Here is a 72,089-nt window from a genome sequence, read left to right as displayed (position 1 = left end):
AAGATTCAATAACTCTATCCATTGAGGGACTATAAAATAATTTAAAACAGAGTTTCCCCCCTTAAATATCTATATGCAGAACTGTGACTTTATGAATATAAATACCCTAATGTACTACCTTCCACTATCAAACTCTCGCTTGGCTTCCACTATCTATGTAAAATCTACGAAGTAATATCATAAGTTGCAGAAACTTTCTGAGCTCTCCTCTACAGGTATATTTCTATCCTTAACAAAAATAGCTTCAGTCGTTAAATATTATTCTACTACCAAATCAAGGATTTATTTTACATGACTGAAAAATTACATATGCGATATGCAATGTTTTTTTCCGCAAAATAAAGTAATTTAACTATACAAATTTACCCATTTTGCGCTACATGAACCTCACATAATTTGTATTAATTTCCTCAAATCTATGTAAACACAATTCTTCCATAAAGTACCTCTGTAAATTTTTTTTCAATTAGTAGGTCTGGCATACTCATAAGCAAAGAATAATAAATAAAATTACAAACAATTTCAACTATTTCATTTCAGAAGGAATAACCATAAATAAATTTCCTAACCGTAATCACCACTTGAAATTATACTTGGAAATAACATTATCCTCCTGACCATGAACTGATCCTCCAGTTCCCCTTGAGCATAGATCTCTCCCCCGCTGGAATCAACAACCTCTTCTTATTCCAGAAAAGGTAATTTAAACCTTTTTTCCCGACCGGTTTCTCACTTTTCGAGGTCTGCCTACCCTCTATCCTAGGATTTCTTTGATTTGTTTTTCTTTTAAAGCCCCACCTTTTCTCTCGCAGCGCTTTATCCCACCCTTTCCTTGGTATTTTTCTAGAACCGAGTGATTTAATATATTTTCTCACCCACAATATTAAATCTTTCTCATCAACGCTTAGTGATTTTTAGGAGTGAGTTAATGGAATTTGTCTTGATCCTATATGGTAATATTGATTTCCAGATCTTGGAAATAATCTCTTTCACTCGAGTGTTTCTTTCCCAAGTAATTTCAAAATTCCTTTTCATTAATAGAATTTATTTATTACATCATCATACTTTATTCCAACTTGAGTTCACTATGGCTTCCTAGCCATCACAACTAAAAATAGTCCCTTTTAAGAAGATAAAGGATATTTACTGAGAAATAGAGGGGTATCACATGTTCCCCCTCTTTGAAAATAACAATGTCCCCAATGTTTATTATTCAGTTTCCCCATCTTTGAACAATGATGGGTAAGCTCGTTTCATGGCATCCTGCCACTCCCATGTAGCCTCCCCAGGTGAAAAGTTCCTCCATTACACTTTAACCTGAGTGATGACTAGATTCCAAAGCAAGATCTCTTTCCGATCTAGGATGTAGAGTTGATCTGGAAGAATGTATCCTTTGAGTTCCACCTATATCAAGTTCCAATCAATTACATGAGAGTTATCATGGATATATTTTTTTAACAATGACACATCAAAATGATTATGAAATTTAATATGGCTACGAAAATCCAACTGATATGCTACTCGACCGACTTTGTCCAAGATTTCAAAAGGCTCGTAGAATTGTGGTGCCAACTTTGCACAAGTCCCGGTTCTGAGAGTACTTTTCCTGGGTTTTACTCATAAGTAGACATGGTCTCCAATGCTAAATTATTTTTTAATGCTCTTCCTTTCTACGTAACATCTTTGTTTGTCTTGTGTTGTTTTCATATTCTGCCCAATATTTCGCATTGCCTGGTGCATTTATTGCAAAGCATCTGGTCCTAATATTAATCTATCTTGTAGTTGGCCCCAACTTACTGGTGTATGATATTTATTGCCACACAAATTTTCAAAAGGACTCATTTTTATGGAAGCTTAGTAGTTATTGTTATAGGAATTTTTTGTTAAATGCAGAAAATCCTCCCACTTAATAGGTCTATCCATGACATACATACGTAGCGTATCTTCTAGGATCTGATTTCTCCTTTCTGTTTGTCCACCTATTTGAGGATGATATGCAGTATTGAATTTTATTTGAGTCCCATGCCCCAAAACAAATCTTTCCAGAAATTGGAGGTAAATTTAGCAACTATGTCTGAATCCAAAATTATCATTTTTGCTACACCATGCAATCGAAATATTTCCGTCATGAAAACATTTTCAATCTAAGAAGTTCAAAAAGTAAACTGCAATAGTATAAAATATGCTTCTTTAGTCAAGATTTCTACCACCAGCATGATGGAATCATTCTGGTACTTTATTCTTGGTAATCATGTAATAAAATCGAAATTTCCTCCCACTTCCATTCAAAAATGGGAAATGGATTTAGAAATCCAGCAGGATGTTGGTGTTCCACCTTCACTTGTTGAAATTCTATGCATTTTAAGAAATATTCTACCACATCACTCTTCATACCTAACCACTTCGTTTTCCACTCAAACTCTATTCCCTTTTTCTGAAACGAGGTAATTGGGTAAGCTAATTTTGAAAAACCTTCTACGAATATTCGATAGTATCCTACAATCCCCATAAATGAATGAACTGTTGACACATCCTTAGGTGTGGACCAATTCATAATCACCCTAACCTTTTCAAGGTCCACATATAGTCCTTCCTTGCAAATCATGTGCCCTAAACATTATATTCTATTTTTGTAAAACTCACATTTGACGAATTTTGCATAAAGTTGTTCTTTTAAAGTATGTAGCACCAATTTGAGATGTTCTTCATCTTTAGAGTACACTGGGATGTCATAAATGAATAGTAACACAACCTTGTCAAGATATTTGTGAAGTATATTGTTCATTCGACACATGCAGGTTGGTTGTGCGTGAGTGATAGAAAAGGGTAACAGTACCAAATAATATTGACCGTACCTGGTTCTAAAAGTTGTCTTGTGAATATCTTCATCCTTTATTCGTAGTTGGTGATAACCAGTGCTTAAATCAATTTTTGGCAATACAGTTGCTCATCTTACTTGATTAAACATGTCATCAATTTGGGGAAGAAGATATTTATTCTTGATATTTAACTTATTCAGTGACCGATAATTGATGCACATTCTAAATGTGTCATCCTTTTTCTTAACAAATAGTATAGTGTCACCCCATCATGAGACATTGGGTCTGATGTAACCCTTGTCTAGCAGTTCCTATAACTGCATTTTTAGCTCTAATAACTCTAGTATTGTTTAGAAAATCTTCGGCAAAATCACATAACCAATCTTTTGTCGACGCGTTTCGAACCAACCAGTGTGGTTCATCGTCAGGACAAGTTGAAGAACCAATCTGGCCTGATTAAATAGAGGTGCAGAGACTCCAACGGCTAATTTTGACCAATGACCCTAGTCAAGTTAGTTAATTAATATTTAAAATTATATAATAAAGGAGTTAATTAAAAATAATTAAATCTAATATTAATTATTAAGAGAATTCATATCTTAATAATCTAGTTATCATGGTAATTTCGTGTTTATCCATATTTAATATAATTCCAATATATTTTCTACACATTATTAGGTAAATGGTAATAATGGTAAGTTAGAATTATAGAATATATTATTTTTATTTATTATTTAAATATAAGGGTCTATTCAAAATTAATTTTAGTAAGTTATATATGTTTATTAAATAAACCACTTAATAATTTATAATTCCAACAAATTGTTAAATCATAATTATTCCTAGAATTTAGCTCCTTAAGGAAAAAACAAATTTTAGGGTTGTTAAAATCCAAATTGGTATATCGTAAATCTCTATTAAACCTAATGGTCAACTACTCAATATTAAATCAATATTTCAAGTTTAAATATATCATAATATACCCATAAACAATCATTAATAATCCATATTTATTTAGATAAAATAAAAATACTTATTAGACATAAGTTAAAGGGCAACTGGATTCTAAGGATATAATAGAAATAATAAAGATATAAGGAAAAATCAAATTTAATTATAAATTGCCCAATAGAAAAAACAGGTTAAGGTTAATATACCAGGAATCCCGAAACTAAAACATAACTTATAATGACTTAAAAACTCCATAATACTAGGACAAACTTGCCAAAAGAGAAATTAAAGGAGGACAGAAACCTTAAGACCTAAAACAAAGGGGGATGAGGAGGCTAGGAAGACAAGGATGGGACCCAGCAACGGCTAATCTTCCAGCCATCATCCCTATTAAGATTGTTCGGCCTTTTCTCAATCTCCAGGGCCTCTCTAAATTTGCGATGGTGAAACTGGGGAATTTTGGCAATGACTTGAGCCTCCTCTATGCAAACATGATGCATAGTCTTCCCTGCATGCTCAGCCAGGGTCGAGGACTTGGTCCTACCATGTCTTAAGTCAGCCGAATGCTCGCTGATCCGCTGATTGATAGAGCGACCAGTTTCACCAATATAAGGGGTCCCACAGGAACAGGGAATGATATAGACACCCTTCATGCTCTTCGGGTCAACCGGGTCTTTTACAGACTTGAGGGAGCCACGGATAGTATTGAGAGGTCTGAAAGTTGCGGATACACCAAACTTTCTTAGAATCCTCGCAATCGTGTCTGTGGTTCCTTGGATGTAAGGAAGGTTCACACCTAGAACATGATCTTTAGGAACCCTTCGGATTGAAGGCTCCTTCTTGGCCTTGAGGAAGGCTTTCTGACCGAGGTGCCTATTGTAACCATTCTTCTAAAAAACTTCTAGGAGGTGAGCTTTCTCCGATTCCAGACTCTCCTTATCCGAAATTCTCACAGCACGGGTGGCAAGAGTGCTAAGAACCCCTAACTTCTGAGCGGGGAAATGATGCGACGAAGCATGCAAGTATTGCTCAGTATGCGTCTTCTTTCTAAACACCTGATGAGAAAAGGAACCATCCACCTTTTTCGAGATGAGAACATCCAAGAACGGAAGACAACCATTCTCTTCTTTTTCCATCGTGAATTTTATGGCGGCGGATTGGTTATTGAGGTGACAAAAGAAACTATCTAGTTCGTCAGGACCATGAGACCAGACAACACCAGTATCATCAACGAATCTTTTCCAAAGCTTTGGTAAGAGACGAGAGGAGGCCAAAGCCTTAGACTCAAAATCCTCCATGAAGAGATTAGCGACAACAGGGGACAAGGGGGAGCCCATGGCAACCCCACAAGTCTGCTCATAGAATTCTCCTTCAAAGCTGAAAAAGGTAGAGGTCAGGCAAAGCTCAACCAACTTAGCCATATCAGGGTCGGTCAGCTTATTAATTACCACCATGGCCTCATTGATAGGAATGCAAGTATAAAGAGAAACCACATCGAAACTAACCAAAATGTCCTCGGGCTCAAGATTAATTCTCTTAAGATCCTCGATAAAAGAAGCTGAGTCTTTGACAAAGGACTCAGTCTGCCCAACCAAGGGTCTTAACTTAGCGGCGAGGAATTTGGCCAGGAGGTAAGTCGGACCACCGATGGTATTGACAATGGGTCTCAGGGGGCCAGATTGGTTCTTCAACTTGTCCTGACGATGAACCACACTGGTTGGTTCGAAACGCGTCGACAAAAGATTGGTTATGTGATTTTGCCGAAGATTTTCTAAACAATGTTATGGATCACAGAAGTCTAAATTCCTTAACTCTAGTATTCTCATTCGATAAGGGGCTCTAGATAGAAGGGTGGCACCTGGTACTAAACCAATAGAGAAATATATATCTGTATGAGGAGGTAACACGGGGATTTCCTCTTGAAAACATCTTGAAAATCTCTTATAATATGTAAGGTCCCTAAATTTCATTTTTTTTGTTAGTTGTTCATTTATTTCCACATTCACTTTGTATACTTGACATCCTTTCATTGATTTCCCTTTTAACTGTAAGGTTGAGATTTTTTGGACTGATATTGGTTTTTGTTTTCCTATAATTAATCTGAGTTGTTCGTTTTGATCCACACAACTCACTACTATTTCCAAACAATTTATGACAACTCCCTATTTCTCTAACCAATTCATACCAATTAATATATCATAAGATCCTAAGGGAATAATATTTAGATCTACTTATGTGGGTTAACCATTTACTTCCACGTGACGCTCTCATATTTGATGGGTTACCTTTCATTTGGTGTTGGTCGCTAACTGTACCAACCATGCATTTTGGAATTTTTTCAGTTGCAATTTACATTTTTCCATAATTTGGGGGCTAATGTAACTACAATATAAACATATTGGTTCATAATAGTATCTTCAATCTGAATCATAGTATATTGATGCTCAATCTGTCTGTCTTCTAGTATAGCATCGATTATGGGAATATTGCTGGCAACATCGTTTACAGTTGTCGCTTCATGGACTTCTTGAATATTTTGAATCGATCATGGATTACGGGGATAGTCCCTCAACATATGTGGTTCACCACAACCCCAACATTTCAGTGGTTCTCTTTCATTTCACAATATGCTCTTTTTGTTGTTCTATTCCATGGGCTTTGCCCTCATCTGAGATTGAGCAAGCTGATTTACACTTCCCTTCTTCAATTTCTTCCTATGATAATCCCCAAATAAGATAAGGATATTTATGTAATTTTATATTCCAGGAATATTTAGTTTTATCCTTACTTTCCCATGGTTTTGAAGCTTCATTGCTATTTTTGAACTGCTAGTAACACATTCTTGCTTTTCTTATTGCTTCATCCATGGAATTATGATTGTCAAACTCAATCCTCTCTTTGTGAAGTGTTGGTAAATATTTCAAAAATATATGTACTTTAGATTTCTCTTCTTTAATTAAAGGCACATATCGTAATAAGTTTGTAATTTTTTTTACAATCCCATCCATAGTTAGTTGTCCCAACCTTCACCCATGGAATTCCTTAACAAGGTCATCATAGTATTGCTCGGTCAGGTATGGAGACTTGAACTGTTTATGAAATTCCTCCCAAGTAACAATCTTCTCTTCCAACAGATGTACACTCTTTACATCTTCCCACCAGAGAGTAGCCTTTCATTGTAGCTAGTAAATATGTATTTTGGCCTTCATATTTCTTTCATAATCATACACATGAAAGTATTTTATGATGTTAAGAATCTAGGATTCCACATATTCCTCTTTTCCCCCATCAAAATTAGGGGGTTTGATTTTTCTAAACACTCCCTATAAGTCCATTTACTTCTTTTTCTTCTGTGATTTTGGATATGTATTATATAATTCTCCTGCACTTTCACACTTCTCTGACTCTATTTCTTCCTCTTTTCTTTTCAACCCTTTTGGTTATATGCTTCTATGGCTAGAATTCTCAATTGGATCCCTTATGATTCATTCCTTATCTGCACTAGCCCTCAACACACGTTTAGTTTTGTTTCTAAGATGAGCCAGTTCTTGTCACAGGTTTCTTATAACCTCCATAAACTGAGAGTTTGGTGGAGTGTTGCCTCCTCCCAATTCAACATATCACTCTTCATCACCTGTTATGGCTGGAGGACATTCCTCTGCCATCCTGTAGTGGTCTACATCACTTATATACCTTATAAAATAATATAACCTACTATTAATATTTTTGTAACAATATTTCTATCCATAATTTTCTTGAATGTAATGGTCCATTGCAGGCCCAATGCTAGAACCAGGCACTCTGATACCATTTGTAACAAACCTAACTCATTCAATTTTTTTTTTTTTTTTTTTTTTATATGGTGTTACATATTGTATTTCTATCACCATATCATATAATTTCAATTTTCTGTTTTGAAACCAAACAAATGTACAAGTTCTATCTTTTCACCTTATACAAAATTATCTATATGTATTATTATTCGAACCTTACCTTTGGTGTAAGGGTTTGGTGTCTCTAATCATAAGTTTGATACACCTATACGCTATGGTTATGAAATGATTCTCTATCAAACTCTTCATTTAATTATATGATGGATTTGGCATTTATGGCACACTTCACATTTAGAGGACAATAATTTGCACCTGACACACCTTCACTAATCCCTATATTATCTTGGTACCATCATACTCCTATAATTTTCTATGGTTTGATGTCATCATCATTGATGTGATCATGCATATCCTGTCGCTGGTGTTGATATTGGTGCTTGATATTTTATTCCTCCTAAGGTAGAATCCCATATGCACTTTATAACGTATAATGCTCGTTTATTATTTTCATGTTAATATTCTTAGTGGTAGCCATGAGGGGGAGTATTCCTGTATTTTCGGACTTGTGGAAACATTCCGAGATTCGAAGCACGAGTATGGTTGTTGTTTGTTCATTTATGTTTTTGGGAATAGTTTCTACTCACTGTTGAACATGTTGGCCCTGCCCATGTGTTAGCTCATTCATAATGCATGTTACTCGACAATATGTCATTATGAGTTCCCATAGACATGGCAACTAGATTTTTCTCATGACAGTGGCAACTTTTCATCCAAAAGGTAATTACTATAAAACCACTGGTATGGTAGTGTTTTGGTCATTAGTGGCAGGGATTTATTATTGTTTCTCTTGAGTTCTTCTTTTACCATTCATGTTGATAATGTGAAGGGTATCCTATGGCACCTTTATTCCCATGGTTGTCTCTCCACCATGCTCCCCTCTAGCACTAATGTAAGAATAGGGCCAATTTCTTCCTACACGGTTTCACTTCCTTCTTTTGTGACCAATAAATAAATAAATAAATATATATATATATATATATATATATTCTTTGTCTTCCATCATTCCGCTTTTTCCTATTTTACAAGTGTGTATATTGTCTTGCTTCCATCTCTTTTTCCCTAGGGTAACCAACTTCCTTACATGTTGACCGATGCTTACCTTGTCACAGGTTGGTCTCCGCTGGACTTTCGTGTTGTAAAATCTCTCTTTTGCTGGTCCTCGATGTCATTCTTTGTCTAATTATAAGTTAATTTCCCTTGGGAAATCCTCCCCTATGTGAATGTGGAGTGAGATTATAGTTGTGACTGCCTAAAAATTTGAATTAGGAAAAAAATGTAGACTACGATTATACTATTATTACTTATTACTTTCCGCTAAGAACTATATGTTAACCGGGCTCTCGAGCCTTATGCGTTGATTTAGTCTGTCAATGTACAGTGACTCGGGTTTTTCTTTGTTATTGCGTGATTCGATTCTGGGAATATATGAGTGGTTTTTTTTTTTTTTTTTTGCTGTAATACATACATTCCTCTCCAGATGTTAGACACCCGTTATTTTTGTTTTATTAAATTTGCCTCATATGACATTTTTTAATCTCTTTATTTTTTATAAATGATTAATAGCAAATTTGGGTGTATCGTTCACATATTATAATATTGCTAAATTGGTTCCTCTGATTATTATTTGAAAAGTAGCTAATTCCACTATGTTTTTGTTTCTTTTAATTCGGTAGTAATATTCTATTTGGAATTACAGTGCATCTCTGGGATATTGCTACTAATAAATGAATTCTCATACCCAATTTTTCATTTCTAGATCCGTTAAAAAATGGTTTTTCTGGGTTTTGGTTTTATAGTCCCAAAACAGCATATCCCTTTTAAAAAATTATCATTTTCATTTGACTCCATGGTCCTTGTCATTTGTTTGTTTATTCATGGATAATAACAATTATAGGTTCCTTCACAGTACTAGCCTTGGTTAACATAAAACAACCTTTTAACAGTGTATAGTTTTTCTTACTATGGGAATTCCCTTGATGACTCAAAATCAAAACTCATATAGGACCCTTGATACCGAGAATCCATGAATTTTTTTACATAGTTGTCGAATTTAAACCATAAATCATTGCATCACTCAAATTTAATCATAAAGAGTTGCATTTCCTACTGATTTTAATCCTGAAGAGGTATCATGTATTTAACTCCCCTACTGAATTCTAAAAATATTTATTTAATTTTTTCTGCAAAATTTCCTTAACCATAATGATTATAACCCACGGCGATACAAGTTCTAAAAATTCCTTCCATCGTTCTACCCAGGACACGAATTTGGTGTTTCTACTCCATAGTCCATGCTTTGTTTAGATCATGTATGGTGGCCATATTTTATTCATGGTCTTCTTTATTTTTATTGTATATAGGAAAATGTGAATTTAATCAAATCCTCTGGCCCCATTTATGACCTCATTTACATTCTTATCCTTGCCCATATTATTAAGGAAGGATTACCCCTTCGAGTTAGTTCAGTGATCCTAAAACTCAGTATTCTACAAAATCATTGATTTATGTAAGAAGATTCAATAACTTTATCGAGTGAGGGACTATACACTAATTTACAACACAGGTTCCCTCCCATTAAATATCTATACCCAGAACTGTGACTTTATGAATGTCAATACCCTAATGTCTTACCTTGCATAGTCAAACTCTCGCTTGGATTCCTCTATCTATGTAAAATCTATGAAGGAATATCATAAGTTGCATAAATTTTCCGAGATCTCCTCTATAGATGTATTTTTCTCCTTAAAAAATATACCTTCAGTCATTCAATATTGTCTACTACCAAATCAAGGATGTATTTATTTTTTCCTCAAAATAAAATAATTTAACTAAATAATTTACCCATTGTGCGCTACACGCACCCCACATAATTTGTCTTAATTTCCTCAACTCTATGTAAACACAATTCTTCCCGTAAAGTACCTATGTAATATATTTTTTTTTCAATTAATAGGTTTTGTATACTCATAAATAAATAACAATAAATAAAATTATGATCAATTCTCCAATCAGTGATTTCAATTTTCAACTATTTCATTTCATAAGGAATAACAATAAATAAATTTCATGATTGTAATAGGAACTAAAAATTATACTTGGAAAGAACACTATCCTCCCGATCGTAAATTGATCCTCCAACCCCCCCCCCGAGAAGAGTTCTCTCCGCCACTGGAATAAAAAACCTCTTGTTATTGCAGAGAAGGTAATTTAAGCCTTTTTTTTCTCTTGCAGATTTTTCCCAGGGGACATCCCGTCTTTCCGGGTACCGTAACCCTATATCTTAGGATTTCTTTATTTTGTTTTTTATTTCAAAATCCACTTTTTTCTCCCACGATGCTTTATCCCACCCTTTTCTTGGTGTTTTTCTGCAATCGAGTGATTTAATATATTTTCTCACCCATCATATTAAATCTTTCTAATCAACACCTAGGGATATTTAGGAGTGATTTAAAGGAATTTGTCTTGATCTTATCGGTTAATATTGATTTCAGGATCTTGGCAATAATCTCTTTGACTCAGTGTTCCTTTCACAAGTAATTTCCAATCTCCTGTGCATTAGTAGAATTTATTTATTACATCATCACAGTTTATTCCAACTTGAGTTCACTATGGCTTTCTAGCCATCACAACTAAAAATAGTCCAATTTAAAAATAAAAAATTAATATTTACATAGAAATAGATAGCTATCACAACCATGATTCAATTTCACATTGTGACAAAGATTGTCTCAATATGAAAATCAATCATTATCAACCATGATCCACCATCACATAGTGACAAAGATTGTCTCAATATGAAAATCAACCATGGTAATTTTAGGGTTTATAATATTTATCTTAGGGTTTATATACGTTGGGCTTATAATATTAAGCCTTGGGTTTAATATTATTCTCTTGGGGTTTTAGTATTAATCCCTTGGAATTATTATTCCCTTAGATTTATTAATCCAAAGGTTCATATTCCTAGGTTATAATATTATTCATAAGGTTTATAATATTAATCCTATATTTTTATATAAATCCCTTGGGTTTATCATCATGGTCAACCATAGTCAACCATGGTCCAACCCAATGTCCCATGTTGACAAAGATTGTCTCAATACAAAAATCAACCTTGGTAAACCATGGCCATCCATAGTTCGACATCACATTGTTCCAAATATTGTCTCAATATCAAATTAACCATGCTCAACCATGGTTCAATGTCAGATTGTGACAAAGATTATCTGAATATGAAAATGAACCATGGTAAACCATGCTCAACCATATTTATTTTAGGGTTTATAATATTAATATTAGGGTTTATATACCTTGGGTTTATAATATTAATTTCTTTGTTTTAATATAATTCCATTTGGTTTATAATCCCTTGAGATTTTAGTATTAATCACTTGGGTTTACTAATCTAAGGTTCATATTCCTAGGGTATAGTATTATTCATAAGGTTTATATTATTATTCCTTGGATTTAATATAAATCCATTTGGTTTATAATTATGATCAACCATGGTTCAACGTCGTGTTGTCACAAATATTATCTCATACGAAAATTAGCTATGGTCAACCATCGTCAACCATGCCCAAACATCACATTGTGAAAAAGATTATCACAATATGAAAACCAAGCATGGTCAACCATGGGTATTTCAAGGTTTATAATATTTATCTTAGGTTTTATATATCTTGGGTTTATAATATTAATCCCTTGGATTTAATATTATTCATTTGGGATTATAGTCTCTAGGGTTTTAGTATTATTCCCTTGGTTTTATTATTACCTTAGATTTATTAATTTGAGGGTTCATACTCGTAGGGTATAGTATTATTCATATGGTTTATAACATTAACCCTATGTTTTTATATAAATCCCTTGGATTTATAATCATGGTCAACGATGAGCCAACATTGCATTGTGACAAATATTGTTTCAATATGAAAACAAACCATTGTTAACCATGGTCCAATGTCGCATTGTGACAAAGATTATCTCAATATGAAAATGAACCATGGTAAACCATGTTCAACCATGTTTATTTAAGGGTTTATAATATTTATCTTAGGGTTTATATACCTTGGGTCTATAATATGAATTTCTTGGTTTTAATATTATTCTGTTGAGTTAATACTTGGCTGGGTTTTTAGTATTAATCCCTTGGATTTATAATATGAATCCCTTTAGTTTATTAATCTAAGGTTCATATTCCTAGAGTATAATATTATTCATAGGTTTAATTAATTAATTAATTAATAAAAAATTGAGTAATATATATATTTTAAAGTGTTAATTAATTAATAGTATTAATAAAAATTACTAATTTAATTATATTACGTAATTATATAATTAATCAGTTAATTAATATAATTTTTTATTATTATTAAATAATTAAATGTGATTAATATTATTAGTAACAATATTGTTGTTATGATTATTATTTAATTAAATAATTTAATGATTTAATTATAATATATTTTATTTTTTGTAAGTTTGGTGGGACTACATCATGATCATATCCAATATATCACTCCGATCAAGGTGGGGAATTGAACCGGTGAGTTCACATCAAGTAGTGTTTTAACAAAGCACCTCATCGCACTCTATCCAAAACCTTGTGAACAATTATATTATTAAAACTTTGTGAACAATTATATTATTAAATGATCATAGTAGCAATATTAATTCATAATAATAACCTTAAGAATAGTATAATAATATTTAATTATTGATCATTATGAATTAAAAAATATTATAATCATTTAAAAAAATTATTGCTATTAATATTATTATTATAAATTAATATTATTATTTTTATTGATTAATATTATTATTTGATTATATTAAATAATTTATGATTTAATAATATTAATATTGATATATTTTAATTGTAATAATTTTTTTAATATTATTTTTATTATTATATATTTATCCATGATAGATATAAATGAAATCTTTTTTATATCAACTTCATTAATACTTTTAATTTGGTTATTCTAATTATACCATTATTAATGAGTCTTATCAAAGCTTCCAAATAAGAAATTCTAAAAGCACAATCGTATGAAATTTTAATATTGAAGAAGATTCATACTTTTATCATTATGAAGGAGTATTATCAAAAATTATAAATAACAAATTCTTACTCAGCAATATGTTGTGATTTCTCTTTATATCTCATGTTTCGAAAAAAACTGTTTTTGAAAAATAATTCACATTTTATTTTCAAATTATTTTATTTAAATTATTTAAACTTTATATTAATTAAATCAAAATTAACCAAGTATAATATCTTTCTCTATTAAATTTTTAATGTTTTATATGTACGTTATTTGTTACAATAATGTCATAATTTTTGTATAATCAAATGACATGTTTTTGATCAACTCAAAAATATTTTATCTAGGCTTTGCATAAAGATGTTAAGTTTTGGAATTTTGGTTGGATTTTGTCTAAATCTTAATCTATGTTTTTAAAAATGGATTTTTTTGGCTATATATATGAATTTAGCATCTTCGAAAACCTAGAATACTCATATTGAGGAGACATATATCTCGAACTTGTGATTCCAAAAAATATTAATTTATGTTTTTCAAAATGGATTTTTTCGACTATAGATATGAATTTATCACCCTAGAAAATGTGGAATAATCAAATTGTGGACACTTATAGCTCAAACTTGTGATTCCAAAAAATCCTGACAGAATTGTAGACAAACAAAAAATAAGTTGGAAAACCTTCCAAAATGTAGAATAGACAAACCAAATTTTTTTATCTATTCACATAAGCGAGTGTTCTCTTTTGGCATAGAGGTGGCCAAATTTGCATGTGGTAAACAAGATAACATACTTTTCATATTAATGAAAGATACTCTACCAATAAGTAATGTAGTTAGTGTTTCTATATATATATATATATATATATATATATATATATATATATATATATCTCAGAAACTTATATTAGTTGCAAATTTAAACATTTACATGGCTATTCCAACAAATTATATCAGTCTCACCATGATTGAGTTTTTTCACCAACATTGGCTGACCATGACATACATTCCAAAATAAGCACAAGCTAGCCGACCAAATCTGCATAGGCCAAAACTGCCAGAAAACTAACATAAAAAGCAGAACACCGGTGGGCATACACAATGTAAGGTCCCACCTTACCAACCATCAATAGTGTAGAGAAGAAAATGTCACATTGAACACTATTAGTTAATTGTGTTCTTTTGTTTTTTTATATTTTCATAATATCACTCAGTTTTCATGTAATCATGTTCCTTCATTTTTTTTCAATAAAGGAATATAACATAAGAAGTCAAGGATAACTTTCCCTTAAACCAATTCCACGCACATTTTCTCTCCATTTTAAAAGATGATAACATTTCCTCTTTTCGTACTTATACGTGAGCTCTAAGTAAGACTAGAAATAAGTTCCACCATAATGCCATGTGTGAGAATTAAGCTAGATCAACCTATTTGATTTCCTAGATTATGCTAAATAAGCCCACGTTACCAACTCTTGATATCATAACCACAAATGTATGCCACAAGAATCTAAAATGTTATGCTTCTATCACCAAAATCACATATAAGGGTATGAGTATTAACCTACCTATACCAAGGTAACTGAGGGAATAATATGCCTCTCTTGATTAGTAAATCTAATAAATATTATATGTTTATGAAATGGAATCCAAAAATATATCGATCCAACATCATTTCCAAATTCAACAATTAAAAATTCTCAACCTCAATCTCAATTATTAGGGAAATACTTCAATCATGGGAATTGTAAAATGAATGTTGCGGCAAGAGAAACTACTGTTACCCATTCAGAATAATATTATTCTTCAAAAAATGTCAAATAAAACAATGTACCTATCAAAATTGGGCAAAACTAGTTGTTTGCTACGGTCACTAAAGCATAAGAGTGCGCCCCTAATTACATGCAACTCAGATTAACTTATTATTCTCATTTGCACAAGTAATTAAATCCTACAGAATTTGTCATTGTAAAATTGTTTCCAACAACAACTGTTTTTTTATGATGGCTTTATATGATAAAAGTAACACTGTCTTGATGATCTATTCACACTTCAACAACTTTACTAAAATTTATTTTAAAATTTATACAAAGAAACTTGTTTACATAGGAAGCTACATCCCTTGAATAATCTATTCATAAGTTTTTGGTACATAAAAGCTATAGTCAATGAGAGATTTACTCTAAGAATTTATGTGTGTAAAAGCTAGAACCATTGAGGCCTTTTGAAAAACATTTTGCAAGCATAGAATATACAACCATTGAGGCATTTTTTCAAACTCTTAGCGGCCATCATCTCTTAAGACAATTTTGATGACCATTAGTAACATAAATATAAGATTTTTACTCAACCTGTTTAAATCATAAAATTCATAATTTAAAACATCAAATATTGGGATATTAAAATAGAAAATAAATCCTCTTAATCCTTCACCTAAAACTCCACAACAAACACATATGGTTGGCAACAATGATCTTCAAAATTACCCAGATTTACAATTGTGGTTCTGAAAAGCAATTTTTTGGAATCAAATGGGAGGTTACAGGTGTGAAGACATGGATACCCTCTGATGTTGAGCGAAAACAAAACATAAATTCCCGGGGATGAGATTTCTTAAAACAACAAGAACCAAAAATTCCTACGATCTCATTTATCACTTTGTCAAACACTAAGCATGCAAACTTCATCTATAGTTGTACATGGAGAAAGAAAACTCAAATTTATTCTAAGAACCCAATTCACAGTAAGAAAAAACCATGCTATTAAACATATAATATTAAATTTGGATAATAAATATGACCTCTTATGGACAAAGATTCATTATAAACTGAACTTGAAAACTTTGGCAATGCATTATTTTTTTTATCCCTTGCATGCACATTCTTTGTTATAGCTAACAATGTATATATACAACTCCAAAGATGAGAGTATGCTCCAGCTCCAATATACTTACGAACTTATTGTGAACCATCTAATTTTCCACCCAACCATATCCAAGGAGAACTTATCCCCCTATAACTCATGAGCTATAAGAGCTCATAAGTAGTGCCAAAATATAGCAGTAGAGATATATACATGGAAAAGTAAGGAAGACAACTTTCACTTCCTCTCAATACCACTCATGGTCAACTCCACCAAGTAGAGGTACCTAGTAACGTTTTTTATGAATTTCATATTCATTTCGACAACATTTAGCTACTCTCCAAGACTCTCCCTCTCACAATCATCTTCAAGTCCTCCAACTCTTCGTATTACAATGCACTTCATTCTCTCCTTAAGTGAGAATACATGAAACACATATATAGGAATAGAAACAAATTCTTCTCATAAAGGAGTAGTAATATGCATGCCCTATATTCCATTTAGAGGAGTTTAATTAATGCTATTAAAGAGAGGTATGCATGCCTCAGTTAAGGAGAGTGTAACTTATGCATTAAAGAGAGTGTCAGAGGATTCGTTTATGACATGTCTTAAGTAAGTGTAAGACGAATATGAAATTCTTTGATGAGTTCATAAAGGAGATTGTAATTTATTATTAAAGGAGAGATAGATTTACATAGAGCCATGAAAGACATCAAGGAGAGAGGTGTGAAGTGATTGAGGAGATGAACATGACTTTTAATTCCCTTTCAATAATAATGTCATGGTCTCATAAAACATAATAATAATATTAATAATATTGAGGATTAAGTCGAAATTGAGCTATTATGATTGATTAATAATAAGTTAAGTGATTTTCCTTCAACTATGCTTGATTACCTACTTATGCAAGTTGATTTACTATTTTTAGAAAGTCACTCCAGAATTGTCAGAAATGAGATTTTATTCAGGAAACTCATCCTTGGGTTTCCCGTGAGTGGTATTTTTCTTCTAGAGAATACAGATTCCACATCCCTATTTTATACATCTATGTGCCTTAGTAGATTGATGACTTCGCACCCTGATATACTCCAAGGATGTAAAATGCCACACCTTGATCTCTTAAATATTTAGGAATTTGCATCCCAATTGTTTTATTACAAATCCAAGACTCCACATCCTTATCTTTCATGGATTTATGACTTCATGCCCTAATCATTTTATTATAGATCTAAGACTCGACATCTTTATCTTTCATGCATTTAAGATTTTGTGCCCTAATTTCCATGGCTTATCATATACTCTACTTTGAAACTCGACACTTCACCTTAAGATATTGATCGTGAGCTCATACCCATCTGATGGTTCATTCGTAAGGCCTTGTTCCAATATCTACACAAGTCAAAATATTATAGATCAAAGGAATCAAATGAATTCCATAATTAACTTATTCAAATTTTACCTAAGATTGTGCATGACTTCCATAGTCATTTTGGTTATGGAGAAATGACTTCCACAACCATTTATAATTTTAACATCCTTGTTTTCAAATAACTAAGTCCCCTGTCACATCCTCCTCAATACAAGATTAAGCATATATAATCACAAAAATCATGTATCATGACTTCCACGGTCATTTAAAATTTGAGCATCCTTGTTTGTACATAACTAGGTATCTTGCCACATCTTGCTTAGTACAAGATTATGCATATATAATCATATAAATGATATATCATCCATAAATCATAATTAACCATATGTTCCACATAACCATGATCATCCATGGATCTATGTGTCTCAATCCTGGATCACCATCCATGTCATACACCTATGTCCAAACTAGGATACCAAAAGAGAAAACATCGATAATATGCTCTTAACCAAAATCAATTCTTATACACAAAAAAATATATATTATAATAATCACATCATAACCAAGTGACCCAAACTAGGTGTATAGCATATAATCATGTACATAAGTTTGTCATGCATAATATTATATCATTACATCAAAATCACCCTCTCTAAGTGTCACAAAACTAACCTTGCCAAGGTGGGACACTACATACTCCCCCTCTTGGATTAAACTTGGCCCAAAGTTTTATTATAGTCGTTGGATATATATATATATATATATATATATATACATATACATATACATATACATATACATATACATATACATATATATATATATATATAATCCAATTGAGTTGTCCTTGAAGACCAAAACTACCCTTATTAATCAAGTAACATGTATATTTATGCCATACAAAATAGATTTTAACATAAACTACTATACACATAATATTAAAAAAATCATCTAATCAAGCATATTATATCTAGGTACTTTTATTTGACAATGATCTCACATTACAAATGATTGTTTGTTCCTTATCTAATGCACTCACAATTCAATAATCTTTCTTCTATCATTCTCTTGGGTTTGTATAGAAAAATTGAGCTTTCCAACTCACAAACAACTCCCACATTAGTTGTATAAACAACAACGATGGTTCATTCCATCTCACAATCAAATTTGCATACAAGAAGCATCAAGTCATCCACATACAATATCCATTGAAATTATTCAACACAACATGTCATATATATAACCCACTCTTACATCCCACTTGATTTATTTCTTATCAATCCAATTTTTCCCTTTTTCATTCCATAACAAACCCTTGCAACTAAAATATTTAAGATCTACCTACAATTTTTACTAAAAGTTTATTCTTTAGGAAAAATCACAATTATCAATGAACCACTTTTATATTATATACTATTCCTTGAATTCCCATAATCTTCATTATTATTCACTTCTCTTACTTGAGAATTAACTATGAATGACTCAGTTAGAAGATATTCATTCCAAAAATAATTAAATACATCTTTTCAAAAGTGTCTTGTAATCAATAAAAACTTCTGTAATTATACAAATACAATATCTATATTATTGAATCTATCTTAATAATTGTAAGTCAACTTGTTTTCCCACTATAAAATCACTCACCATTTGTACTCAATAATTAATCAATTCATTTGGTTTCATGTCTTATTCCTTACTATTAATACATACACAAAAAAGAAAGCCATGAAAACCATACATTTCGTAAACTATGAATAACCTTGTTGATTTTAAATAAGATTTAAACTATCATAAAGATATTTCTAGCTTAAAGTTTTCTTCTTTTTTTTACTACCTCTCAAAAGATTATAACCCTTTACAATATTACTAATTACTCATACAACTATACATACAAGCATAAAATTCCTAAATCCATCAATCTCTTCCATTCCACATATAATACAATCATCTTAGGCTTCTAAATCATACAAGAATTCCAATTCATCAAAATGTGATCTCACTCTCCTTCAATTTTTCCCTACAAAAATATCACAATCACATATTCTTGTAAAACTAGAACTCAACTAAGCTTTCATTAATCACAAACATTTTTCTTTGTTCAAATAAAACAAAGTTCTCACCACATAAAAATATTCTAAACATGTTATTCTCTTAACAATTTACAAGTTAAGAAAGAAGTTCATCAAGTTCATAAGTAATATGAATTTTGACTCGATCACCTAACTAACAATAGTTTAGAGTAGTTCATGAGTTCAATCCTCATAATTTCTCTAATTAATTTAGTTAAATATAATTCAACCAATATTCAACTGAAAAAATAATTAAAGAGACTATTATGGCTTTCCTAGACCTAATTGGTCTTAATCCAATATAAAATTTATTTCATCAACTTATCACAATAACCATTTTCTACATTTCAATCATTTGAAAATCATTTTAATTCTACCTAAATCCACACATACAAAATAATTAAAATACTAGACGATAGATACCTAGTTCACACTTGATTTCATATATCAAATCAGTTATTCCAAACATTCTAAACCACCTAATGGTGTTAAATATACCAATATTAGTATGTTAATTTGTAATAAAAAGAAAATAATGGATTTAAATCTCAAGCAAATTCATGTTACAAATCTCTATCCATTTAACTTTGATTACACAAAATCAATCCTGCTTAATCATGTCTATGAGATTACATCAAAATATTCTTCTCCATTCTAACCAAAAGAATTACTTAGCTCATAGATATATGTTAGTATAGATTCCACACCCATACCTTACCTCATTACTTAGCTTATAGATATATGCTAGTATGGATTCCACACCCATACATTTTCTCATAGATATATGCTAGTATGGATTCCACACCCATACATTAGCTCATAGATATATGATAGTATGGATTCCATACCCATACATAACTTAAGAAAAAAATAACTTTTAAGTGTTCCTTAAAATGGCTTCCACAACCCTTCATTCACCAATCATTTAAGCCTCTTGTTTGTTAGGAAGTTCATACCTCAACCTAGTATTTGAGTAATTCCAAGTTATTTGATGCATAATGTCAACCAGAACTACACAATATCATGTCAAAAAAATCATAGGAATTCTATTCTTACTCATTAAGAATGTATTCCCAAATCATATCTTAACACATCAAGTTAATGCACATACATTACTCCTGAGTATAAATTCACACTTAAAAGTGGCATCCTTCAAGGTAGATTATGTTAAGTTTTCATTAGTGTAGGTAAGAAAAGATTCAAAATTAACATGACGAACTCAATAATCATGTTAGTTGAATCCTCTCCTTACACTTGTTACACATTACCAAAGCATATACACCAAGGTCATCATACTATAGTATAGAATAGGCGAATATTTTTCTTGGTAGATATAATTTCAGCTAGTAAAGATGGCCAGTAGGGCCATATAACATTGATAATGATGCATTAAACATATATGAAACCATGCATCCACTCCACATATCACATTCACCCATTAACAATGGAGCCATTCACATGCTTTGGTTTAAAACCAACTTCTCAAGCACATCCTTTCCTAACATGTCTTTAAATCCTTTATCATATTTCTAATAATTTGTCTTAACAGAAATATAAAAGAATATAAGAAGGCATTATTTTTGTTTCATGAGTTTCTATAATAATATCCTTTATGCAACGAATATGTTTCCAAGTCAACATACACAATAATTCAACATACATGTGAAATCAACATTTATGCATCAACCTACAAGCAAACATGTTGTCCCATCACACCCTAGTGTTTTAACTTTGCTCTGGTACCATATGTAAAGTCCCACCTTACCAACCATCAATAGTATAGAGAAGTAAATGTCACATTGAACACTATTACTTAATTGTGTTTTTTTATATATTTTATATATTTTCATAATATCACTTAGTTTTCATGTAATCGTGTTCCTTCATTTATTTCAATATAAGAATATAACATAAGAAGCTAGGGATAAATTTCCCTTAAAACCAATTCCACACACATTTCCTCTCAATTTTAAAAGATGATAACATATGCTCTTTTCATACTTATACATGAGCTCTAAGTAACACTGGAAATAAATTCCACCATAATGCCATGTGCGAGAATTAAGCTAGATCAACCTATTTTATTTCCTAGATTATTCTAAATAAGATCCACTTACTAACTCTTGATATCATAACCACAAAAGTATGCCATGAGAACCTAAAATTATATCACCAAAATCACATATAATGGTATGAGTATTAACCTACATATAGTAAGGTAATTGAGGGAAGAGTATGCCTCTCTCCATTAGTAAATCTAACAAATATGATATGTTTATGAAATGGAATAAAAAAAATGACCCAACATCATTCCAAATCCAACAATTAAAAATTCTCAATCTCAATCTCAATTGTTAAGGCAATACTTCAATCGTGATAATTGTAAAATAAATGTTGAAGTAAGAGCAACTAATATTACCAATTCAGAAGCATATTATTCTTCAATACTATCAACTAAGACAATGGACCTCACAAAATTGGGCAGAAATAGTTGTTGGTACAATCACTAAAGCATAAGGGTGCACTACTAAGTACCTGCAACTCGAATGAACTTATTATTCTCATTTGCACAAGTAATTGAATTGTATAGAATTTGTCATTGTAACATTATTTCCAACAACACCCTTTTTCTATGATAACTTTATATGATAAAAGAAACATTGTCGTGATGATCTATTCACACTTCAACAACTTTACTAAAATTCATTTTCACATTTATAGAAAAAAAACTTGCAGACATAGGAATCTACATCCATTGAATAATCTATTCATAATTTTTTGGTACGTAAAAGCTATAGTCAATGATACATTTACTCTAAGATTTTATGTGTGTCAAAGCTATAGCCATTGAGGCCTTTTGAAAAATAGTTTGCAAGCATACAATATACAGCCATTCAGGCATTTTGTGAAATATTTGGCGACCATAATTTCTTAACACAATTTTGACAACCATTAGCAACATGAATATAAGATTTTTGCTAAACCTGTTTAACTCATAAATTAAAACTTCAAATATTGGCATATTAAAACATAAACTAAATCATCTTAATCCTTCAGCAAAAACTCCACAACAAACACACACAATTGGCAACAATAATCTTCAAAATTGCCTAGATTTACGATTGTGGTTCTGAAACACATTTTCTTGAATTGAATGGGGGGTTATAGGTCCAAAAGGAATGGATGCCCCCCGATTTTGAGCAAAAATGAAACAAAAATTCCCAAGAATGTGATTTCTTAAAACAACAACAACAAAAAATTCCTACGGTCTCATTTATCACTTTTGTCAAACACTAAGTATGCAAACTTCATCTACATTTGTACATGGAGAAAGAAAACTCAAAGTTATGCTAATATTATATTTTCGTCAAACTCATGTCAGCCTGAATGACTCAGCCTATAAGACCTTATGTAAAATATTTTGCAACAACATTATACAAAAAAAAAACTTATTTAAAATGAACGACAGTTATTGCAGAATTTCCTCAAACAATTTGTGTACAACATTTTATATAGAACTAAGTTTAAGCTAACAACCCAATTCAAATTGAGAAAAAGCCATGCTATCGAACATAGAATATTGAATTTAGATAATAGATATGACCTAATATAGACACAGATTCATTATAAATTTATCTTGAAAGCTTTGGAAAATATTCTTGTTTTAATCCCCTACATGCATATTCTCAGTTATAGCTGAAAGTATATATATACAACTCCAAAGATGAGAGTATGTTCTAGCTCCAATGTCCTTACCAACTTGTTGTGAACCATCTAGTTTTCCACCCAACCATATTGAAGGAGAACTTCTCCCCTTGGAATCCCTGAGATGTCAAAGCTCACAAGAGTCCCAAAATATAGCAGTAGAGAGATATACAAGGAAAACCGAGGAAGATAACTTTCACTTCCTCTCAATACCATTCATGGTCAACTCCACCAACTAGAGATACATGGTAATTTCGTTTATGAATTTTAGATTCATTTCGACAAAATTTAGCTACTCTGGAGGAATCTCCCTCTCACAATCATTTTCAAGTCTCTCCAACTCTTCATATTGCAATGCACCTCCCCCTCTTCTTAAGTGAGGATACATGAGACACATGTATAGGAGGATAAACAAATTCTTTTCATAAAGGAGTAATAATATGCATGCATTGTATTCCATTTAGAGGATTGTAAATCATGCCATTAAGGAGAGGTATGCATGCCTTAGTTAAGGAGAGTGTAAGTTATGCATTAAAGAGAGCGTAAGGGGAATCGTTAATGGCATGTCTTTAATAAGTGTAAGAGGAATATGACATTCTTTGATGAGTGCATGAAAGAGATTTTAATGTGTTATTAAAAGAGAGAAAGATTTAAATAGAGCCATGAGAGTCATCAAGGAGAGAGGTGTGAAGTGATTGAGGAGATGAAGATGACCTGTAATTCCCTTTTAATAATAATATCATGGTCTCATAAAAGATAATAATAATTTCAATAATATTAATAATATTGAGAACTAATTCGAAATTGAACTATATTATTTATTAATGACAAGTTAAGCGATTTTCCTTCAACTATGCTTGATTACCAATTTATGCAAGTTGATTTACTATCTTTAGAAAGTCACACTTGAGTTGCTAGACATGACTTTCTATTTTTAGAAAGTCACTCCAGAATTGTCAAAAATGAGATTTTATTAAGTAAATTAATCCCTGCATTACCAATGACTGGTCTTTTTCTCCGAAGAATAGGCATTCCAAATCCCTATTGCATACATCTTTATGCCTAAGTAGATTGATAAACCTGCAAACTAATCTACTCCAAGGATCCAAGATTCCACACCACGATCTTTTAAATATTTAGGAATCCGCATCCCAATACTTTTATTATAGATCCAAGAATCCACGTCTTTATCTTTCATGGATTTAGGACTCTGCACCCTAATCCTTTTATTATAGATCTATGACAACACATCTTTATATTTCATGGATTTAGGACTCCACACCCTAATTTCCATGGCTTATCATCTACTCTACTTTGAAACTCTATGCTTTAGTTGAAGGTACTTATTGTGAGCTCATACACATCTAATGGTTCCTTGGTAAGGCCTTGTTCCAAGACCTGCACTCATCACAATCTCATAGATCAAAGGAATCACATGAATTTCATAATTAATTTATTCACATTTTACCAAAGATTGTGCATGACTTCCATAGTCATTTTGGTTATGGAAAAATGACTTCCGCAACCATTTATAATTTTAACATCCTTGTTTTTAAATAACCAAGTCCCCTGTCACATCCTTCTCAATACAATATTAAGCATATATAATCATAAAAATCATGTACCATGACTTCCACAATCATTTATAATTTGAGCATCCTTGTTTTCAAATAACCAGGTCTTTTGCCACATCTTGCTTGGTACAAGATTATGCATATATAATCATACAAATTCTATATCATCCATAAATCATAATTAACCATATGTTCCACATAACCATGATCATCCATGGATCTATGTGTCTCAATCCTGGATCACCATCCATGTCATAGACATATGTCCAAATAGGATACCAAAAAAAAAACATCGATAATATGCTCTTAACCAAAATCAGTTCTTATACACACAACCATAGATATTATCATAAGCGCATATCAACCAGGTGTCCCAAACCAGGTCTATATCATATAAGAATGTACATAAGTCTATCATGAATGATCTAATAACATTACATCAAAATCACCCTCTCTAAGTGTCACAAAACTAACCTTGCCAAGGAGGGACACTACACTCTATCATCTCAGGTAATAGAATTTGGGTTATCTAGCCCCATCCCTGGTGGAGGGGGAGGGAAAGCAGGCCAGCTGACATGTTGCTCCAAGTGATCAATCCATGCTTCAAGTTCTCCAATTTATCTAAGATGCAAGTGTGCCCATGCCAAACCACCAATTATCATTTTTGCAGATGACACTGTAAATGTTGTATCTTGGGCAGAGCCACCATCGCTGCTTTATCGTCCTCCATGTGAATTTTCTCCTAATTCTCTATTTTCATTTTGAAAAACTAGCGAGGTTGACCGATGACCTCTATGAGGGACAAGAGTGTGTCCCCATTCCATTTTGGCTCAAACTAACGGGCATAAGCTCCTTAACCTATCGATGCTTCTTAGGGGTGGGATCAAGGTATATTCCCTTGTCATTGTTGCCTAGACAAGAACTTGTTCTCAATACCATTGAGGGGATGTGCAAAAGAAGGCCTCCTAACAACGGTACCCACTTGGAGCCCAAATTCACCACCAACCTCAAAGAGATGTTCATTCTTTGTTGAACCATCGAGGGAACCACACTAGAGTTAAATAGAGTGCATGTACTCTTACTTTGAGTCCAAATGAATTCCTCCAAAGAGCCCAGGCCCCAAACATGATTTTGTCGCAGATGGGTCGTGTTTCGGCCACACTTAACGCCCCTCATTGAGGCCAACCACACCACCTCAACAATTCATACCAACAACTCTGGGACCAATTTCCATGAGTCACACCACCCCAAGAGAGGATATTGTGGCTCAAAAATTGTAGCCAACCTAGTAATGACTCTCAATTCACAAATATAATTTTAAGGCAGAAAACAATAATCAATTGAGAAGGCTAGTACCGATTGAGCTAGCGACATTGTCGCTTCTCCTTCTACACTATTTTCAGTTCCCAAATCACCTGAGGAAGTAGATGTCTAACCTACCGATAGACTGTAAAAATTACTAGACCCTACCCAAAACCAAAAGCAGATAGAGATACAATTAATCAATCATTCTAATGGTCACTAAAGAAAACAAGGGTTACCTCTATTTAGGAATCACCCATAATTTGGAGCTTAGTGTATCTTCCTTCCTTTGTAATAAACAGACCCCTATCTAACACCAGAAATGCTCCCACTCGATGACTGGAGATGATATAGGATTCAGCAAATATTTTCAAAGCAGCACGTTGATTACAACGAAAAATACTCCCAAGCCCTGCATGCCCAGGATTTCCTTTGGAAGTCCTTTCGAAATTGGGTTTGATGAATACTTCTAGGGGGATGGTGAAACTGTTGACCAATTTCCGAGGGGGGGTGGAAGACATGTCCTAGCAACCACCATCAAATCGACCTTCAGTTCCAATTTGGCCAGGGTAATCGCCTTCGTGTTTTCTAGTCTCCAATATTCAGGAGTCCAGGGATCAATTTCAAAAGTATCTTTATGGTTGAGCCGCACTATCTCCCAAGTATGACACTTGGAGGTTCCCTTATCATGGAATATGAATATGTTACGCTTTTTCTAGATGTTCTACAAGACAAAGCTCTAGACAAGGACCCACGCCTTCTTGACTATCAAGTTTTTGAAGTTTTTTAATCACCATGTCTCTAGAGATTCCTTAATGGTATTCAAAGACATGTCTAAATCTCCAAATAGAAGAAATACCATGTTCCACAAGTCTTCAACGAAATTACACTACATAGAAAGGTGGTATATTGGTTCCTCTCTTGTTTGGCACAAGGGGAAGAGTGAGGGGCCTGAAAAACCTTTTTTCCTATTTTTTTTCCCTAGGTCAAGAATCTTCCACAACCAATTTGCCAAAAAAAAAGGATACTTTTAGCCATAACTTGTTTTTCCATATGTGTTTCATAACGGTTTTGGTTGATATCCCTGTGTTTGTGACAAAAGAGTGTAGGCCTCCTTGACCGTAAATGTCCCGCTTGGTCAGTAAACCCAATGGATTTTATTAGGGTTGTGACTCTTGAGGATGGTTTGTTCTTGAACAAGAGAAGCCAAGGAATGCCATAGGAATGGAAGTTGACACTCTGGATAGTGTTGTGGACACTTCCATTCTCTCCACACTGAGTTGGTACTAAGGTCAATCCAAAAATCAACCACTTTAGAGGCTTTGCTATCCTCCTTGAATGCTTTTATATCCTTGAAATCCTCTCCCTCATAAAGGCAAGGGAGTTGCATGGAGGATTCCTTTGAAAAGAGGGTTGTGTGTCCATCCCTAGTTTCCCAAAACCCATGATCTTGAATGTTGGATCTATTACTTTGCACCATGTTCCAAATGAAGGATCGATTTGGTAAGTGCTCGCATCTATGTACATCTATTGTATGAGTGTTTAGTTATATTTTCTTAAGGGTGGATCATGAACACTAAGTGACCACTACATCCACAGGAAAATCCAAGTAGATCGACCTGAAGGGATTTCCCTGTTAGCTAAACTAGCAAGACCTAACCCCAAGGGCGTCGAGGAGGTTTGACCCCGTGACCTCTTGAAAGGCGAGATACTTAGCAACAAGAACTCGGCCAACTGAGCTATCCCTTGGGCCTCAGTGTTTAGTTATATTGTTTTAAATAAATAATATTTTTAATCTTAGTTTAATATTAAACATTAAGTATTATATATGAAATTAACAAATTTTTATGGAAGTATGATATACAAATGTAATAAGTTAATTACTAATTTATTGTATAACGTTTTATATTAGCTATTTTTTATTAATTATATAGATATGTTTATTTTGAAATAAGTTTACATCCCTAGGGGTGATCGACTACTTTGTTAAGACACTCCTTGATGTAAAGCCACAGGTTCAATTCCCCTCGATTGGAGTGATATATTGGACATGATGAAAATATACTCCTCCGAAAATTACAAAAAAAAATTCTCATATTCTAATTTAATTATCAATTAATAAACGAATAATATGAATTTAAACATTATGTAATATTTCATCATTCATTTAAACTTTATCTAATATCCATCAAATATTTTTAGTAATAAATAAATAATAAATCAAATAAAGAGTTAAAACTTATCTCTAGTTATATTTTATATATATATATTATAAAACATTTAGTGGGTTATTAATAAGTCATTATATTAACTTATCATATTAAAACAAATGCTATTAGCCTATTAAAAGTTTCCAAATCAGTAAAATAAATACGTTCTTCAATATTTATATATATTTTTATTCTTATCCTAAGTAGTGATAAATGAACGGATGTGTCAATATCGAAGGCATGGTTATATTTAGTTTACAACCGTTCATAGCCAAGAATAGATATTTACCCGACGTACAAGTTTTTCGTTCTCAATCCCCTTACGTATACGCTAAGGGGATCAGCCACTAGTCAGCCTATCTCTTCAACCCTCCTATCAATCCCGCCATCCCTATCAGTAATGTCTCTCCAATGTTGTACAAGTGTTTGGTTATATTGTTTTAAATAAATACTATTTTTATTTTATTTCATTATTACTAGTTTTTTATATATAAAATTAATAAATTTTTATTGATATATGTTATAAAAATGTAATAAGTTAATTATTAATTTATTATATAATATTTTTTTAGTATAGATATAGTTGAAGTTATTTTAAAATACACATTTTAATTTAATTATCAATAATCAATAGATGAATGATATATTTTTAAAGTTTAAGTAATAATTATGAAATATTTTTTACCATTCTAGATCGGTGTAAAGTTGGATTTATCATGTACCTGAGGGATCAAATTTCTAGAGGTGCAAATCTTTTTTTTGGAATCTCGAATTTGATGAAATGTTTTCACCTGGAGATTTGATATGTTTTCACCTCAATCCCTCTCAACCCATGCTAGATCTAGAGTTAGATGGATCTAGGCTAGTTCTAGTTGAGGGCAACAATGACACATTTTTAGATTATTATTATTATTTATATGTTTGAGATAAACTTCATACTTTGAAATTTACATTATATTTTCTTTTCTTGATACGATTGTATCATTCTCTTCTTTAATTTTGTTTTTGTTGTTTGCCGTAATGGTTTCCACGTCTTCACTTGGATGCTTTGAGTGGTTTGTGCGTTTATGTGTTTGGATTTGGATAGTAATGTTTGTGAATGTTACAATTATTGTGTTATATTTCTATACATGTATGTAATTGTCTCTTAGTAATTAGTTGGTATCTCACCCCAAACATATACACTATCGCTCCATCTCTCCTTATCAGGCCTCTATCTTTCTCCACTTTTCCCTCTCTATGTGATTCTTCTTTCCTTCCAACTCCATTTTTCTATCCTTCCCTCTCTCCTCCTCTCCCATCATTCCTCTATCTCCCTTCCTCTCACTCCCTCTATCTCTCCACCTCTATCACTTTCTCTTTGTTCGTCCCTCCCATATATATTGAGTGAATCTATATCATGATATATTAATATAAATTATAATATAACAAATTTAATATTATATTAAATTTAATATTGTATTAACCTTAACTTATTAAATTTATAATATTAACATTATAACATGTTAATATTAATATTAGATTTAATGATATTTTTTACATGGCATGCTAAGAAAATTTTCAAATATTACAACTTTGAAGTAAAAATATTTATATCTTTAGAGATTTTAATATATCCATAGGATATGGTTTTACTTTTAGAGATTCATTTTACAAATGTTTAATTAAAAGAAATATTAAAATATTTTGGAGAAAGATTTTAGATTCTTTGTGTTGAAATAACTTTTTTATTTTATTTTACGAAATGGTATTGACTTTAGTAAGTCTAAAGATGTTTAAAATTTTAATTCATTTGGAATTTTAATATGGAATTTGAATTTGAATAACTATAAAAGTTTATCTTAATTATATCTATCTTTAGATTTTAAGAAGAAATTATTTTGACTTACATGAGAAAAATTTCAACTTTGATAACAAACCGAGAGGCTTATACATCACATTATGCATAATAATAAATAAAATAAAAAATTGAAATTTATCTCAAATCAATTATATATTTTAAATTCTCCATTTAATTTAACTTAATTTAATTTTATATATATATATATAGATATAGATATATACTTAATTTTTTTTATAATTCATTATATTCACCTATCGTATTACCACCACTTCTATTAACACATCGAATCACTATAATTGATATCTCCACATCAAAAGCAAAAAGATATCTGGACATCAAAACCAAAAAGAGATAAATAAATTGATAGACCGGATCACAACCAAAAAGTGATAAATGAATGGATGTGTCCATGTCAAAGGCATGGTTATATTTAGTTTACAACATTTCATAGCCAACAATGGATATTTACCAGACGTACAAGTTGTTTCTTTTCGATCCCCTTACGTATACGCTAAGGGGATCAGCCTCTAGTCACCCTATCTCCATCAACCTTCCTATCAATCCGGCCATCCCTATAAGTAATGTCTCTCCAATTGCATTTCCTTGGCATAAATTTGCTTTCTTTCCAGCTTTTGCTCTCATCTTTACTTTTACTTTTCGCCAGTGTAACTTGGACGGGGTATTCGATTATAGTAACCCTGTGCTTCGGACGTCAACGCATTGTGAATTCTTTGGCAGGTGGCCCTCCTTAGGTACTTTGGTTTGTTTGGCATCGCATTGGGCTTGGTCTTCATATGCTCAAATCTCCGCATCAAAATAAGTTGCACTCGATGAGAGAAATCGAAAGAATCATTTGCGAAATGAAATTGAATTAAGAGATAAAATAATTAATTAAGATAGCGTTTTAGTTTTGAAAGAGAAAGAATTATTGTAAAACCAATCGTTTTTCATCACATTTATATTTTTGAGTTTAGTTAGTATTTTATAACAAAAAAAAATCAAAATTTTAGGATGATTGTTTGAACACCATAAAATAGCACTTTTTGAGTTTAGTTAGTATTTTATAACCAAAAAAAAATCAAAATTTTAATATGATTGTTTGAACACCATAAAATAGCACTTTTATTTTTAGGCAGAAGAATATCTATTCATGTGTCACATACCCATAACATTTTTTTTTACATTCATTTAATTTACTCGACAAATATTGATTTAGTCATTTAATATATACGTATAATGAATTAGATTATTCAAATCGTATTGCATACTTCGTATCTTGTAGTACAATGGTAATTTCATTGTTCTATGGTAATGATTTAACTTTCTTGTGGCGTTGCCAAGATATTTATATCAGTCATACTATGTCATTTAAATGAAATCTTTAGCGCACTTCTGTCGCATGATTTGGTTCTGAGTTGAGTTAATACCAACCCAACAGTTAATACATTCATTTAATTCTTTGCTTGATTTTTGGTTGGTCGACTGCCTAGGATTTCAGATCCATCGTCTCTGGAGCTTTCTCCACGGTATACAGCTGGCTCTGCTTTGCGAGGGTGAATGTGTTGCATCAATGGTACTCCATTACCCTCCAGATCGAACGGTGGAGGTGACTTTCTGCGGTCCTAAGCTCTAGCTGGGTGAGGAGACCGGACACTTATTTCATTTGCTGGCCGCTGACTGGCTCTGCTTTTTGTGGAGTTTTTCACCTGGTAAGTGATCATGTTATTCATTTTCTTCATCCAGAGCCGTGCATGGGTTTTCTTGTTATGTCACCATACTGACCGAGGAACGAACTTCGTTTCACAGTTTCCTGTCATGGCTATTCATTCTTCCGTTTTCAGTTTGGAGGTGCTGTCAAGCCGGGTATCAGTTATTTTTATCATCTCTATAATGTTATTTGGGTTTCCTCCTTTCTAATCTTGCATATTCTGAACCTATTTGTTTGTATTGGCTAGGTCTTACAGGCACGAGCGCTGGAGAATTAGGAGGCTCGGCTCCTTCTACCGGAATCTCTAACCCTCAAGCTAATCTTTACTGGGTATGCATGAAGATTCTGGCTTAATCAGAAAGGGGTTTATTATTTTCCTTTAGGTTGTAGATTTGGGCTCTGGAACAACAATTATATGTGTAATTTTATTAAAGCTCCGAACATGTATATTGTTTGAAGGGTTTTCGGCGCGTAAGCAAGGTTTTTGGATTTTGAAGTTAAGGGTATAAAGAAACCCCGAAAGGAACTTTGTTGCGTTCGTCTATCTCTGAAGTTATAATCTGGTGATTTTCCTATATTTGTTATATCTTTCATATTAATGGTGATAAAGATACTTGGGTTCCAAACTTTATTTCCTTGTCAGGAAAATCATGATTTTAAGAACTTCTGTTAGTTAAGAGTTATGGAAAAAACTGTTTTGGTTGATGCCGCTGGCTGAGTTCTTGCGTGACTATCATGTCATTATTTTGTCATTATACTAAACTAGTTCTTTACAATAGTTAGGGTTTGGATACCAAAGTATTTTCAATGGCAGAGGCATACAATTAGTTTTCTATGTTGGAATTTAGTCATTTATCAGGTTTTTTTTTAATGTGATGCATGCTTGATTCTGGTTATTCGATGAACGAAATTTCTCGCATATTTTCCTTACTCGGGAATGACGAGGCCACGCCCATTCTACTACATCTGCTGAGTTTGTTTTGAGCTTCTGTCCTATTCTAAGGCTAGACATAAGTATCATGTCGTTTTCCCTTTCTTGAAGATTCTAGTTTAACTGTTTGGGTATAGACCACTTCTATTTTTTTTTTAATTCCATTTTCCCGTTACAACAGTCTTCTTTTTATCTATAGAGTTCTCTGTGTTATCTATAGAGTTTTGTGAGTTTTAAAGGAAATACTTTCAGCTGTTCTTTTCGTCTTTAAAAATTATACTTAACGGGGGATAATGCTTACCTACTTTAGCTATAGAAATTACACACAAAATTCCTTTCATACATACTAATTTTGTAGGTAATAGCTAATAAAGTTTAATTGAAAACATAATCACCTTGTCTCTCACTAAAAGAATTCTATAATCAAGTGTTGAGGATTCCAGAATATACTCATCTGGCTAGCTAAAAGAAACTTAATCTCTTTTAGTGTTTTTCTTGCCTCTAAACCATGAGACCGGAGACCCTGCTGTCTTTTGTTTCCCCTGAGCTACCCCTCATTTGGTTTCTCCTCAAGAACTTTTGTCTTGAATAGTAATAATAGCTACTTTGTCACTGGGTTTCTCCTCAAGAACTTTTATTAACAGTAATAATAGCTATCTGGTCTTAACCAGACTTAGCTACTTTATCACTGTCTGACTTAACTACTTAACCAGACTTAGCTACTTTATCACTGTCTGACTTAACTACTTTATTACCGTCTGTCCTTCCCTCATTGGGTTTCTCTTCAAGAACTTTTTTCTTGAACAGTAATAATAGCTACTTGGTCACTGGGTTTCTCCTCAAGAACTTTTATTAACAGTAATAATAGCTACCTGAACAGTAATAATAGCTACTTGGTCACTGGGTTTCTCCTCAAGAACTTTTATTAACAGTAATAATAGCTACCTGGTCTTAACCAGACTTAGCTACTTTATCACTGTTTGACTTAACTACTTTATTACCTTCTGTCCTTCTAGCACAGTTAAGCTCTTTGTTTTAAATATCTCTCAATCTTTTCCTCCGAGATATCAATGTATCCATCCTCTTCATTTCTTGGAATAAATCTCTCATATAAGTAATTAGGGTTGGGTGATCGTTTGTGAAATAACATTGTCACCCTTTAGACAATTCATTCTCATTCAAGTTTAATCAAACAATTAATTCCATCATTGTGACATTTCACTTTTCATATAATTTAATCAAAATTAACTAATTATATAAACTTAATCAGTGTTCAGTTGCTTTAAAAATGCATTGAATAAATATTTGCATATATGAGGGACATCACATCATGGTTGAAATTTTATGTCAAAAAATTACAAGCATGGTTATCGACATCTATTTTATTTGCATATATGGTGGACATCACATCATGGTTGAAATTTTATGTCAAAATATTACAAGCATGGTTATCGACATCTATTTTGTTTGGTTTGGTTGATTTTTGCCTTGCAATGATATCAGGCATGCCTTTCTTTATCTCACAATTATATGAAATAATATTGCTTGTCCAATCCCTATTGAGCCTATTTTCAGGGTAGAATCTAGTGAAGTTTATGTTTTCACATTCTCTTTATATATTTGTTGGAGTTAATGCTTACATTCCATATTTGAGAAATTGGTTTGTGATGGTTGAGAAATTCTCTCAACCACTCTCTCTAAATTAGGAATAAGTTGGATCTCAAAAACTCTATTTAATAGAGTGATCTGAATGTAATCTGAGTGTGTTTGCACATACACCATTTGTGCATAATATATGATTTGAGTTTCTGTGATTGTGTGATTTTAGCTATTTCTATCATGGTATCAGAGCTAGATCTGAACCTGTGTTGTGAGGAGGTGCATCTGGATGTTAATCAGGCTGTTGCAACCTGAATCCTCTTTGAATACGTGTGCTTTATCAGAGATTCCGGCAAATATTTCGGTTTTGCGTCTACAGCTTCATCATCTGGCCAGATCTGTTCATGGTGGACCTGCAACTGCTTGCTGCCACGGAATTAGCGAAGAAGATTGGAGAATTCTCAAGATAAAATCCCTACTATTGTAATTGCTTCAAAGCGTTGAAGATCTCATCGAACCCCAAGACGTGGTGTCATTTTTTATGGGCTGGAAAATCTTCGTAGCATGACAAGTCTGTTGTGCGTGTGAGAAAATGGGCGACGCTCTCGTTACCTGCACTACGTATCTTCATTGATCATTGTCGGAAAATTTCTATGTAACCTGCTATTGGAGGTGCATAAATGTAATTTGTTGATCGTTGTTCTGCATCAATATGCTATTCGAGTCTATCCACAATCTGTCAAAGTAATCTTAACAGGCCGAGGTCTGGACTGCCCAGCAGATCGGCAGCAGAGGTCGAGCGGTCGGATTGACTGCGCAATCCGCGGTGTGTCTGCCAGTGGGAGGAGATGTGTGCCAGTGAATGCGTTGTTGCCGTCACTGTTTGTCGAGGTCGCTATGGTTGCCATGTTTTTTACAATCTGTGGTGAGATACATGGTCTTGCCTCTCGACGATCCAATAACAAGTATGGATCCCCAAGTGGTGGTGCTTTTCTCTGGAACGTGTATAATACAGTATGGAGGTCTGAGCTTGGCCATAGTTAGAAATTAAATGCAGATCGATATATAACGCCAGCAGATTTTTTGGGTTTTATATAGCAGGATGTTTCATTGTCGAGGTGTTCATCTATTAAACTCTTTTAAAAATAACTAGCAGTTCAACTATGTGTCTGATGCCAGTACTTAAAGATCAAGTAGCAGTAAGGGTCAATATGGATGGTTGTCCAGATAGTATGGCAGTGGTGGATCTAGGGAAGGATCCCTCATTAGTGGTAGACATGGAAGTGGTTTCCTAATGAGGTTATGCGACAGATTGGGATGTTTTCCAGTAATTGACTTCGGGAGGTCCTTGATTCGGGAGTTGAGGAAGAGAACTCGGGAATCCAACTTGCCAACTACACCTTTCCGAGGGTTACGAGGCAACTTGATGGAGCATCTACTGATAAGCTTGATTATTTTGTTATTTTCATGTAATGTAATCATTAAGGGCGGATGTTGGAGTTAATGCTTACATTCCATATTTGAGAAATTGGTTTGTGATGGTTGAGAAATTCTCTCAACCACTCTCTCTAAATTAGGAATAAGTTGGATCTCAAAAACTCTATTTAATAGAGTGATCTGAATGTAATCTAAGTGTGTGAGTGTGTTTACACATACACCATTTGTGCATAATATAAGATTTGAGTTTCTGTGATTGTGTGATTTTAGTTGTTTCTATCAATATTGAGGCGTCACTTATAGGTTCCTAGTAGATTTTAATGAAGTTTATGTTTTCACATTCTCTTTATATATTGAGGCATCATTCATAGGTTCCTAATGTAAGAGGATACAAGTAATATGAAATTAAGTCCTATCACGAATTTTGGAGGCATCATTCATAGGTTCCTAATGTAAGAGGATACAAGTAATATGAAAGTAAGTCCTATCACAAATTTTGGCCTTTAAAGTTTTGATATTTGAAACCGATTTAAAATCATCCCACCTATGTTCTATATTGTGTATTTCCCAATTTTTTTGGACTTTGTTGGTTTCTAATTTTTCAATTAAATCACTTACTATTAACTTCCCTCCACGTGTAATAATTAGACTTCCGTTAATGATTTTTTTTAATTAGTATTTAAATGTGTTTATGTTTTTTTTTTCGAAAAGGGAAAACCTGATATAATTGATAGGGAATTTCTTAAAATACAATTTCCCCACATAATAATTTTAAACACTGAATTGAGAATAAAGTTTCAGATGTATAATTATAAATATATCTTGAAACTTCTATTTGAATAATTTAAATGATAAAATAGACAAAATCTTATTCTTAAATATTTTCGAGGGAAAATTAAGAGAGTATCTAATAACAATGCTTCTTTGTACAAGATCTCTACCAACATCTACATATCTTGAAATTTATTTAAATTTTATTTAAATAGGATCAAAACTAAATCCTATTTGAATAAGCTGAAACAGATTAAAATACAAAATATACCCAACATTAATTTTAGACACTTCTGAGATAAAACTTGCCGCAACATTTAATAACAAACTTCTTTGGTTAATATCTCCGGCACACCATTATTTCGCCCTATATTTCCCCTATATGAAAAAATTACACATCAGTTTAATGAATTATATTCTCTGTATGAAATTTCACATTAGTTTAAAGAATTATATTTTCTATATGCACCTTGCAGGGTGCGATATCAGTAGGAAGTGAACTCTACTGTACGTACGTGCATGTTGCACCCTGTGACATAATCTTTTGTAAAGATTTGTAAGTTGAAAAGTGGCCTGGTGAGAAGATGGACTTGCCTGCTAGGGAAGATATAATGGAGCGAGCTCTTTGTGAAAAGCCACCGTTTACACTAGGAGGAGAATTGAAGAAGGCCATTCCACCTCACTGCTTCAACAGATCACTGCTCACATCATTCTCATATCTAGTACACGTTCTTCTTATGGTTGCGCTTCTGCTGTATTCCACAACCACCTCTTATTTCACAGAACCTGGATTGCTTGGATGGGCGCTCTGGTTTGGTTACTGGGTAGTTCAAGGTTTCGTTCTGTTTGGTATATGGGTTATATCACACGAATGTGGGCATCATGCATATATTGACTACTCTTCAGTGGATGTTTCCATGGAGTTTATACTACATTCATGGCTTCTTGTACCATTTTTCTCCTGGAAGTACAGTCATCGAAGACGTCATAGCTACACTGGGAGTTTAGAGTGAGATGAAGCTTTTGTTCCCCGGACAAAGAATAATGTGATAAAGTGGACTTCCAGAGTGGTATCTAACCCTCGGGGAAGGTTGTTGATGATAGAAATTTACCTCACTGTGGGGTGGCTGTTGTATCTGATGTTCAACGCTACGGGAAGAAAGTATCCCCAATTAAGTATCCCCAATTTGCCTGCCACTTTGATCCATATTCCCCGATTTCTAGCAAACAAGACAGATTTCTAGGTGTTAGTGACATCGCCTTGGTCGGAGTGGCTTATACTCTGTACCTGATGGCCTCTGCTTATGGACTTTCTTGGGCCATAAAAATTTACGGCGTTCCCCTCTTGATTGTGTGAACACATTCTTGGTGCTGATCACGTACCTGCTACACTCACATCCAGCTCTTCCCCACTATGACGGATCAGAATGGGAATCGATTAGGGGTTACAGAATGCTGACTCTTGTATTCCATCACATAGCTGACACTCGTGTGACACATAATTCCTCATTACCATGCAGTGGAGGCCACCAAGGAGGGCTATTAAACCAATTCTGGGAAACAATTACTTCTATGACAGTACGCCTCTCTGCAATGCCTTATGGCGGGAGTTTAGAAAATGTGGGTATGTAGAGGCCGACTCCATTGGAAAAAGTGGGATCTTATGGTACAGATGCAAGTTCACATAACGGTAACACCTGGATATTTAGATAGACTTCTGCGTCATCCACCAATCCTTCCCTGCGTCATATGAATTATGTACTACATTTCACGAATTAGCCAAACATTGTTTCATCCACGAGTGCCATGGCATGAAGGAGGGCTATTAAACCAATTCTGGGAAACAATTACTTCTATGACAGTACGCCTCTCTGCAATGCCTTATGGCGGGAGTTTAGAAAATGTGGGTATGTAGAGGCCGACTCCCTTGGAAAAAGTGGGATCTTATGGTACAGATGCAAGTTCACATAACGGTAACACCTGGATATTTAGATAGACTTCTGCGTCATCCACCAATTCTTCCCTGCCTCATATGAATTATGTACTGCATTTCACGAATTAGCCAAACGTTGTTTCATCCACGAGTGCCATGGCCTGAAGAAGCTTATAAAAGTTCATGATATTTAATATTTTTATTTTATTATCTTGTTCATGACCTGCATTCACTTTGGCGTCAAATCTATTAGTTTAGGGAGCAAAAATATTTGTTAATTTTCCATTGTAAATTAAAATTTAATATGTTTTTTTACAATATTTTAATTTAATTTTCTATAATTTGATTCACTATGAAAGTCAATAGGTTATTACTCTACATAAATGGATAATCCAATACACAGTTCTTATCAATTGATAAACCAAAAGTAAAATCGTATTATAAATTTGTATTCCTATACTAATAAAATAATAAAAATAAATGGTAAAACATAATACTTTTTCTTATACTAGTAAATTATAACAAAATCAATTTTATACTTTTTCTTATACTAGTAAATTATAACAAAATCAATTATATAGATAAAAGGCTAAGAAAATCAATTATATAAATAAAAGGCTAAGAATGCTCCATTTTAGAGAAATTATACCCTTTACATTAAATTATCCCTAGAATGAGAAAACTTAAAAACCCAAGGAATATATTATAAGTTAATTTATTAATACATATATATATATATATATCACTCAAACGGATAGTGTTCCATCTTACCTAAATTACATCTTTTACATTAAATTGCCCCTACAATGACAAAACGTCTAAGTTAGAAGATGTTCCCAAAATGAATGTGTACACTATGATATAAATATTTTCAATATAATTGAAGAAGTGGTTTATTAAATTCCTAAATATCAAAATACTTTAATAGTATAACAATAAATAATAATAATAAAATAATATATATATATATATATATATATATATATATATATATATATATATATATATTTTCTGGTATTAGTGAATGATAATTTCATAGGATTATTTTGGGGAAGAGTTAAAATATTACTATTCTTCTCAGAGTTAGACAACGAGTAATCATCTCATTATTAATATATTCAAATTTTTTTTGGCAAGAACCATTCTTCAAAGTACTATTGTGGGCAAGACCCAAACTACTACTATTTTTATTAGTATCAACATATTTAATTTTTTCATGCCACTATTCACTTCAATATCAAAATATTCATTTCTTTTGGGCCATACCTAGACTACCACTATGTCACATCTCCATATACTTTTAACATAACCATAGTAGACAATTTTTTTTATTACATATTCATCTCAATCCTTATAATGAGTGTGAAGGCATTCAAATATCAACTTGCATGTTTATTCAACCATTAAAGTTTATCGTTGGTTTAATTCTATGCGGTACAAAGAATATATTCGTATTTAGATCTAGTACTAAGTCTTTATTGTCCATATTTTTCAATGCAAATGCAAAGATATTTAGAGTATTTTCATTGATTGTGGATTTAATAAAACATTTAATTGCTCTGCTATGAGGAGTGTCAGGGGTGGCTGGAGCAGGCCTCATCACCATGCACACTCTAGCTATCCCTCCTACGGCATTCCCTTCGTTGTCTGGACGGTGATCCAGACATTACTCCAATCCGGGGATCGACGATCCATCTGAAATCTTTGTTGGGGTTTTATGGAGGTCTCGTCTCATTTCTACTGTCTCAGTGTTTTGCTCTTGGTTTTCTGGGTTCTAAGAAATAGGGTTTCGTCCTTGAGAGATTAGGACTATGGAGATTCCTCCATGGCTTTAGTGGGGTTACGAAATAGATGGAGCTTCCACCTATTTGCTGCCCCTACAGGTATTCATCATTTCATTCATCATAACACTTGAACTTACTTGTTTGTAGCTGCAATGCTATTTCCTGACGGGTTTCTCTTTTTGGTGGTGTGTGCAGGTCTTTAGGTGAGGTTTTGGCGTTTTTAGAGGTTTTTCGAGATGGGCTCCACCAGTTCCTTTGAGTTCTACACGCTCAACTCCTTTACGAGTCCTCGAGTATGTTCACCGTTTTGCTTGCGATATCTATTGTCTGGTTAGAGGCATACAGGCTTGTCCTAATGGTCTCCTCGTTTGGGTTTTTCTACTTTGCAACAGAGAGTTGGTATGTTACTTTGGTGTGCGGTCAATACCTGCACGAAAGGGCTCTACTCCTGAATACTGGCTGTTGAAATTATATGTTCATACTGTATATGTGTATTTTGGGTTTTAAGGATAGCCTCGTTGTTCCTTCGGGCAACGATTATGACCTTGGGGTTTATCTAGTGTCTTTTTGGGAGTTCATCCGAAAGTCTATAATGTTATTGACATCATTCTTATCTTATATGTATTAATAGCTCTGGAATTTTCATCCAGTATTTGTTTTAATGAGCTCATTGACTCTGGAAATCTTTTGTATAACAATGAATATTTCAGAAAGTCCTTGAGGGTTATCCCATCTTGATATATATATATATATATATATAAGCTATGAGTTAATGATTTGTTCTAGTTATTGTTTATGTTGAATAGGAAATGCCTGTATCTCTCGCTTTAATATTTTTGTTTTCGCTAAATAAGGCACTATTCGGCTCTATTCATATTTATCCCCTTTGGAAGTTTTCAATTGTTAATTCTCTGTTTTAGAGATCTTCAATATGAAATCTAGGTTGTTATTTGCGGGCAGAAGGCTTAGAGTTGGGTCCCTTCCTAGCCTACAGTGGTTCCAAGTCTTAGGGGTTTGGTTATTATCCCCTTTTTTTCTTATTAGTCTTTTCTTATTTTACAAAACTCCTAAGTTTCGTTGTTATTAAGATGAGCCACAATGTTATACATTCACAGGTTTTCTAACAGTGACTCAACATGCATGCATACATAAATTATGAGATGATAGTGAATTAGGCCTCGGCGAGACTTTCTCTGTAAACAAATATATGGTTTGGTTTATAGTAGTAACATATTACATTCCTTACTTTGTCAGTCAATTATATATGTATCTACAGATTGTCTTTGTAATCCTGGTTTATTTAGAAAATCTTTTTCGTTCTAAGTAGTTCGTTTCTTTTCTAAGGTTGTTCTACAGTTTGCATTTATGCCTGAACTAGCAGCTTTTTCTACCGTAATTTATGAAAGAAACTACTCCCTGTTTTCAGGGTAAGATTAATCGACATGCTAAATTTCAAGCTTTTCTTGTAACCACAATAATTTTTCCAGAATTTAAACATTTACTCTATTAATTTATAATTAACAGAGGTTCCTCAAAATTGTTTTACTTACTTGAGATTAGTAAAGAAAGAAAAAGAGTCCAACTATAGAAATCACCTCTGTATATAACAGATTTTAATCCTCCCAACCTTGAGACTTACTTTCAGGTACAAGTCTCCCCCCCGAGGTTGCCTGCAAGATTAATAACTTATTGGAAGCTTTTTCAATTGTGCATCTGCTATTTGGTAACCACCAGACTTAGTTGTTTTTCCCCCTGACTTCTCAGCATGGATCCTCTCCCTTTTTTCCATTGTTCTCTCAGGTATGCTCTCTCCCCTCTTGAGTGCTTTTCCTTGGAGAATTCATAATCAGAGAGGTAGTTATGGTTAGGAAACTGCCTACCTTAACTTTCTTGATATGAAAAGTTACAAGGTTTGTTAACACCAAAAAAAATAGTTTCCTTTATAATTTTCAAATTTAATAAAATTCAAAATTTTATCCATAAAATTCAATTTGTTTTACTGCAGTAAATAAAAATAATTATAGTTTTTTTGGGACATCACATCTCCCCCCCATAAAATCAAACATCGTCTCGATGTTTTTCTACTGGAAAAAGACCTGGAAAAGCTTCTTTCATGAGGTGCTTATCCTCCCAAGTGGCCGTATCCATCCCATAGTGTTGCCATTGCACTTTAACCTAGGTGATAACTCTTTTCCACATTGTTACTTCTCTCCAATCGAGTATAACCAGAGGTTTGACCAAGAATTCTCCTTCTGGTTCGACTTGCATAAACAAAGAAAGTTTGTGAGTTGTTATCTTTATAAATTTCTTATTTGGCTTGCTTAGAGAAAATTTTATTACCTGAATATCCTACCAACTGATTATATGTTTAGGATCGTAAACATATCCTTTTAGTACAGATACATGGAAAACATTGTGTATTCCAATATGGTTAGGCAAGCCTAGTTGGTAAGCCACTGGCCCGACCCGTTCCAAAATTTGGAATGGACTACAAAAGTAGGGTCCTAATTTAGTACAACCACTCCATTGTAAGGTACTCCTCTTGGCATGTACCTTCACATACACATGATCCCCTACTTGGTGTTGGGTGCAGGAATTGTGCTTGAGCAAATTCCTCAACACTTAATTGTCAACCCGAGGGTTTCGTAAACTTAGAGACGAAGCACAAACAATAATAGAAATGGTGTGAACTTTTCCTATTCCTAATCCTAGTTCATAAAGGAAATTCTTTGTAGATAAAACAATCGGAAAGGAAATTGACACGAAAGCAAATCTAGTGCTGGAATGTAAAATACAATTTGCAAGTAAATCAAGTAAAGAAATTCCACACAACGAAAACAATATTAAATGTTGTAATGAAATGCTATGTTCATCTTCATATGGATGGCTAACAATCTGACAAGTGGGCCCTTGTAGAGTTCTATCTTCCTCCTGATCTTCCTTCCACACAAACAACCTGTCCTTGCACTGTTGCAATCTGCTTGCACTAGTGCATGTACAATATCTTTGTGTAAAAGTATATTTGACCTTCCTTACTGAAGACTTATGTCTTAGTGAAGGTTTTCTAAGCCTTAGAGCTTAGATCACTCTGTTTCTGTCACAAGAGAGCTGCTCTTGCACCGAGGCAGAGTTTCCTTCACCCAGTTTCCAAATTACTTTCAAAAGGACTGAAAGATGTGTTGAAAAATAATTGCATCTGTAAATGAAATTCTGAAGTAAATTATTTGTGAAAATGAAATATTCTTTAATTCATTAAACGTTGCAAAGGAAATAAAGTTCATAAAATGAAAGAAATTCAAAGGAATCAAATTCAAAGGAATCAAATAGTAGTCTAAGTGTTTTGCATGTGTTAATTAACTTTTGTAATCCATTGATAATGCTTATGTTCTTTGCAAGTATAACATGTTCATAATACATTTATGCAACTAATTCCAGATCCCCTAAAGATGTACTTTTAATGTTGAAGATAGTTACTAAGTTACGCATCCATTCACTTGCAAAATAATTGGAAATAATATGTAGGTAAGTGATTCAATGTTCGCTACAAAACGAATGACTAAACCAAAGTGCAGGGAAACCGATGCACTAGTGTAGGAAAGAGTGCCTTGCACGATCCGATCGAAAACAAATTAAGATAGAGATTGAGTGTAAAGGAAATGCAAGAAAGGAATTCCATAAACAAAGTAAACGCAGCTAACTCTCAAACTATGGATCCATTTCACATTTTAGCTACAAAAGATATTTAAATCAGAACTTGAAAAATAACTATTAAAACTGTAACATCACACAACTACAAAAGAAATATCCACACCATCTTTCTAGTTAATGAAAGGGAAAGGGGTAAATGAGCTGGGTTGGTTGGGCCCTAGCCAACCAGTGCGTTCCCCTTCTAAGGAACGAAAAATCTCAGCACTTAAAATATACATCAAAGATAAATTAGACGTTGTGTATGCAAATCATGGCAGTTCTCTTGTATTACTCGATTTGGAAAATATACATAACAGAGCAGTCCAACCCCCAGAGCTGAGGCAATAACCAGATTACATAAAAAGTAAAATTACAATCGATGGTTCGTTAGCTAATCCTACCTATGATATATATATTATACATCCTTTCGGCCCTAGCCATTTTCACTAATTACAGACATTTCTTATTCAGGTCTTTCAGCAGAATAGACTTAGAAAATGGAATTACAAACTCGTCCAGCAGTTATAATGCACATGTACTTCACTTGTCCATACCTAAATTTGAAAAACATTGCCTGACTCCCTGCCACCTGTTATCCTTCTTCAACTCATCAAGAGCTAAACTCGGAGTCAAGGATCAAGACCCATCCTCGTGGAAGATCGGGCACCTCGGAAATGTTGGGCAGTCTTTATGTTGGTGCAAGAATCTACCTGCAGTAGTCATACTTATTCATAATTAACACTAAGCTCCACAATTACTCTAGGAAATTAACATGAGTTACAAGAGATATGTAAATAGGCATGAAATCCATATAAAATGATTAATAAAGCACTGTAATAAATCTTAATGTAAAATATGAGCAAGTGCAGGAATGGGTAACTATCTTGGACTAGTGCAGGAAACAAGTGTCTTTATTCAGGTAAAATAGAGGTTGATATTTATGAAAATGAGGTAGAAAATAGAGCAATTTTGGATACCAACATCCTCCCATCCCTAAGTTGTTATGTGTCCTTGTACAACGTATTACCTTCTGCAAACAATCCTAAAAAATGAATGGCCAACTCCTTAGTCTTTAACTTGAAATTTTATTCCTACTTTCACTATCTTCGGTTTCTTGTCTCGGGCCTTTCATAGCTGCTTGGTCACCTTCATGAGGCATTTATAGAATTTGGAAGCCTGATACTTCCATACCTTTACTCGCTACTTCTGCCTCTTTACTTCTACAAGTAACTCCACCTCGCTCTGCTTTTGCCAACTCTGATCTTTCATGACCTGGTTCAAAGCCTCCAGGTCATGGACTTGTTGCTCGAGATCTACTATTCTGTTGTTGAGGAAGAGAGTTGAGGGTCATGTGCCAAGATCTTCGGGTGTGAATGCCTTTTCTGCCATGGACGCGAAATAAGTCCCATCATCATCAAGGTGAAGGCTGTCAAATGTCTACCTTATGACTTCGCCAAGGGTTTCTATACTCGGGGTTTTCTCGTCATTGAGGGTTTTGATGCCCTCACAAATCTCCGTGCCAAGGGTTTTAGTACCTTGTGCACTCAATTCCTCAGGGCTCTTAACACCTTGTTCTTCTAGTTTCTCAGGGGATTCATCACCATGTCTTCCCAAATCAGTAGGGGTTTTGGTTCCCTGTTCTTCTACAATTGCAGGGGCTTCAATACCCTATCCTTCTAGTAACGTAGGATCTTCAATACTTGACCTTCTAACACGCAGGGTCTTCAATACCATGACCTTCTAAAACCTCAGGGTCTTCAACACCTTGACCTTCTAAAACTGTAGGGTCTTCAATACCCTGGCCTTCTAAAATCGCAGGGTCTTTAGTACCCTGCTCCTTGAAATCATTGAGGGTCTTTGCGTCTAGTTCACTAAAATTATTAGGGGCCTCTGCATGTTGTTCCTTTTCATCCTTCTCTACTTGGACTTCACCAGTGTTCGGTGTTTTCTTTTTGGTCCTTAACCTATTAAAAAATGTTGAAAACAATACGTCGTCTTCTATGTTCTCCTCATCTTCCACAGAGTGTGCCGCTGCATCTGCAAGCACTAAGAGATGATGAGATGTGGGGGAAACTTGTGGTGATTTGTTGATTACGATCGGAGAACTCGAATGGTTTGTACCTTGGGTGACAGTCTTCCTCCTCACCAAGGTTCTGGTCTTCCTCTTCTTTGCTACGGGTGGAGTGTTTTCAACGACCCTCTTCTCTGCTTATATTTCCAAACCTTCACCTCGCTGCTTGGCAGGAGACAATATCTTTGCCTTTCTCTTCTTACTTGTACTCATGCTAGCAGACACCTCTACACCCCTCGCTCAAAATTCTTTCAGAAATTCTCCCCACATTACTCCCTTTTCTTCTAACTTATTCTTGACCAGAATCGTGATAAGCCCATGATGGCAGAGCTTGGTTGCAACTTGGCTTGCACTTCCACTCTGCATGTTTTTCACCATCTTCTCAAGAATTTTGAGCAAGAAGTGAGGAAAATTAATCAACTTTCCTGCCTTGAAATGTAGCAGCAATCAAAGGTGATATACAAACGCCAATGTATAGCATCCTTCCCCAGTTACAAACTTCTGCAGTATAAATAGTAGGTCTCACCACTTCCCGACCATGGCAGTTTGTGGAAGTCCCTGCCTCCAATAGACCTTAATTTTATTGTCAATCATGAATTGGTGCCAATGCTTCTTAGTGCGTTGCTCATTTCTAAACTAGTGCTCCCCTATAAGTGGCAAGCCTATGGCTTGTGCAATAAACTCCTCTGTAATTTTGAACTTTAAGGACCCGACCCTCACTCAGCCTCCTTCCAACATCCTTGTGAACTCTAGTACCACAACCATGTCGAACCCGTCAAACTTCTACAGGAATGGAAGGAACCCAGATTCTTGCAATAGTGCAAGATTGTTCCTGTACTCGACGGTTTGTTCAATATCCTACAAAGACAGCGGTTCACTCCTCACAGGTGCCATTTTGAACTACACTTCACCCTCTCTGATCACACCCTCGAAGGAATTTCTAAGTGACTCCAATGTTCACCGAGAGTTTTATGCTAGAGGTTCATCGCCCTCCATCTTTTCAGACCCACTCACCCGGCTATGATGGAACAAACCCCCCCCATATCAGGTGTTGATTCGTGTCAGCCCACTATGGGTGAATCGTAATGATTGGATGCAATGGCGGTATAGGTGGCGGTGGCGCAACGACTACAATGATCAGATTACGGGCAAGCTAATAATGGTCAGGTAATGCGGAATTATTTCAAGGAGGGTGAATGCAGGTTATCAGACAATAGTACCATCCCACAGTCAGCATCATAATTTAATCAGACATACTTCAACACTTATTAAAAATATTAGATTTCAAACCTTATACATCTTGCACTTTAAATATTTTTTCCTAGGTTAGTAAATAATGAAACAAAGTATCAATTAAAACATGGAATGAGATAACAGATCAACACATATACAGGAAAGTACAGGCCCATAAATATCCTTGATAAACCACTCCAGGACTGTGTAGATTGCTTTCATAGTCAGCTGTGTTTCCGCATTAGACCATCTTGCACTGCTATGCTTGCACCAGAGACATTTACCAAATAGAGACTCTGATAGGACATACTTTTGTAGTTGGACCTTAAAAAGCATTTTCCTCATTATACAAGAAAAACTTACTCGCCATCCTTTGGTGTTTCTCAAACATGCCTTATGGATTGACTGCATCAAATTTTGCAATCAATTTATGATGGAATAAAGAAGTGGGAAAGGGGTAACATTTTTAGAATGGGAAGGAATATTACAACAGGAATTTCAGAAACAATATCACCAAGAGGGATAAACGAAATGGGATGTGGGAAAAAATTCAAGGGAAAAGAGGGATTTTATGAAATCTGGCAAGGGTAGTTTCTTGGAAGAAAGAGGAAGGTAACTCATTGGGGAATTTAAAAAGAAATTAGTGGAAAATTTTGGAATGGGAAATAGAATAAAGAAAACATTTTTATCTTGAAATCTGCCTGCACTAGTGTAGGAAAAAATAATTGCAATGGGAAGTAAGTGTTTACTTGAATAAAAATGTCCATGTTAGCTAACCCAAACTTGGGTAAGTGCCCAGTTTCATGAACCTGCTTCTTCTTGGTGGCATCCAACATATGTAAAAATCAAGTAACATTCCCTTTTATTAAAATTTTCATCTTCCTTCCAGCATGCTAGTTTTCAGGATGATCCTTCTAGAATCATGTCAGTCAACTGATTTTCATAATTATAGGAATTTTTTTCTATTTTATACTTTTTATTTTTGTCATTTTTTCTCTTTTTGTCATTTTTATTTTTTTAATAAGGGCAAGAAGGAATCAATTCTTCAACAAGTTGTGTTACCACCTACAAACTCCTTTTCAAATGGTTGTTGGACTCGCTGCATAAAATCTCCTTTAGTAAGGGGATGAAAATATACCTTCAATCTATGTCCATTTACCAGGAACACAGAATTCCATCTATAAATACTTTTGATTTCTACCGCTCCATTTTCAAACACTTTGACCACCTCATAGGGTCCCATCCAGCATGTATGGAATTTTCTTTTAAAATGTTTGAATCTCGAACCATAAAGAAGTACCCAATCACCTGGTTGGCACTGCTTCTTCTGAATGGACTTGTCATGCCACTTCTTGCGCTGCTTTTGAACCAAGATGTTTTGCGGAACAACGTCCAGTCGGATTTCATCTAACTCATTTAATTGTAGAAGGCATTGTCGTTGTGCTTCATAGAGATATAGTCCCAATTGGACTGCAATCTTGAAAGTCTTGATCTGGAATTATATTGGCAAGAGGACTTGTTTCCTGTACGCCATCTCATATGGTGTGTGTCTTGTGCTATTTCTCCAAGTGGTTCGATATGCCCATAATGCTTTCGGTAATTTTTCAGCCCATTCCTTTCCGTGCATGTTTACTGCCTTTGTGAAGATGGAATTAATCACCTTATTCGTGGACTCCACCTGACCATTTTCTTGCGGGTGATATGGTGTAGATTTCCTATGCCGTATTTTCTACTGCCCCATCCCACCCTATACCAGATTAGAAATAAACTAGGCACACCAAATCTAGTAAAAATTTCAGTAAAAATAAAATCAACAACAACTATTTCAGTAGAAAAAGAAACAGCATTAGCTTCTACCCATTTTGTAACAAAATCTGTAAAAACCAAAATATGTTTTTTATTTGATGATGTAAGATTTATTGGTCCTACCAAATCAATGGCCCATTTTTCAAAAGGCTCAATCATAACCTAAGGACATAAAGGCATTTCATTAGTTTGATTACGCTGGCCAATTCGCTGACGGCTATCACACCGCTTGACATATTGTTTGGCATCCTTGAACAAGGAAGGAAAAAAATAGCCATCTCGTAACACTTTGTATGCAATCTTCTTATCAGCGAACTAACCCCCACAAGATTCATCATGGGCAGATTTTAAGATATCAAACACCTCTTCCTCTCTTACACATCTACAGATAATGAGATATGATCTAGGGTAAGAAAGGTCTTGTTGGATCCAGGAATATGCAGCACTTTTCCGAATGATATTCTGCTTTTCACGAGCGGATAAGTGAGGTGGTAATTTTCCTGTGGCTAAATAGTTAGCTATGTCAGCAAAGCATGGATATTTTATTGACATAGCAAAAATATGTTCGTTAGGAAAATCATCATCAACAGGAATTGCTTCACTAGGATTATTTAATCTTGAAAGATAATCTACTACTACATTTTACTTTCCTAGTCTATCAACAATAGTAACATTAAATTCCTGTAATAATAGCAACCACCTAGTCACTCTACCACTAGATAATGGCTTATTCATCAAATATCTTATAAAGGAATGGTCAGTATGTACAAAAACTTCATATCCTGTAATATAATGTTTGAATTTATTAATAGAAAAAATTACAGCTAAACACTCTTTCTCAATAACCGTATAATTGAGTTCAGTGGGTGACATGTTTTTACTGATGAAATATATATCATAAGATTGTTTGTCTTTTTCTTGTCCTAAAGATGTGCCTATAGCAGTATCTAACACATCAAAGGAAATATGAAATGGCAGGGACCATTTTGGTCCTCTCAACACTGGTGCCTGAACTAATTTTTCCCTCAATGTCTCAAAAGACTATTGGCAAGTTGTTGACCAAGAAAACTCACTATCTTTAGCCAAAATTCATAAAATGGGGGTAGCTTTCCTTGATAAATTCTCAATGGATCTCCTATAGTAGCCCGCACGTCCTAGAAAACCTCTCACTTCCCTTTGAGTTTTGGGTATAGGAAGAGTCAAAATGACTTCTATTTTTGCAGGGTCAACCTGGATACCTTTGCCAAAAATAAGATGGCCATGAACCACTCCCGCCTTGAACATTAATCTGCATTTCTTGTCACTCAAGGTGATATGATATTCTTGGCAGCGAAGAAGCACTTTTTCTAGATTCTCGAGGGCTTCCTGGAACGAATCACCAAACACAGAGAAATCATCCATATACATTTCTATGCATTCAAGGTCAGCAAAAATAGCCAAGATTGCCCTTTGAAACGTATTCGGGGCATTACATAGGCCAAAGGGAAGCACTCGATAAGAAAATGTACCCCATGGACATGTAAAAGAGGTTGTGTCTTGATCCTCGGGTGCTATCCGTATTTGGTTATATCCACTAAATCTGTCTAGAAAAGAAAGCTACTTTTTACCAGCAAGGGTATCGAGTACCTGATTGATGAAAGAAAGGGGGAAGTTATCTTTGAGAGTGGATTTATTCAATTCTCTGTAGTCAATAAAAATGTGACATATCCCATCTTTCTTTGGGACTAATACTAATGGAGAGACCCACTAGCTATCAAAAATGGGATAGATAAAATTAGCATCTAAGAGTTTTTGCAATTCTTCCTTTACAATGTCTATTAGAGCTGGGTTCATTCACCTTTGGGGTTGTCAGATAGGTCAGGCTCCATCCTGAATATAGATATGGTGTGTACAAGTTTCAGGAGGGATGTCTTTCATAGTTTCATAACCCTATGCAAAGGCATCAAGATGGTTTCACAACAGATCCACAAGTTTCTCTCGCTGAGAAGGGTCCAAGTATGAACTGATATACAAGGATTTACTTGGACTAATCTCAACAAGAGTAGTATCAAGCTCCAGAGTAAACAAGGGTATCGCTAGAGATGGCGATGATGGAGGTAGAGATTCATATCCTTCTTCAAAATCTAGACTAAAAATCTGACTTAATGATTTGAAATTAGGCATGGTGTCTAGATTGTTCAGGAATCTTGAATCTCACCCTCCTATGAGGACTCCGCATTTTGATGTATCAAGGAAACGGGCTGAGCCTCCTCATCACTACTATAGTCTAACCATAAAGTGTCTCGGAGCTCTTGAATGGATCTAGCGGGTGGATATAAGGTGATATTTTTTCCAGAATCTCCATGGGAAATATACATATCACCAGAACGACATTTGATATAAGCATCGGCTGTAGCAAGCCATGGTTGTCCCAAGATCAAGGGATGCCCTCCCACATGGTTCTTTAGTTGAAGCACAATGAAATTTACAGGATATTCCCAAGAATCTAGGGAAATGACCACATCATCCAACACCCCTTCCGACTTGATTTTAGATTGATCTGCTAATTCAAGCACAGTGGAAGTAGGACGAATATGCACCAATCCAAGTTGATCCATGGTTTTCTTTGTCATAACATTAATGGATGCCCCTAGGTCTATAAGTACATTGGAGACAAGGACATCACCTATCTGAATAGAGACAACAGGGTTTCCGGGGTCGGTATAATTTTCCATGTGCATACACCCCATCATTAAATTTGTTGCTCTAACAATGAATTGAATGGTTTGGGGTTCCAATATTCTCCTTCCTGGCTTCTTGAGACAAAGTTCTCTAATGATTTTTATACAGATGGAGATCTCTTTGATAGCTTGGAGCAAACGTACCCTTATGAAAAGGTACCTAAGCTCAGAAGCCAGACTAGACTCAAGAATGGGGTCTTTCTTGTCCACAACTAACTTCTCTGGATAGGGAGGTCAGTTGGAAGAATATTGCAAGGGCTCAGAATGTACAAGGATAGGTTGAATGGTGTCATCTCTTTTAGAATGGTTAGGAGTTTCCTCCTCTCCTTTCTCATCGATAATCACCATGGGCTACTTTTGAGTTTCTGAAGTTACTACCTTCCCTGATCTCAATTGGAGATCATTGACCCCAACTCAAATAGTTTGAAATCTGGATGAAGAAAGCAAGGTCATAGAATGGATCATTTGTACTGCTTTATTATTCGGGTTGGGTAAAGTTTGAGCAGGTAGCTGAGAAGGTCGAAACGATGGAGGTAAAGGTAATGGTGGCATAGGTTGACTTAGTTGAGGTAATGATGGTTGAGGCATTAGGTAAGGTGCATATGTAGGAGGGTATGATTTCATAGGTGCAGGATAGGAATGATGTGAATGATGTGAATGGTTTGGCCCTCTCCATCCTTGTTGCCAATATTGAGAGGGTTTTCCATATTGATATTCATTCCCATGCTGCCAATGCTAAGAGTGACTAGTGTTAGGATAGGAATATGAGTGTACATTATAACCAAAAAATGTGGTGGAGGTTCAGGAACCATACATGCACTTACCTAAGGTCAATTTCTTAGTGCTCCCATAGCATGCAATGATTCAACTTCAGGTTGTCCCCCTTCAAGTACAACTTTCAGCCTAGGTATATAGGGACATTTATCTGTAGCATGGTTATCTACACAAATTTCACATTTATTAGTTTCTTTAATATCTAGAGGACATTCTCTAAAAGGATGCTTTCGTCTACATTTAGGACAAAAAATAGACAATATCTCTTGCCCTTCTACAAGTTTTTGCTAAAACTTCAAAGAGTCTATTTGTTTACTAACAGTTTTCTTTATTTCAATTTTCATATTGTCCATTTTTTTTATAATCCAATAATCATAGCATCAGTAGATTTGTCTTTTCTATTTTTATTCTGAATTCCTTTACTGGATTTATATTGGTTCCTCGAGAATTTCCTGCACAAGTCACAGATCTGATCAAAATTCTTTTGAGCAATATCCCCTTGTCCTAATAGATTCAAATTCTTTCTAGCATCATCAGTGAGCCCACGTAATAACAAGGTTCTAATGGTACTTCTATCAAATTTGTGCCTTGACCTTTGAAGGATATAAAGGAATCTCTCCAAGTAGTCCTCTAAAGTCTCATCATCATTTTGCGCAATAGTAAAGATTTCATCTTGAATAATCTTAACTTTTACACAAAATATCAAACTCAAATAAGAAAGAGTCTTAGTGTTCATGTACCTTACCATAAAAATGAGGAAGAGTTGATGGTGAAATATTTTTCATTTGTACTCATGTATCAGGATCCACAATCGGGAATTTGAAAGTGGAGTGTTCCTCATTTCCCTGATTTTCACCACTTCCTTCTGCATGGTATTCCATATCTTCCATTGTTATTATTCCACACGAATCACTCTTAGCAAGTTAAGAAGGCTGACTATGGATTCCAACAATTGCCTTCTTCCCCTTTATGGGTTGTGTCACACCTGAACCATTGCTACCAGGGCCTAAGTGGATTGTTCCTGCGTGATGAGTCTGAGTTTGTTTGGACTTTCTGCCTACAAAAGAAGGCCCAATATGAGTTTTGGTTTTAGATTTTTCAGTATTTCTTTGGCCTCTAGTGGGCTTTAGACCCCTACCTCTTTTAGGCATTCATTTCAAAAAATCAGAAAATGAAATTCAAATAAAAATTGTAATTTTCATAAAATAAATCGAAACCTATAAATTCCTTCAAACGATATAAGAACATTGCAGGAAAAAAGTAATAGCAGATTTACCCCTATTTCAAAAAAATGGAAAATCCTTACCAATTCAAATCGCCTCCCTGACAACGACGCCAAAATGTTGGCTTCAGGAATTGCGCTTGAGAAAATTCTTCAACACTTAATTGTCAACCCGAGGGTTTTGTAAGCATAGAGACAAAGCAAAGGCAATGCCAGGAATGGTATGAAATTTTCATATTCCTAATCCTACTTCTTAAAGGAAATTCTTTGCAAAATTGGATAGAAAACAATCGGAAAGGTAATTGACACCTAAGCAACTCTAGTGTTGGAATGTAAAAGACAATTTGCAAGTAAATCAAGTAAAGAAATTCGACACAATGGAAATAATCTTAAATGCTATAATGAAATGCTATGTTCATCTTCAAATGGATGGCTAACAATCTCACAAGTGGGCCCTTGCAGAGTTCTGTCTTCCTCCTGATCTTCCTTCCACACAAACCACCTGTCCTTGCACTGTTGCAATTTGCTTGCACTAGTGTAGGTACAACATCTCTATGTAAAAGTATATTTGACCTTCCTTACTGAAGACTGATGTCTTATTAAAGGTTCTTTAAGCCTCAAGGCTTAGAGCACTCTATTTCTGTGACAAGAGAGCTGCTCTTGTAATGAGGTAGAGTTTCATTCACCCAGTTTCCAAATTACTTTCAAAAGGACTGAAAGATTTGCTGAAAAAGAATTGCAACTATAAATGAAATTATGAAGTAAATTATCTATGAAAAGGAAAGATTCTTTAATTCATTAAACCTTGCAAAGGAAATAAAATTCATGAAATAAAAGAAATTCAAAGGAATCAAATAGTAGTCTAAGTTTTTTGCATGTGTTAATTAACTTTGGTAATCCACTAAAAATGCTTATGTTCTTTGCAAGTATAACATGTTCATGATAATTTTATGCAACTACTTCAAGATCCCCTAAAGATGTACTTTAATGCTGAAGACAATTACTAAGTTACTGATTCATTCACTTGAAAAATAAATGGAAATAATATGTAGGTAAGTGATTCAATGTTTGCTACAAAACGAATGACTAAACCAAAGTGCAGGAAAACACATGCACTGGTGCAGGAAAGAGTTCCTTGCACGATCCAATCAAAAACGAATTAAGACAGAGATTGAGAGTAAAGGAAATGCAAGAAAGGAATTTCATAAACAAAGTAAACATAGCTAACTCTCAAACCACGGATCTGTTTCACACTTTAGCTACAAAATATATTTAAATCAGAACTTGAAAAATAACTATTAAAATTGTAACATCACATAGCTGCAAAAGAAATATCCACACCATCTTTCTAATTAACAAAAGTGAAAGGGGTAAATGAGCTGGGTTGGATGGGCCCTGGCCAACCAATTTGTTACCTTTCTATGGAATGAAAAAGCTCAGCACTTAAAATATACATCAAGGATAAACTAGACACTATGTATGCAAATCATGGAAGTTCTCTTGTATTACTCGATTCGGCAAATATACATAATAGAGCAGTCCAACCCCCAGAGCTGAGGCGATAACCAGATTACATAAAAATAAAATTACAATCGATGGTTTGCTAGCTAATCCTACCTATGATCTATATTTTATACATCCTTTCAACCCTAGCCATTTTCACTAATTACAGACATTTCTTATTGAGGCCTTTCGGCCAAACAAACTTAGAAACTGAAATTACAAACTTGACCAACAGTTATAATGCACATGTATTTCGCTTCGTCGTAACCTAAATTTGGAAAACATTCCATGACTACGTACCACATGTTATCCTTCTTCAGTTCATTAGCATCTAAAATCAGAGTCAAGGATTGATACCCATCCTTGTGGAAGATTTGGCTTCTCAGAAATCTCGGTTAGTCTTCGTGGTGGTGCAGGAATATACTTGCACTAGTCATACTCATTCATAATTAATACTAAGTTCCACAATTACTCTAGGAAATTAACGTGAGTTACAAGAGGTATGAAAATAGGCATGAAATCCTTATAAAATTATTAATAAAGTGTTGTAATAAATCTTAATGTAAAATATGAGCAAGTGCAGGAATGGGTAACTATCTTGTACTAGTGCAGGAAAGAAGGGTCTTTATTGGGGTAAAATAGAGGTTGATATTTATGGAAATGGGGTAAAAAATAGGGCAATTTGGGATACCAACACTTGGAATTCTCAGAAACTCCTTTTTCAATCGGCGAAGTTCTTTTGTCAATCTTGAGCAGCCCTTAAATCGAAACGGACCTTCTTAACCATTTCTTCCATTTCCTACAACATTTTGGGTCCGATTATTAACTTGTCCTCGAGACCTCCCTAACTGGATGGTGTGCGGCATTTACGCCCATACATAACTTCAAACAGGCTCATTTGTAAGGAAGTATAATAGCCGTTGTTGTAAGCAAATTCAGCTAGATGTAAGTAATCTTCCCATTTTGAGGGTTACTACATCACATAAGTTCGTAGCATGTCCTCTACCACCTGATTCACCCGTTCTGTATGCCTGTTTGTATGAGGGTGATAGGTGTTTATGAAGTTTAACTGCATACCTAAACCTCCAAATAAAGCTTTCCAAAAGGCTGATGTAAATTTGACATCCCAATCAGAAATTATAGTCTTTTGTAGCCCATGTAATCTGAAAATATTCTACATGAATATGTTGGCAATATGTACTGCCCTATATGTGGACTGTACTATTATGAAATGAGTTGATTTGCTTAGTTTTTTTACTACTACCATTATGGAATCATTTTTCCTTTTAGATATGGGTAACCCCATGATGAAGTCGAGGGAGATAGTCTCCCATTCTCATTCTGGAATTGGTAATGGATGCAATAATCTAGGAGGATGCTGGCATTTTTATTTTACTTGTTGACATTACAGGAAGCGAGTTAAATATTCTGCTACATTCTTTTTCATACCTGGCCAGTAGTATTCCTTGTGGAGTGCAGTAATTAATTTTTGGTAACCTGGGTGCCCTGCATAGGGGCTCTTATGATATTCTTCTAAAATCAAATCCTTAATGTAATTTTTGTTAGGCACATATAATCTCTTTTTATAAATCAACATACCTGTAGGATATATTTCATATCCTAGCTGATATTCATGGGTATTCGTAATTTGAGCTTGTTGTCCTAAAAACTGGTATTCTAGATCTTGTTTGGCTGCTTCTTTGATTAGTTCATTGAACATGGTTTGCACCTCACTATAAGAAATTTCATAAAGACAATGTACCTTTCAACCTAAGGCATCAAGTACCTAATTCTCTTTTCCTTTCAAGTGTTTCATTTCGAAATCAAAACCACTTAGAAAGTCTACCCACTTGGCTTTCCTCGCATTCGTAGTGGGTTGCTTAAAATAATTAGTCAGGCCGTGATGGTCAGTCATTAGAAAGAATTTCTTACCCATCAATTAATGCCACCACATTTTTAGTGCATGAATAACAGTTGTTAATTCTAGGTCATAAGCTGAGTATTTATGTTCATGCTCCTTCAATTTCCTAGATTCATAGGCGATTACCCTACCTTCTTGTATTAAAACACCACCTACCCCTTCCTTGCTAGTGTCTGTACACACCACATAGTCCTTTCTTGGATCTTCTATGTTTAGAATTGGTGCAGTGGTTAGTAAATACTGGAGTTGTTCAAATCTTTTCTGGCATTCGGCTATCCATTTAAATATTTTTCCCTTCTTTTGTATAGAGGTAATAAGATAGTCCACTCTGGAAAATCCTTCAACAAATCGTCTGTAATACCCTACCAATCCCATGAAAGACCTTATATCCGCCACGTCTCTTGGCGCTAGCCATTCCATTATGGTCTTTATATTTTCTAGGTCTAAAAAAATTCCATCTTTGGTAATGATGTGGCCTAAATATTGAATCTTCTCTTTAAATAAATCACACTTGTTGAACATGACGTACAATTGGTGTTCCCTAAGAGTCTACAACACTATCCTTAAGTTCTCTTCATGTTCCTCAATATTTCGGGAATAAATCAGTGTGTTTTCAATAAATATTAATGCAAATTTATCCAAGTATTGATGAAATATATTTTTCATTAAACACATAAAAGTTGTGGGGGAATTAGTCAACCTGAAGGGTAACACCATGAACTCATAATGTCCATAGCGGGTTCTAAAGGTCGTCTTAGCTTTGTCTTCCTCCTTGATTCGGATCTGATGGTATCCTGACCATAGATCAATCTTTGAAAACATTGTTGCTCCCTTCACTTGATCAAATAGTTCGTCGATGCGAGGTAAAGGATACTTATTCTTAATGGTCAGCTTGTTTAGCTGATGATAATCCATACACATCTGTAGGGGCCCATCCTCCTTTTTGACAAATAGTACGGAGGCTCCCCAAGGCGAGAAACTTGGATAAATATATTTTTTATCCATTAACTCCTGTAATTGCATTTTCAATTATGTCAGTTCTCATATACTCATACGATAAGGAGCTCGAGACACCTGGGCTACTCCTAGTATTAGTTCAATGGTGAAATCCATGTCTCTTTTTGGAGGTAACCCTAGAATTTCTTCATGAAATACATCTAGAAGATTTTGTATTACATGGATACTTTCCAAGGACACAGATTTATTCTTAGAGTTGGTGTACCCCACTTGAATTGCGTAAATCGACACCCTTTTCTGATGCATTTTTCTAGTTTAGAGGCAGTTATTGGTCGTAAGTTTAAATGTCTCAAAATGCCTTGAATCTCTTATTTTTTTCCCTACTCATCCATATAACAGATGGCTTTTGTTTTACAGTTTATAAGGGACCCGTGCTTTTCTATCCATTCCATGCCTATCAGAACATCATATGACCCTAGAAGTAATATGTTTAGATCTACCACCAAAGGTTGTCCAGCTATTTCTAAAGGACAGTTGTTGACTTTAGCCAACACACGTATCCTTGCCCCTATTGGTAACTCTACTAACCATGGATTTTTAAACTTGACAGCTTGTAAACCACAATGCTCAACTATTTTAGGACTAACATAACTCAATGTAGCTCTAGGGTCAATTTAAACTGATATATCATGATCAAATATTTTACCCTCGAATTCCACCATATTTGGTTGGTATTCTGCCTGATGATCGTCAAGGGCAACATTGATCTTTGGAATACTCCTGGCTACATCTCCTACTGTGGATGCCTCCTAAATTTGTGAAATCTGTTTAGCACACTTGCGGTTAGGACATTTCTTAATGTAATGAGGCCCTCCACACCCCCAACATTGTATTGGGGTCCTGCTGCTGCTTCAACCTCTATTCTTCCTGATTGCTCATTAGATTTGGGTTCACTGGGAGGTCGAAATCTGGACTGATTTTTCTATGGATTCCTATTTATCTGACCTCTGGGAGGTCCTCTGTTTTTACTGTTCTTGTTCCCTTTATTACCAATAGAAAACTTATTGTCATTTTATCAATCTATTTCTTTCCCAGCACTTCTCCTTTCTCTTTACCTTGCTGATAACAAATCCAGGCCTTCCAGATGATATCATCCATTGTTTTCGAATTGTCGAACTCAATACGTTCTTTCATGTACAGTGGTAAACTACTAATAAATTGCTGCACTTTTGCCTTTTCTTCCTGTATATAAGGAACATATTGGAGTAAGGAGGTCAATTTGGTGATGCTATCATCCATTGTTAGCTCTCCTAAACGCATGGGGGCTTCACTCAATGAACCTCTGACATATCATGTATGCTCATGGCATATTAAGCAATACTCATAATTTGACTACATATTTGAAAATGCCTCTAAAAATTACATTATTTAACCCCTTCCCAATACAAATCCAATACACCTTCACAATTTAAAAACCCCTACTTTCACTAGATATTGTAGGCATTCATTTTTTCATTAACATTTTTTATACCCCTTTATATTTTTTTCATTAACTTTGGACTCCATCTTTTATACGGACTAATATAAAAACCCTCTCCCCCTATATATCACCCAATATATTATGTCATTTTTTCCACAATAAATATACCCCAATATGAACCCACGTGTTATGGTATTGCTCCCAAAGTGAAGCCCCTGTGCCTAAACGTAGCTCATGAAATTATTTTGCTTTCTCATCGTAGAAACATTCAGTTAGATATCTCTCTTTAAAATATCTTTGAAACTTTTCCCATGTTATACTTTGTTCATCCACCCCTCGCACAGTCTTTACGTCCTCCCACCATAGCGTAGCTTTCCCATGCAGCTGGAAAATTGCCAGGCGAGCCCTTAGATTGTGAACATATTCATATAGCTAGAATTATTTATTCATATGAATAAGCGAGGCCTGTGCTGCCTCTTCTTGTTCTTTGTCAAAGAGGCGTGGATTTATCTTCCTGAATTCTCCTTGCAACTCTATCCTTTATCTCTTTTGTGTTTTATTCTCTGAGGCATTATCTGACGTTTCCTCTTGATTTTCTTCCCCTCCTTCTGTTTCGTCATACTCTGCTTGATATTCTTGCTCTCTGGTCATGTGCCCGTGTTCTGGACTGGGCATCAGTTGACGTTGGTTTTTCTTGTCTGACAGAATTTTCATAATCTTCTCTTGTTCTAACATTAACCTTTCATTGTCACCTCATAATCAAACCATATCACTTTTTAATTCCTGCACAGTCTCTAATATTGTAGGATTGGCACTATAGAGTTCTTCTCCTAACTACACCAATACTTCTAGGTTGGTTTCCAAGAAAGTTGCAGGTCCTGAGTCTGTCATGTTTCTATGCAGAGTGCTATCTGTCCTTCTCATGGTAGTTGCTCCTTCCTCTTTTGCTGAGATATAAAAACACTATCACACATTAGTTATTTTTTTTATTATCTAGAGGCCTCAGTTTGGTAACCTTGGCTTTGATACCACTTGTCACATCTCCATATACTTTTAACATAACCATAGTAATTTTTTTTATTACATATTCACCTCAATCCTTATAATGAGGGTGAAGGCATTCAAATATCAACTTGCATGTTTATTCAACCATTAATGTTTATGGTTGGTTTAATGCTATGTGGTACAAAGCGTATATTCGTATTTAGATCTGGTACTAAGTCTTTACTGTGCATATTTTTCAATGCAAATGCAAACGTATTCGGAGTATTTTCATTCATTGTTGATTTAATAAAGCATTTAATCGCTCTACTACCAAGTGTGGCAGGAGTAGGTCTCATTTCTATGCGTGCTCCAACTATCCATCTTGCCTCGTTCCCTTCGTTGTTTGGATGGTGATCCAGACATTACTTCAATCTCACGATCGACGATCCATTTGAGATCTTTTTTGGGGTTTTACAGAGGTCTCGTCTCATTTCTACTGTCTCAGTCTTTCGCTCTTGGTTTTTTGGGTTCTAAGAAACAAGGTTTCATCCCTGAGAGATTAGGAATATGGAGATTCCTCCATGGCTTTAGGGTGGTTATGAAACAGATGGAGCTTCCACCTATTCGCTTCCCCTACAGGTATTCATCATTTCATTCATCATAACGCTTTAACTTACTTGTTTGTAGCTGCAATTCTATTTCCTAATGGGTTTCTCTTTTTGGTGGTGTGTGTAGGTCTTTAGCTGAGGTCTCGGCGTTTTTAGAGGCTTTCCGAGATGGGTTCCACCGGTTCCTCTGAGTTCTGCACACTCAACTCCTTTATGAGTCCTTGGGTATGTTCACCATTTTTCTTGCGGCATATATTGTCTGGTTAGAGGCATATAGGCTTGTCTTGATGGTCTCCTCGTTTGGGTTTTTCTGTTTTGCAACAGATACTTGGTATGTTACTTTGGTGTGTGCTCAATACCTACACGAAAGGGATCTGCTCCTGAATACTGGTTGTTGAAATTATATATTCATATTGCATATGTGTATTTTTGGTTTTAAGGATAGCCTCGTTGTTCCTTCGGGCAATGATTACAGCCTTGGGGTTTATCCAACATCTTTTTGGGAGTTCATCAGAAAGTCTACAATGTTATTGACAACATTCTTATCTTATATGTATTAATAGCTCTAGAATTTTCATCTAGTATTTGTTTTAATGAGCTCATTGACTCTGGAAATCTTTTGTATAACAATGAATATTTCAGAAAGTCCTTCAGGGTTATCCTGTCTTGATATATATATATATATATATATATATATATATATATATATATATATATATATATATATATATAAGCTATGAGTTAATGATTTGTTCTGGTTATTGTTTATGTTGAATAGGAAATGCCTATATCTCTCGCTTTATTTTTTTTGTTTTCACTAAATAAGGCACTATTCGGCTCTGTTCATACTTATCCCCTTTGGAAGTTTTCAACTCTTAATTATCTGTTTTAGAGATCTTCAATACGAAATCTAGGTTGTTATTTGCGGGCAAAAGGCTTAGAGTTGGGTCCCTTCCTAGCCTACAATTGTTTCAAGTCCTACGGGTCTGGTTATTATCCCGTTTTTTTCCTATTATCCTTTTCTTATTTTATGAAACTCCTAAGTTTTGTTGTTATTAAGATGAGCCGCAATGTTATACATTCACAGGTTTTCTAACAGTGACTCAACATGCATGCACACATAAATTATGAGATTATAGTAAATTAGGCCTCGACTTCGAATCCATCCGGCAATCCAGCTCAACCAAACATGAGATTCCTATCACACCATAGCTATTTGGAAATGGTAAGTCTAGATTGAAAAACACTATTACACCTGGAAAAATCCATGCCATGATAGAAAATAACCACATTCAATGCCATGCATGCCAGATATAGCAAGGGAAATACACATGCAATTCACTACCTGCAATGTATCCTGTTGTAGATGCTTAATCCTGCCTTTCCCTGCTTGATCCTTGCTTCCTCTTACCTTATTTTTATTTCTTGCTCCAATCAAAAAGTGCTCCAATAAAAGCTCTAAGTATCCAAGAGTATGAGAGAGAGAGAATAATGAGAGTGCTCCAAAACTGAACTAACAAAAGGTTACGAACTGATCCTCGGAGGCATTTTTATGAGTGAGTCATCTATTTTCTTCATTTTCCATTATTTTCTATCATTTTCCTCCTCACATACAACCTGTGACCTTTCACCTTATTTTCCTCCTAATTTCCATTGTTTTCATAAATAATTGTGCTAAAAATGCCATTTTTCCTTTCTTAAGCCTTAGCCATTTCCTTTGTCAATTTCCTTAGCCATAAATAACCAAATGAACACCCCCTAGGATGCCTTGTGCAACATTCAACTTGGAATAAGTGTCCCATTCATCAGTGGTTATTGTTTTTAACTTTTATAACGTGGAATTTTCACGAGGGCTGTTACAGACATGGTATTTTAAAGGATAGACCGTTTGTGGATCCTAGGAAGGTTAGGGCTATCCTAAGTTGGCCCACACCCAAGGATGTGTCAACTGTTTGATATTTCATGGGGAGTACAGGCTATTAGTAAAGATTCATTTAGGTGGTCTCTAAAGTAGCCTACCCTATCACATCCTTTCAAAATAAAGGAATATAGTTTCAGTGGACAACCACATGCCAAGAAAGCTTTGACAAATTGTAACACTTATTTACACTAGCCCCTATTTCAAATATTGCAGACCCAGATAAATAATTTTTTCTTTGTAGATATGCTTGTTTGGAAGGTTTAGGGGGATTCTTGATGCAAGAAAATTTAGTAGTGGCTTATGAGTCTAGGAAGCTGAAAACACATGAAAATAATTATGCAGTATATGATTTAGAGTTGGTTGTGGTAATACATGCTCTAAAGATGTGGAGACACTACCAGTTGGGAAATAAATTCACTTTGGTAACATATCATAGCAGCCTGAAATAGTTTTTTCAACCAACCATATCTTAATCCTAAACAAGATAGGTGGATGACCTTTCTTAGTGAATTCAAATTTGGTACTAAACACATAAAAGGAAAATAAAATAAATAGCAGATGCTTCAAGAAGACATGCACATGTTCGAATGGGAGAATTTGTTAGAAGTATTAGTATAGATTTCATAGATTTGATTAAAAATTCAATATAAGAAGATCATAAATACCCAGAAATTCAACATAAAGTGCAACAAACAAATATTCTAGGTTATATTAAAAACCGTGAAAAATTGTTAATCTACATATATAGATTTTATTTCCCCAATGTGATTGCTATGAAATAGATGGTACTAGATGAATATCATAAGAAACCATATGTGAGACATCCCAGATATCAAAATATGATAACATCATTAAGAAAAAAAAAAAATTGTCCAGGCATGAAAATGGAGGCTACAAACTCCTTGTCAAAATTCCTAGAATGTTAGCAAGGGAAAGTGGAACAACAACACCCTATTGGATTATTAAATCCACTTCCCATTCCTAAATGTAAATGGGAAGTGATTTCATTATATTTTATTACAATATTGGAAAAAACAAAACGACAACATTATTCCATTATGGTGGTGGTGGACACCTTAAGTAAAACATCACACTTCATACACGTTTAGTTTACCTATGGAACAACTCAGATTGCCAACATTTTTGTGAAGGAGATTTTTCGACTACATGGATTGCCAAAAATTATAGTCTCTGACGAGGATGATAAATTCACTTCCAAATTTTGGAAAGATTTATTTGGAGGCATGGTAGCACAACTAAATTTCAGTAGTGCAAATCACTGCCAAATTGATGGCCAGATGGAGAGAACCATTTAGATTTTGGATAACATGCTAATAATGTATGTCATTGATAGGCCTACCAAATTGGAATATTCTATGCACTTAGTAAAATTTTCCCACAATAACAGTTACCAAACTTAATAAAAATGAGTCCTTTCGAAATGATTTTATGGCGAAAAATGCCATACGCCTCTCATGTGGAGTGATCTGGATGACAGAATAATATTGAGCCCAGATGATTTACAAAAAATAAACAGAGGAGTGGAAAATTAGAAAGAATATAAAAAATGTGCAAGACACATAGAAAAGTTGTGCTGATAAAAAGAGAACTCACAAGGAATTCAAGGTTGGAGACCATCTATATTTAAGAGTTAAACTAAGGAAAGGTACCACAAGGACCGGAACCTATACAAAAATGGCACCATGATTTTGTGGGCCTTTTGAAATTTTAGATATAATTGGACCAGTAGCATATGAGCTTGCATTCCCCAACCATATTAAAGTGCATAATGTTTTTCATGTATCTTTGTTAAAAAAACATGTCCATGATAAATGTCTAATAATTGGTTGGAATTTGATATAGGTGGAATTAGAAGGATACTTCCTAGAAGAGTGACTTTTCATATTAGATCGAAAAGAGATATTTCTCTCGAATTGAGTCGTCACTTAGGTTAAAGTGCAATGGAAGCACTTTAGAGCTAAGGAGGATACTTAGGAGCTAGAGGATAAAATGCGAGAATCCTATCCAACGCTGTTAAAAAGGGAGGAAATGGGATGTTGAACATTGCGGACAGTGTTGAATAAAATGTGGGGGAGATGTAATACACCTCTATTCTTTATGTCAATATCTTGTTATATTTAGGACTAGACTATTTTTAGATTTGATGGTTAGAAAACCATGTTGGGTTGAAATGAGTGTGAAAAATAAAGTTACTATGATGTAATAAATAGATTTTATTAATAAATGAACTATAGAGAATTATTCAAGAGAAGAGCACCAAAGTCAATATTTTTGCTAGTTATAAACAATTGAGCAGGAGTAAACTCAAGTTGTCCCTTCCCTAGAAAATGTCCCAAAATTAGTAGGAGAAATAATTGGAAAAATATATTTATTGTGATGCGAGAAAAGGATCATAATAGACCACTTAGTAGAGGAAGTTACTAATTTTGGGGGTCAATTAAAGTGTTATGAGAGAAAAAGGAAGGATTTAAAGGAAAAAGGAAAACACTTCTTTTAGGAGAAAGAAAAAAAAAAATCATAAGCAATGGGTTGGCAAACCAAGAAACGCAAGATGCTGCCAGAAACTCTGTTGGGAAGGAAAGTTTTAATATATCATTCTAGGATCAATGAGGGGGTTTTCTTCGATGGTAGGTAAATCTTAGCTTGGGTGAGAACTAGTGGATTCAGTCCGTGATCAAAAGGAGCATGCTAAGATCAAAACTAATTATCTTAGTAGGAATCCTCGTTCGAATTATGGTTGTCTAAAAATTAAACTGCTTATTTAAATTTTATTTTATAATGACTATTGTGAAAAATAGGTCATATCTTCTTTCGTAAGGAATTATTTTCCTATTGGTAGATGTTTCTTATTAACTTACAGTGATGAGGGTTTGCGGGAGTTCAAACAAGAAATATATATATATATATATATATATATATATATATGAAAAAATAGTAGGATTACATGGTTAGACTTGGTTTACGTGTTATGAATATAAAATAGGAATTTAATCATGACATAAGATTTTGGTGCTTGTTTTGTTATAAGTGTCAAAATACAGTGTTATTTTTTATTTATATAATAGTAACATTTCTTTTTGTTGGTGAGGAGAATAGTAAAGGAATGAAATGACTTGGGATAGTGGGATTCCTAAATTTTGTTTTCTAAAATACATGTGTATATACACATAAATTTGTTAAGCATGAAATATTGGATGGGAAACAAAAGAATGGTCTGAAACCGACCGCTTTGTCTTAAGGGATCGCAATGGACCTTTGGAAAACAAGAGAATAATATAGACTATTTAAAGGAAAGAAATCAACATTGTTCCATACATGAAGGATAAGTTTGAGTACCAATACGGCATGAATTGCATGTTACCTAGTACATTATTTTACACAGAAAGGAACAAAACGTATGGCAAGTTGTAAATGGTTATAAATTATGGGGAAAAAGAGAAATCAAATACAAAAAATTTTCATTAGACAACCCTCGAGATGTGGAAACATGGAGTGGAGTGTTAATGGTTCAACAAGCTTAAATTATGACCCAAACCAGTACTTTATGAAAGAAGAAAAAAAAAAGCCAAAATTATGATTCCTAGGCATTGCTAAGAAAACATATCTTCCAAGATGTGGTAGGTAAGAATTAAAACAAGAAAAATATTTCCCATATAAAAATTCTATTACCCAACGAGAGCTAATTACTATTATTCTCAAGTAGTAACTGAGAAAAGAAAAAAAAAATAGAATAAGAAGATTTAGTGAATTGTGTTCCAACCTAATTAAGAACAATTGTATCAAATTGAAAATAAGTACACTCACAAGGCACACATAAGTATAGGGAAAACGATTTCTGAAAAGAACAATGGAAAGAACACATGTTCCTGAACATAATAATCGTTTTACTCATAAGAAATAGGAAAAACATGAAATTATTTACATAACAACAGAAGTAAATCAACACCAATAATATACGAGATTCTATAGTAAAGGCCATCTAGCTTCCATTATGATTAATAACATTCCTAGTTATAAAATACGAGTTAATTCAAAGATGAAAAGCAGCAACCAAACAACTTCCAGAGGGAATCCCTCAATCAATTTCTAAATAGGGTAATGGAAAATTGCAAAGTTGTGGGGCATTTAACCTTTACGTATTGACACTTATACATCTCATACCCTCTATGCAACAACCAGACACATTGGGATATCACTTCTAGGTTGTGGTGTAGCCCTTCACATCATTAAGAAAAGAAAAAATATATATACTCCAAGACCCAAAAAGGGTATGTTGAGAGTGGATATTCTGCATATAACTAATCCAAACATGAGATGCTTTTCTCCAAGTAGAACAGTAGCTGAGAGAGATAAAAAGGTGAATATATTTTCCTCCTTGAAGAAGAATGCAATTAGCTAGAAAGAAAACAAAGTAACCAACCTGTAGCATGTGTAAAATGGTCATAGGACATGCTCTTGTTATTCCTTGAAAAATAGAATTAAAATTGATGCGAGCATACCTACAACTGAGAATGGTACATTTAATGAGTACTAAACATGTTACGGGTATTGAAACAAGGATTAAGAATCCATATTAACTCTAAAATTAAAAGAGGTTTACATGTACTTGTAATAATGACTCAAGCTAATTTTACCCTTCAGGCCACATCAATGCATCATTAGTCTAGAGGGAATTGATATCGGAACTCGTCATAACCAATGACTGGGAAGGGGGAAATTTTATGTAGCCAATATGTATACAAACAAAACAAACAAGAAAAACAATGAAGCTATACTTGAGGAAAATGGGGTTTCTTTCCAAAACAAACCAAAGGGCGTAAGGGTTTTTTCCGACCCTAGGCACAACTAGAAACGAAAAGAAACCATCTATAAATATTGATCTGTTTAAGTATAGAACATTCAAGGGAGGAAAAACCCCAACAACCATGGGGGTAAGAAATAATGTTGTAAAATCAGAGTAGAAAAGGAAAAAAAATAAATAAAACCCTATATATGTGGCGTTTTCACCAAACGATGACTCCTCTAAGAAAGATGAGTCAATCTCGCAAGACCATATTTTGGCATTTAGCACTTGCGCGAAAAAAAAATGGCAAACAAGGGCTCAATGTTGAATGAATATCTACCCACAAATCATAATAAATCAAATCACGACAGGTTAGAGAGGGGTTTTGGTAAATTACCCAGCAGATAATAATAAAGATCTGTCAGGAATGCGACAACAACAATGAAAAATAAATAAAGATAAAAATAAAAATGGGCATTATCCCCACAGATATTGAACAAAACCCTGCAACTCATAACAAATATTGTTCTGGGAACACTAGAAAAATGAAATAGGTATCACACTAGAAATTTCATAAACGAAATTGCATCAAAGAAAAATTTAACGGGTAAAAGAACTCACATGTATCCCCGAATGTTGAACAAGAGTTTGAAGAAAATCACAACACATGGTAAGTGGCCACAATTTCTATGTTACCAACCTCTAGCATAGCGACGCTATGTGAGTGTGACAAAACCCCGCCAGAGTGAGAAAACCAAACTAATCTAAAATAATCTAGACACAACATCCATAGATCATGAGGTTTGAGTGCCATGTGAAATGCACATGAGCTAGGGTGAGGTTGCTCACCACTACTGGGCACAAGAATCTATGGTTTTCACATCAACATATCCATCTCAAGGGAACACCACCAACCTAATGAGGAAGGAACATAATAAAATCAACCCCAATGACCTTATATGATTTGCGTAGAACACACTCATTTAGTTCATGAATTATATATAAGGGTTGGATAACCTTAAAGGAAATAGGTCCAATATATTGTCTTATGTGACTAAGACAGGGAACTAAGCACAAGAAAAAAACATTATTTAGCACACCGTATAAAAAAAAATCTTCATTCAAGGATCAATGTGGGTGTTAAGACTTCACCCCCAAAGTGTGACAAACCATGATGTAACAATTCCCCAAGGGTTAAGATATATATATATATATAAAGAACTGTAGCATAAATAAACTATTAAAAGAAAATGAACTAAGTTGGGTATGTGACATAATTGGGATAATCTAATGGGAAGAGTTGGTTGGGCCAAAAATGTTAAAAGAAATGGAACATAAAGTAACTAGTGTAAGGAAGGAAGTGAGGATAAAATAAGACTAGTGGAAGATTTATGTAGAACAGATTCAAAATTTTGAGTAGGAGAGCATGTACATCTTCAAATCAAGCCAAAGAGAATTTCATTAAGAGTGGGATCATGTTCCAATTTAGCACCAACATATTGGATGTCCTTTCAGGTATTCGAGGGAGTGGGACTAGTAATATACAAAATTTCCTTACCTCCAATAGTATAGTCACACAATGTGTTTCATATCTCATTGATATATATATATATATATATATATATATATATATATATATATATATATAGATATAATCATTGGTTGGGATTTGGTATAACTGGAACCCAAGGGATAATTCCAGCCGTAAAAAAAGTGCATACTTGACAAGAGGAAGACCACACTTTATAACTAAGTCATCACACAAGATTATGTGTAATGGAAGCACTTTGGACTAGATGAAGCAACATGGGAGATGGAGGATGCCATGAGAAATAAATAACCATTTCCTTTTGTGTATAAAAATTTAGATGCATAAATGGTAGAACATGGATGATGGTGTTCCTTTAGAGGGAGGGGAATGTAGTGCCCATTTTTCTAAAACCCCATTTTTTGTATTTTAATTCAAATAAGATAATATTGAATATCCAACACGAATATCTTTCAAAAAAATTTCATGCAAAAAAAACTTTTATTTAATTATAAATTGCTAAAGCTCAAGAAGAAAGAAAATCATATACAATTTTTTGTGCCTAGAATGATATCTTGTATAGGAATATGGTAATAGGGTTTGATAAGTTTCACATTCCTTTAATTCAATGCTATAACCCTTGATTCTCTCATTGAAATAATAAATTTCCAAACAATTATTAGAGTATGGGGAAGGAGGTACTAGAGTTTCCCAAACATGTGCTACATACCTTACAAGAGAGTCACAATAGACTTTACAACCTAAGAGGGGGACCACAGGCCTCTCCTACATGAAGCAACAGTCATATGGAGAAAATATGTTTATCATTTTTGTGCCTTTCATTTAAAGGAAATTATTGTAGTGATGGGAGAATAGAGACTCAAACTATGCTTAAATTAAGAATCATGATGGACATCTAACATTGCGACAATATCATCCTATGCTTAGAAACTAGACCACTCATTCCAAGCTTGAATTGTGATAGTTGAGGAAACTAGTGAGAGATCCCTCCTCCTAAGCTAGGCATGCAATAAGATCTTTATTATTTTGGTTGTGTTTGCACATGCGAAGCTGTTGGGTCCCTATAATACTAGTGATTACCCCATTACTATTTTAGTTATATCCCTTATTAATATTTTTGTGCCCCTATTGTCCCCATATTGTCATTACTGTGCCCCATAGAATCCCTATATTGTTATTTTTGTGGCTTTATATTATTATTGTTAGGTCAACTAGGTTATATTGTGACTCCTTAGACTCCTATATATAGAAAGGAGGTTTTGTCATTTGAATCATCGAAGAATTGTTCATTTATGTAATGTAAAGGAGGTTGCCCCCTCAAAGAGGTTGAATTCTAAGTCGTTGATCTATCTTTTCTATCTTTTCTTGAGCTGGTTTCATTACATTTGGTATCAGAGCTTTGGATTCTAGGGTTTCGCTGCTCCAAACAGGTCATCGTGGCATTTTCGCTATAACATTTTTACTGTGACGTTTTAGAAGCTAAAAAAAAAATCAATTTGAGAAGAAATCACGCTGAATCTCGGGTCTGAATTTCAAAGTGTTTCGCGCTATATTTACGGAGATATGATTTGAGGAATTTGGTCTTTTTGCAGACTCCTGAATTACATTCCAAACAGGTGACCTGGGGAAAATCGTCATAAATTTCTCTCTGAGCATCAGATTGAAATTTCGTAAAAAGTTACAGAAAGAGGACAGAATATAGTTTCTTGTATATATTTTCCAGAGCCAAAGGTCGAAACAGTAACTTGTGGCATGTCGTACAAGTTCACTCTACTGAACTAGTCTATAATTAGGTCATCTTGGGAGATTATGCATAACTCTTCCTTGGAGAATCCAATTTGGATCAGACAGGTAGCATTGGAAAGAGGACATAGAGGGATACTACAGGTCACAATTTCAAAACTGGATGATCTGAAATTACAGAGATACATCAAATTCAATATCAAGCTTCTACAAAGTGAAAAAAGGTGTGTAGTTTTTTTTTAATTTTTGCATAAGCTTGGTTTGAAAAAATAATTTGAATCGGTAATTGATGCCCCGAGG

At 34.2% G+C, this 72,089-nt stretch overlaps 1 pseudogene; it reads left to right on the top strand.

Annotated features, from left to right (window-relative positions):
• The first annotated feature begins 37,673 nt into the window (after positions 1-37,673).
• On the top strand, positions 37,674-38,777 carry LOC149220174 (delta(12)-acyl-lipid-desaturase-like; annotated as a pseudogene).
• The last annotated feature ends 33,312 nt before the right edge of the window (positions 38,778-72,089 follow it).

Source organism: Pinus tabuliformis, chromosome Q (genome assembly GCF_031772625.1).
Source record: "Pinus tabuliformis cultivar Carrire ecotype Pingquan chromosome Q, CPIR1, whole genome shotgun sequence".
NCBI classification, from domain to species: Eukaryota; Viridiplantae; Streptophyta; class Pinopsida; order Pinales; family Pinaceae; genus Pinus; species Pinus tabuliformis.
This window is presented reverse-complemented; position numbering and strand designations above follow the sequence as displayed.